Raw genomic sequence first — 72089 nt, 5'->3', positions numbered from 1 at the left:
TTCCTCCAAGCCCGGAATTTGACTTTCACCTAATATAGGTGAATTTATAGTCAAAACTCATGGAAACAGCCACCCGGACGCGATGGCGAGGTCAAATCTAGTCTAGGACTCCTCCAAAAGATGTTGCTCCTCAGATCTGCCTCTTGACGTTGCAATAAAATCTCTCCAAGACAAATCAATGATGCTCTAATGGCTCTGATACCATGTGAGATTTTGTCAAGATCAAGAGCTCAATGAAAAGTACAAAATAGAGAGACAAAATATAGGACAAGAATAAATTGTATTCTCATCAATAGATAAATGATCAATTGTTCAATAGTTACATACAATGAATATGAGCTTGCTTATATAGGCAAGGCTATATGGATATTGAGCACACAAACATGACATGTGGCCCAATAAGAAACAAGGGTAGGTATGAAATAGGTGTGGTAGGTAGGAGAAACAATAAGATATTCCACATGAGGTTGATCACCCACCGAATGTGGAATGTAACAACAAGATAAGACCACAAAAGGCGGAAATTTTCCTACACACACTATCCCAATGTAGCACAAACACCCAAGTGTCCCATACCCAAACTACTATGAAATGCATTATCCTAAGTAAACTTAAGTAAGGTGTAATAATATCCAATATAAATAATTAATTACACCATACCCTTGCTTTATATTTCTATATGTGGTCCCTTTGCTTGGATTGACATGTTATCCTATTGTGAGATAGTCCTTGGAATTTCATAAGTCTCCTTCATCATTCACTTATCCATTTTTATCCCATTTATTCAATCATTCGCTCAAAATCCCTTTTACCTTGCTAGACACTAGGGGCAACCATTAAAAAACATAAAAAATCATAAAACGTCCTAAATATATATATATATATGAAAAAAATCAAATGCCTTGGTGAAAACCTGGTAAATAGGCACCTTGGTAGTTAAAAAAAAGAGAGAAAATCTACCAAGAAGGTGAAAACCAGGCAAATAGGCGCCTCTTGTACTGAAGTGCTCCATCTATCAACACAAATTTGGCATTTCCTACTTTATTTCCCACTTCCCTACATCTTTTCTTTATCTTGTACATATCCTTCAACCGCTTTTGTGACACCTTGGTTCTTCTTGGAACCCTCATGGCTTGAAACTGATCAACGTCGTAGTCTTAGGGTAATCGATTGATCAATCTAAATGTCCTAAGCGGTTTAACCAAGTCATCTTTATGCCGGTCATGCCAGGTCATCCAATCCGAGTCAGTTACCTGTCTCCTAACCACTATAGGGTTTCGCCACTAACATCTCATCAAACATGAAAAGCAAGAACAACGAAAACAATCACTAAAATTGTTTGAGCTACGATTGAAATTTTCTTTGTATGTTGTCTTTTAAATTCATTTTCTCTTATTATTCCCTCTTAGTAACTCAAGGAAGTCTATCTTGACTAAGAGGAGCAAGGACTGGGAGCATAATTCTTTTCTTTGTTTTCGGCTTGTACGAATGATTCTAATGATCTGGAAACATCTCATAAACTGGGTGTCTGTGATAAGTGCCTTCACATCAAGGTGAAATCGTCACACATACATCGACTCCATTTATTTGTATGCTACAGGGAGGTTGGAACTATTTCCTTGTTTGTTTTGGGTAACTTTCTTTATTATGTAATTGGAATTCATGCTTAATTTGTCCTAGGATATAAACGATAAAAGGGTCATTGCGGACAAGATAATCACTATTGCCTAGTAAAGGAAGAAACTCTTCTTTTGATGCTCATGTTTGCTTGCTAAATCAAAAGGACATGGCATTCAGGTCATCTTGGCTCTTTGTGCCTTGGTGCTTATGTCTATCTCCGACATCTTAAAATGTTCAGTGATGATAAATAGTATACCAAATCCAGTGACTAAAGTCTTAGGTTGCATTCATACTAAGCTTTGTGTATTTTAAGAAATTTCAACATGATAACTTTATTTTTTTCTTTTAAAGGAAGCTTGAATCTGAAATGATCATTATTTTTTCAAACTTGCTCCGATTGACATGAACTTTGTACCCCAAGCTACATTGACCATCCTGAGTCCATTTTTGGGATCGAAATCGAAATCTAACCTCACTTTTCTAGTCAAATTATCACAACGTTGACCACTTGGCACATTCATCAACAGGTCAATCTTTGCATCACTTTGCGCTCAAATCTTTTCCAATTAACTCAGAATTCCTTAATTTTATCTCAAATCATTTCTTAAATCATTCTTCATGCTTAAAATATCATTGTTAAATCTTTTTATCATTGCAATTGCCTAAAATCAATGTGGTATCTCGCCATCTTTCGATTTCGCTCCCAAGGGGGCATACTTATTACATCATCATTATCAATGATTACATCATCAAAAGTTGAGTAATTTTTTTTTAATCAGTGATTACATCATCAAAAGTTGAGAAAAAAAAATTATCAGTTATTACATCGTCAAAAGTTGAGTAGCAAATCTTTTCAATCTAAGATTAATCGAACATCAATCAAATCTCATCAAACAAGACCTCATTGCTAGGGGCATCTCAACTTCATCGCATCATATCAAGTTGAAGTTCTTCAAATCAAATCAATCTCTAGGGGCATATCAGTTTCATGGCACCAAATCAAGTTGATATTGTCTTCATCTGAATCAGTCTCTTAACGGTAATCAGTTTCATCACACCTCATCAAGTTGGTTATTCGTTTAAACCTAATCAAGGGTTTAAAGAGTCTTTTTGACAGTGATCACATGCTAAATCCAAATAGGTGTTCAGTTTCATCGCATCAAATCAAGCTAGACATTTTGTTTCGTTAATCGGTTCTTGTTCAATCAGGTACAGAATTGGTATTATCTCTTTGCTCAACTGATTCTAGTTCAATCAAGTTCTAAATCGGTACCCGCTTCTTGATCCATCAAGTTCTAGATCGGTACCCACTTCTTGATCCATCAAGTTCAAGATCGATATCTTCGCTCTTCATCAGTCCTAGTTCAATCAAGTTCAGGATCGGTATCACTTTGATCAACCTGTTCAGATTCATCGCTTCAAATCAAGTTGAATATCTCACTCTTCATCCATTTGTGATCCATCAAGTTGTGATCCATCAAGTTCAAAACCGGTATCTCTTCCACATCAACTATTCTTTGAATCAATGTGTTGCTCGCACATCAATTCAAAGAGGGGCAAATGTAATACCCTAAAAATGGTCATCTAAACCATGGGCCCCTAATCTCAACTACTTCACCAAGGCCCTAACCAAAGGCAATTAAATCAATCTTGAGCACTTAATTAATTAATTCCTAAATCGTCAATATTACATGGCAAATTAATCACTTCAATTAAAAATATCATCAAAATCTCTTTAATCAATTATCCTATTTATTTAATTAAATATCCAAGCATATTTAATTAATAAATCAATTTGTCATTAAATCATCAAAAAATAATTAATCATCAAAAAGGAATTATTTTGAAAAAGAAATCAATTTGAGATAATTCAAAAAAGGAGCAAAATTGAATAAAAGAAAATAAATCAAAGAAAGCTTGCTTTAAGAAAGGAAAATGGAATAAATCAGTTTTTTTGATTTTATCTTAATTTTAGCTCAACCTTATTTCCTTAAACCTGAAGAAAGAAGTCAATCGTATCAAATCACCTAGATTGTGCTTCCTCTTGGAGAATCTTGACCGCTCATCGACAATCAATCTCGATTGTTGTTTTCTCTCTGGATTTTCTATAAATTCAGGCTCTCATCTCTCAATCAAAGAACCCTGGAGATTTATTGTTATTATGTTGTTTTTGCTCTAGAGTCATTGAGAATATTGTGCATTGAGATTATTGCATCTTATTTTTTTGCATATTAGTTTAATCATGTTAGCTTGATTAGAATCATATAGCTTGATAATCATTGCTTGCATCCATCTAGCTTAATTTGCTCAATCTTGCATCCATTTAGCTTTATTTTGCATTCATATAGATTAAATCCTTCGTCTTGGTGTAGTCTAGTCACTGGTATTGCTTAGATAAATCTGGGAGCAAGTCTATACTCACGTCTTTTAAGAGGAAATAGCCGATTTGTTATGGTTTTTACATTGATTGATTGTATCTGTCTAACCATGCATGCAATGACTTATTGAAGTGTTTGTGTCTTATAGCTTACAGGATTACCACTTTTCACACACACAATATATACCTATAAAATAATTCACAAGGGTCTTGCTCTTTTGTTATAATGATATCTCTAACTTGTTCCACCATTGCATCTATGCAATTATAGATGTCACCTAATATTGGTTGATCAATATCACAATAACAAATGAGAGTGTATATTGGCTTAGTGAAAGATAGTAAATAATATATTTGAACCCACCAATCATCATCAAGAATTTAATCTTATGATATTAGTTGTTCTATTTGTTTGATATTGCCTCCAAACTACCCAAACAACACTAATCACCATACTTTTCAAGGCTTGTTTGACATCCACAACCCTTATGAAAACAATGTAGTGCATGGAAAAGTGTGTCTCAACCACCTTCAACTAAAAAATAATTATTTTTAGAAACATATATATTTTATAAATATTTCAAAAAATAAATTTTAAAAAAATAATACATTTGAATTTTTTTAATAGAAAAGAAAACTTTAACAAATCTAACTTGGCAAATCGTTTGTATATGGCGTATGATATGTGATGATTACAAATAAACATCAGAATTTATTTAATTTTTTCATAAGTTTTATATATCCATTGAATTTTGCCATTTTTTGAAGCATTAAGTTCAAAAAATGAACTACAGAAAGAGTCCACCAAATGTTTGGATACTTTTCTTCCACAACCAAACTTGTTGCTTTGCATACTACTTTTGCATTATTTGCGATCGCGTGAGCAACACTTTCTCGTCCAATTGACTCAATTGCTTCAACATTGCATTCTAGTGCTTTCAAAAACATTGCCCCCTTTAGGCTCATTGCAACCATATTGATTAGTGGTCTTTTTTAGCATTATTCCATCCATCACAAATGATAAAAATCTCTTACGTTTTCTATGAAGCCAAAATCACTTGCAATTGTCTATCAATAATTTTTTATTTAAGTCAAAAGAGTGGTACAAACCTTCTTGTACCCTAGGCTTTTGTATCTTGTTAGAGCTTCATTAATTGACTTGATCATCTTTTGTCAATATGGAAAGCGAACCACATTAAATTAAATTTCATTTCCATACAAACAACATGCTATATTCTAATATGTATTCTCTCAACTTTACAAAATTAAATGCCTTTTCAAGAAGTTCTAAATTGCTCCTCTTATGACCAATAGATGTTCTTGAAATTAGATGGAAAAATGGTCTATTTAGAACTCATGACACATTCATTTAAAACTTTCATCGCCTTAATATTTTTCAATGATGTGACATATTCCATAATGAAGTTTCAACATTTGGTTTGATCTACTTGTTATTTTCTAATGTTCTCACATCAAAACGATGATGATGACACCATAATTAATATCCTCTAAAAATATGTAAGTCCATAAAATTAAAAAATATAATTAATTATACATTAAGTTTATAAAACACAAACTATAATTTATAAATTAATTTAAGAATGCCATATAAATAATTTATAATATATATTTAATATTTACTATTTCAAAATATAATTTTACAAAATATATAATCTAACAATTTATAATTATATGCACATTGACATTGAAATTTACTAATTTAAATAAATTAAATATATTATATATAACTATTATTTAATTTCATCAAAATCATAAAATTTTATAATATATTATAAATTTATAAAGAAACAAAATTAAATATAAATAAAAAATAAAAACTATTAATTATTTTTTAAATTTGTTTAGCATAACATATTCAAAATATTTATTAAAATACATTAAATTTTATTTAATGTACTCAATATCCTTAATTTTTTTTTAATTCTTATCGCTACACTACAAACACTACGTAATGAGTGTAGCATATATTATAATTTATAAACAAACAGTATAATTTATTAAGAGTAAAAATTATTAACCTAAAAAGTACGCGGTACATGCCCTACCAAATGGAGAGAACGAAGTAGCAGATGAAGAAATTCCAAAAATCGCACAAGATGAAGGAATTCCAAAAATCACAGGTGATGAAGAACTTGCAGATGAAATTGCCAGAATTCGCAACGAATAAATTTTGCAGAGGAATATCCAAATCTCGCAACGAATCGAATAGCCTCACCACAACGAAAACAAAATGTCTGAAATACTTTTTAACGCCATATTGAAGGATTCCCGTAGTGTTATTTATAAGGTTTTAACCACGAAAAATAAGTTTTGCTTTCATAGTTTTAGAAATTTGGAATATATTTTTAGAAATTTTACTGCAGTTGCCTAAAATTTTACTGCACTTAAAACAGGTCTTTTTTGGGCAGTCGAATTCCTACGAATCCGGCATGGCAAATAGGTTTTGCTTTTTCGACGGGCTAATACGGTTTCTAATCCGTATTTGTGTCGAATCGTATCCGTATTCATTCACCGTACAAAACCTAGATTTATTTTTCTCTAAGATGAGCTAGTTTGTAGGTGCTAAAAAAAATACCTGCTTCAAAAAGGGTTCAAAAAATGTCGAAGATTGAAAAATGGTTTGTTAATTCTATATCATGTTAAATTTGCAACGCAAGCACCTACAAAATCAAATAACAAAACAAGACATTTTACAAAGTCAAGAGAAGCTAGAAAAAATTTGCTTCGAAAGAATTGCTTGCTATATTCCTCAAAAGTAAACAATATGGGAATGAATACAAAAGAGTAGAAAGGTCTGCTTTATAGAAAAGAAAAATAAACATAATCTAAAATTAAGAAACTAAAATTAACTCAAAGAAATTAAAGTTAGCTCAAACGAAATCTTAAGTGAACTTTAATCTTGAAAACACATGTCTATATATATATATAATGCATTAAAAAGAATCTACACATACCAACAACATTGGAAGTGTTAGTGTACGTTTTATTATATACCGAATATTAGAATAAAATACCCAAGGATACTCTATCCTCTCTTGAAAAACCACCACTCACGTTAAGATTGTGAAAAGACTATATGGCGATTCCAAAGTTTCATCCATCGGGTCTTAACATGTGGATAAGTTCAATGGGCATTGTGATATGCTAGTATTACACAAAGAGACTTACGCTTGGCTCATTCAATTCACAATGGAGATTTATCATTTGGGTTCTGGATCATGGATTTCAAGAAAACTGAAAAGGAGATAAGGTTTAGAAATTCTAATTTATTCCTAAAAATTCAGGAGATGGTAAACACTGGGTGAAACTAATAACAACACTTTGTTTCGCCACACTTAGGACAACTATGCAAAGCATTGGCAATCTTCTAAGGTTGTGCTTAAGATTTTCACACTTATGAATAATACCAACAATTGAACAATATTACTTAAAGTAGAAGTTAAGCATCCACATCAAAAACTCAGGCTAACTTTACACATTGAATAAAAATCATTCATCCAACAAAAGTATGAGCAAAAAGTTTCACCAATCTAAACTATCAAACCCTTCATTCATCTAACATACATGAAATAAAATCTAAACTATGATGAGGGATAATAACCATGCCAACTCCAGAATAAAAGAGGTAATCACCATCAATTCGAACAATGCATTACTTATTACTTTGGCAATTGTATGCAACAATTTACTTATCTCAACATGTTTTGCAACATGCCCTCATAATTTACAAATGAGGGGTGAGCTCAATTTATAGGCTCCCCAATTACAATTCAATGGCCAAGATTGATTTCCAATCAACGGTCGAGATTAAAACAACCTATTGATGTGTATTTTGTACACAGCCTAACACAGAATAAAATACCCAAGGGTACCTTATCCTCTCTTGAATAAAGCCTCTGATTGCTGAAGATGTCGCGAAAAAGGATCAATCAGGATGACTCCAAGGTTCTTTGATGTAGGGTCTCTACATGTGGATAAGCACCAGTGGTCGTTGTGAATGTTGTTTCTTCAAGGGGTCTTACGCACTTTCTGAGAAAGCTAGTCCGTGTTGCTCTTGTTTGACTGCAGGAAAAGGATTTTCCTAATACTAACAAATTCTCAAAAAAGCTCAAAAGGTAAGGATTTGCAAGAGATAGGTTCTAATCTAGCCTTAAGAATGACTCAATGTAGGCTTGACTTGGTAAGATTCTACCAATTTCAGTATGGCCAAGTAATTACAACTCCACTGAAATTGATGCGATCTTCTAAGGTGATTAATGATTTTCAAATCATCAAGAATCATAGACACTACCATGAAGGTACATATCAATAGTTCAAAAATGATTGAAGGTTCGAGCAATCCAAATATTTCCAGTTGACCACACAAGGCGTCCTTACAATCAGTAAGAAGCTAGTGGTTTGGAACATGAATCTCACCAAAGATCAAGCTCAACACTTAGTCCTTCAAACTTTAAACACTACTTCGACTGAGAATGATTCAAGAAAGTAAACAACCATGAAGATAGCCATAAGAATTGCAACAAAACACCATAACTTCAATATTTTATTGATCTCAAAGCCAAAATAGACAACAATTGCTTGAAATTCTTTCTTCAATGCTCAATCTTACTACAAAATAACTTTCTTCTCTCAAAAGCTCTAATCTTCTGACTTCTAACTATCTGACTCTCTAATCTCTAATTACAAAATGAAAATGAGTGAGGGTATATATAGCATCCTCAATTACAATGAACGGCCCAGATCAAAAGAAGATCAATGGCTAAGATTTTGACACCTAAACCCTAATTAGGGTTTATTACAAAAAGTCCCCTTTTTATTGAACAATATTAAATGCATAGCCAAATATTTAATTGGCACAAAAATCTAGGAAACATAGACCAATGATAATTAAGGTGCCACATCATTTACAACAACCTCTCTTCTAGAACCTTATTCCCTTTCCAATGCTCTTTCTTAGCATATGCAATGAATCTAGACACAATTCCTTCAATCTCAGCAATAGGAATCTCAGGAAGATTCCTCATTCGTTCCTCCAAGTGGATAACCTGATCAAAAGCCTTGAGAAGAGCCGCATCCCATTCAGGTTCGAGTTCTTTGATTTTCTCAATAAGGAGCATAGTGGCGAACATTTGATCCCGTTGCTCATCTGTGATAACATTCTCATCTTTGCAAAAGATGACCTTGACTCTTTCTTCTAACTCTTGAAGATCCAGATCTGTCTCAACTTCGATCCTCCTGCCAAGAATAGTACATAACACCCCAAACACCTTGTCCATAATCAGATGGATGACTTCTTCAACTTGATTGCATTTGGTGTTGATGTCTTCGAAAAGAACTTCCTTCATCTGGAGTAGGGTTGACCACTGGAGTAAATTATGAACTCCTCCATCCATTATCTTTTCTTGTGCTAGGATCTTCCTTGGTGTTTGCCTGATTACTTGTAGGACAGGAATGATAACATCTCTAGTATGAGCGAAAGCAGCTACAGTTATCATTAGGTTGTGTATGATCTCAAGAACCTAGATAGCTCGATGGATTGTCTGCATCATTCTTGTTGCAAATTCAACGGCAACTGTGTGGGATTTGTCAATCCAAGAGCTCATAAGCTGAACCAAGCTCTTGACCCTCTCTACCTCGCTAACTGATTCAAGGGGAAGTGCTTGCACAGGAGATACTGCTGGATCCTGACGTCCCAAAGGCTGATTGAGATGGCTAAAGTAGCCTCTCCAAGCACCGACCTCTCTCTCAAGCTTTCTATTTTTTTCTATTTCTTCCTTAAGTTTGTCTTTAAGTGCCTCAAATGAATCGGTTGCCTCATCCAGTGTTTGCTCAGCGGTGAGTGGACCAAGTTCAAATGTTTCTGCATCATACTCCTCTGCAAGGATTTCACCTTCATACTTGTCCACTGCTGGTGTAGCTATCTGCAATTTCCTGGATCCTGTCTCATCTCTGATCATCTTGGACATCTTAGTGGCCTTCCTTTTCTCTGTTACTTCCTGAGAATTTCCTACAAGGCTCTCTAAGTCAATCACATTATCTTCATCCTTGATCACAATCACCCTTGTTAGTCTCTCTTTCAGCCAATTTGGAATGGTTGATCTCGTCTCTCTAACTTGTATCTCTTTAGGCAATGATTCTTCTTCTCGGAGAGGAGATGTCACTTCATCATCATTCTTCTCTTCATATAGCTCATTGACTTGGGGAGATTTACTTGATGAACGTTGAGGTGCCTGCCCTTCTTCGTGTTTATCATTCTATACCATTGATTCCATAGATTCTTCAACTTCAAGCGCCCTCCTCTCTTGTCTTACAACTTGACTTGTCCCTTTTTCATGTCGAGAAGATGTGTCGGATGAGCGGTCTCGATTGGCCTCTTGCTTCTTCTTGGAGGGTTCCCTTTTCTCAGGTCTTTCTTTCCTCTTCGAGCCTCTAGGATGAGGATTGCCTTTACTTGCACTTCGAAGATTGTCTTCACTTGCGCTTCTAGGATGAGGATTGCCTTCACTTACACTTGCTCCTCCTTCTCCTGGTTCATTCTGCAAAGTAAAAGTCATTTGTATGTTATGTTCTCTCAACTTTTGATGTTGCACATCTACCCATCTGCGAGTACATGACAAGACTGGAGCCATCAAAGCATCTAGGTCCAAAACCTCAAGCTCGTTCCAATCTATCCTCATTGCTTTGTCTTCTCAGTCATAAGATGATTGGAGATGTCTGCCACTGTCCTGAGCTTGATCAGCCACTCTGTAGACTTTGCATCTCCTGATGAAATCTAAAGGCAATCTGGAATGCATCTTTCTTTTTACTTCAAAATCACTTGAGAGATTCATCCAAAAGTCCTCCACTTGAAATTCATGCTTGTACTTTCTACCAACTGTCTCTTCTATATACCCATAAGGATCAAAATTCTCTCTCAAGGCAAAAAATGAAAATGAGTATAAGGCCAACTCCCTCTCTGCATCATCCAAGGCTAGAGAATTAGGACATACCTCAACTGAGTTCCCTAGTATGATAGGCACAGGAATTCCATTTCCATGCCTATGTCTGAATGCCTTTGCATAAGCCGCCAACTGCCTAGTTACCTCAAATAGCACTATCCTGTCTATTGGATATCTCGGCAACATATAGGGAGGCGAAGGACACCCATGAACTCTAATATATGTAAATTTTTGGAATTGGATGAACCAAGCACCATACCTCTTTACAAGCTCTTGTGCATCTTGAGATAGCCGATTGTGAATCCCGCCTTGCAATATCCTGGTGATATTCATCGTGAAGGTATCATTGACTAACTTGTAGTCACTCCCAGGTGGATGATGCAAATGAACATAAGAGTCACAAACTCTGACTTCCCCGGGCCCTCTTCCGATCACTCCTCTGTGAGGTAGTCCTGCATATTCGAAACTCCTGATCAAGGCATATATGATGTACGAGCTCATGTGGAATGACTTGGTAGCCTTTAGTCTTCTCAACTGCACATCCAAGCAATGGCTAATAATTCTAGCCCAATGAATTGTTCCTTTTCCTTGAACTATCACTTGGATGAAGTAGAACATCCACTTCTCAAAATAAAAGGCTTGAGGAGCCCCTGTAACTCGATTGAGCAAAGTTATCAAATCTCTGTACTCCTCCTGGAAGTCGATCCTATGTGGTGTGTTGGGAATCTTTCTCAGGCGAGGACGACTTTTGAGTAACCAATTCTTATTAATGATGCTCAAGCAAGTGTCTGGATCATCTTCATACATGGACCTGGCTCCTTCTAAGCTTTTGTAAATCATATCTCTATGCTCTGGAAGATGAAGAGCCTCACTTATAGCCTCCTCTGAAAGGTAAGCCAAAGTGTTCCCCTCCTTGGACACGATTGATCTTGATTGTGGGTCATAATGGCGAGCACACTCGATCATCAGCTCATGGCACTGGATTGTTGGAGGGAAACCGACCGCCTTGATGATGCCACTTTCAATTATTCTCTTTGCGACAGGTGATGGCTTTTCAATGTAAGGGACCTCTCGAAACTGCTTCATACTGAAGTTTCCCAAGTTGGTATCTCCAAATGTTGCTCCACTTTGACACGATCTTGGTCTCCAATTCTTCATTCCTTTGATCTTCCTTCATGAGAGCTGGACGACTGGTGGATGCTCCTGCCTTTGGGGTCGCCATCTTGATACCTACACAACATTTCATAATGAGTAATATATTTTGCAACTTAGAAATATAGAGTAGAAAGGAAGATTGAAGCTTTTAATTTAGGAAACTTCATGATAAATCTTTGAGTTATCATTTCCTAATTTAACTATGCAATTTGAGGTTCAAAATTCAAAATTTCAACATTGGACTAGGAAGATTCACGTCATACCTCCACTTGATAACTAATTCTAAGAAATGATGCAAAATTAGGAAAATTCGCTAGGCAAAAGGTAGATCGAAGTCCTCAAAAATGCACTTCCTTTATCAACTCCACCACCTCTAGCCTTCAACAAAATTCGCTCCAACTAGATCAGATTTCGCACTTCTTCCTTGCTTCTCCAAATCGCACTTGAAATAATGATTGAATGATTGATTAAAATGGTTCAAAACACCAATATTATATAGGCGCTCACCACCTCATTTTCCATAGGCCGACTTGGTAAAATAAGACCCAAAATAAACAAAAATTAATAAAAGAAGAGGCCGACTTTACAAAAATATTAAAATGATACCTCAAGCGCTCTATCTTTTAATTTTTAATTTAATAATAATTAATTTCGAATGCCTTAATAATAATAAAAATCGATTTTCCAAGGCTTAAATTAATTATTAAATACCAACGCACCCTTATTAAATGCCAATTTAATTAAAAAAAATTAATTATCTCAATAAAAAAATTAATTTGTTCAATAAAAAAATTAGGGTTTAAATGACACCTAAACCCTAATTAGGGTTTATTACAAAAAATCCCTTTTTTATTGAACAATATTAAATGCATAGCCAAATATTTAATTGGCACAAAAATCTAGGAAACATAGACCAATGATAATTAAGGTGCCACATCATTTACAACAACCTCTCTTCTAGAACCTTATTCCCTTTCCAATGCTCTTTCCTAGCATATGCAATGAATCTAGACACAATTCCTTCAATCTCAGCAATAGGAATCTCGAGAAGATTCCTCATTCGTTCCTCCAAGTGGATAACCTGATCAAAAGCCTTGAGAAGAGCCGCATCCCATTCAAGTTCGAGTTCTTTGATTTTCTCAATCAGAGCATAGTGGCGAACATTTGATCCCGTTGCTCATCTGTGATAACATTCTCATCTTTGCAAAAGATGACCTTGACTCTTTCTTCTAACTCTTGAAGATCCACATCTATCTCAACTTCGATCCTCTTGCCAAGAATAGTACATAACACCCCAAACACCTTGTCCTGAATCGGATGGATGACTTCTTCAACTTGATTGCATTTGGTGCTGATGTCTTCGAAAAGAACTTCCTTCATCTGGAGTAGGGTTGACCACTGGAGTAAATTATGAACTCCTCCATCCATTATCTTTTCTTGTGCTAGGATCTTCCTTGGCGTTTGCCTGATTACTTGTAGGACAGGAATGATAACATCTCTAGTATGAGCAAAAGCAGCTACAGTTATCATTAGGTTGTGTATGACATCAAAGAACCTTGGAGTCATCCTGATTGATCCTTTTTCGCGACATCTTCAGCAATCAGAGGCTTTATTCAAGAGAGGATAAGGTACCCTTGGGTATTTTATTCTGTGTTAGGTTGTGTACAAAATACACGTCAACACAACCTAACCCTTATCAAAGTTTCTCAAAATAGATCAAATATTTGTCGGATGAGAGACAAGTGGCACAAGATGCTATCTTTTAAGATTGCACCCCCTTCTTCTGCTGAGAGGTAGTGTGTTCAATGAACCTGGACATGTTGACTTGAATTTTCCAATTTGTGCTGAAAATTTTGCCTAAATATGGAAATTTGTCTGGAATACTCTTCTTGCCACCAATTTATGTTTTGCGCATGGGAGCTTGTCTTTGACTCTTCAGAAATGAAATCCTTCAACAAATCTAGAATTTCTTTCAATATTTTCACCAAGTCTGAAAACTTTTCCTTCTTGATGCTTGGAGACTCTTTCAGGTGCCTTGAATTTGGAGAAGAATTTGATTCATTTGCTTGTCTTGTCAAATTTATTTCTTCCATGCCTTGGCATGCTTCGTGTCAATTTGTTTGCCCTTGGACTTGGAATGTTCTTGGACAATCAACCTTCAATTTGTCTTAATCTGTTTTATGCCTTGGAAAGAGTTTGAACAATCATCTCCTTGTGTTTGGTGGATTTGGAAAAATTTGGACAGTCATGAGCCTTCTTGTCTTTGGCAGATTTGGAAATATGATCAAACAATTTGTTTTCCAATTTCCTTTGATCTTGATTTATGGTGATCTTGGAAGAATACATGTCATCCTTATGCTTGCTTAGCAAATTTCCTCCTGGCAAGGTGGAATTTACACATCCTTGGACAAGTTTCAATTTGTGTCTTACTTTATTAGACAAACCTTGACTAATCTTTTCCTTCCAAGGCAAACTTGGATTGCCCTGTCTTCATGGATCAAATTTGGAGATCTGATCACTACGCTTTATTTATTCTTTCCATGTCATGTGCTTGGAAGATCATTCTCCAAGCCTTCTCTTTTGATTATCCAACTTGATTGCTTGGAAGTTTAGATAGTTTGTTTTGCTTTATTCCTCAACGAATTTGGATAACATTCTTCCTTAATCCTGGTAGGGAGGACTTTCTTGAATCTTGGACATCAATGATTTGTTCTTGGAAGATCATTAGTCATTCCTTCTCAAGCGGACTTAGAAGACAAGATATGTTCTTCTTTGTAGGCGAATTGGAATATGCTAAGACATATTACTTTGTCTTTGTACTCATCAACTTCCAATCTGCTATATTTTAATTCGATGTCTATGATTAACCTAGATGAGTCTTGGACATGTCGAACTTATTGAGTGCTTCCTTCAACTTTTTGGAAAGCTTTGTTTCCTATCTCCATGCGAATTTGTTTGTCTCTGTTTGAAGTCTAATAATTAGATCAAGTTCTATCATGTTTGGAAGTTGCTTACTTTGCTCATCCTTGGTGAATTCTGGACATAGGCTTATGCTCCACCTTTGGTGAACTTGGATGATGTCTTGACATGTTTATTGCCAACTTGTGAGGTAGATTTGGATGAGAATTTGAACATGTCTAGATAGACTTGGCAAAAGACTTTGCCATGTGCTCATGCTTTGTTGCCTTGGATGAACTTTGGACAATCACTTTCCAACTTTCTTGACCTCGTGTAGGAATTTGACTAACTCTTGCCAAGAGTTAATTAACCAATGGTAGGAGTTTACCATGTGTCTGACAATTTTACTTGCCTAGGCGGACTTTGATCATGCTTGGAAGGAATTCATCTTCTCCTTGTCACACCAACTTGGAAGACTCCATGCCAAGGCAGACTTGGAAGATTGTCGGACATGTTCAAGGTAGACTTGGATAGTTCTTAGACATGACAAACTTAACAAGGGCTTTGTCAATTTGTGTTTGCTCTTTGTCATGGCCTTCTTCATGTTTTCCTTAGGCTGGGTGAAGTTTGAAAACCTCTTGCCAACCTTAATTTGTCTTCATCGTGGCGGATTTAGAAGAAGTCTGATCGCCATATTCTGATCAATTCCCATCATGTTTTTCTTTATGACTAGCGAACTTCATTGGTAATTTGTTGTCTTAACCTGCAAAAACACATGAAAATTTGATATTATTTTTAGATTTTAATTCTGATTTTTAATCCTCTTTTCTGAAAATTTCACTTTCAACCTATTAAAAGGTTAAATTTCTGCGAAAAAAGAGACTGAAAGTGAAAGAATTGATCAAGAAATTGATAAAATAAGATAGAAAGGTAAGAAAATCAATGAAATTCAAATTTTAGGTCCTCTTTATGACTGAAATTTACCTTCAACTCTGAAATTCTGTTTTAAAATTGAAAAAAACACTTAATTTCTTGATTTCTAACACTTAGAAGAATTCACTTCTAGAAAATCTCTCCAAAATTCACAAATTTTGATAGAAAACTTCTTCTCAATTCCTCTCCAAATTCTCAACCTGAATAATGAATTGTGAAGATGAGTTGGTCGAAAATACATAAAGTCTAAGATTCCTTAACTTAGAAGTTTTATTTTTGTTTTATTGTTTTGTTTTGTTTTTAATATTTTTATTATTATTTTTTTGTGTTTTTTTGTGTTTTAATCTTTCCAAAATAGAAAGTTTTATTTTCTCTCCAAACTTCATCCTTAGCCAAGAATCTTCTAGAACCTTCTCTCAATTTCTAAAATTCTTGGAAATATCGGAAGTGTTGAAATGTAATTACTTGAAAATAATAATAAAAAAATCTTTTTTTTTTTTTTGGAAAATAATTAAAAATGTATTATTTCATGTGCCAAATTTATTTTTTAACTTACTTTACACTTCCATGCCTCAGTTTATTTATTATTTTATTTATATTTTTTTCTCTTCCAACATGGTCTAATCTCAAGTAGGAGTTCAACTAACTCTTGCCAATGGTAGGAGTTTACCATCTGTCGGACAATTTCACTTGATCATAAGGTGAGCCTGACTGAGTTTTGGACAACTTTCTTATGCTCTAGCGAACATTGATCCTACCTAAACATCTTCCATACCTTACATCCTTAGGTGAATTTGACAGATCATCTACCATTTCATTTGTTTGACTTTGACCCTTGACGAGTTTGTCTAAGCATCTGCCATTTTTACTTCTCCAACTTAGGCGAAATTTTCAATGTGTCATACCCAAACCCTTCCTCTATACTTGATCAACAACGTTCATGCCATGTTGACACCATGCTGGTTCATCTGGAACAAAACCCTAGTTAGGGTTTCCACTCTATATTTTGCACTTGGCGACCTTATTTTCGAAATCTGAGAACATGGGCATTGATAATATGGCTGATCTTCTAGAACAAAACCCTAATTAAGGCTTGTATTTTGTTTTTTAATCCTTGAAAACATAATTTTCAAAATCTGAGAACATGGGTAGTAATAATATGACATGAAGATCAAAACCCTAGTCTCGAAAAAAAAAAAAAAAGCAAACCCTTGCTTTTTATACTTAGGAGCAAAAAAAATTGAATCTGAAGACATGGGCAGGACTTATATGACCTAAAGAACAAAAACCTAGTCTCAAAAAAAAGAAAAAATTTTGAAGCCATGCTTTTTATATCTAGAGACAAGATTTTCAAATTCCGACATGGGCAGCGATGAAATAACTCGAGGAACAAAGCCCATATGCCACTTTCAAAAAAGCAAAAAAGATGTTAGAAATGACCCAAAGCAATTGCGATCCTCGTCCTTCGGCCCTTTTGGACACTTTGACAACATTCATACATGATTTCTCAACTTGGCTTAAGATAAATTCTCAAAAAAAACCCTGACTCCTCATTGTAAAAAGATTGGTGATTAGCAGTTGCAACGCCAAAGCAAAACCCAAAAAGCAAAAAAAACAAGGGTTCCCCATTTGCGATGGGTGAAAAAGGTCACAACAAGAAGCACCTCTATTCTTATGCCAAGTAAAAGGCATCACAAGCTAACCATGAAAAAAATGAATTTGGCTGTTTTTGAGGGTAGCCATAAACCACAAAGAGCAAGACATGGCAAGGTCGTCTTCTAAATTTGAATTATGTTTTTATTTCTTATTTTGAAAAATTGCTTCAAACAAGCGCTAAAGTATTGCATTTTTAACTCTATAGGTAAGGTTTTTATTTTCTGAACTTCAAAATCTAATTGACAAATCATAAACTTGATGAAACCCATTATTCATAATCTTTAATTGACAAATCATAGCCATGCCCATGATAGCTTTGATGATGATAGCCATTTACTCATAAAATCAACCCTGGATCAGATTCACACAACCAATAACTGAATCTAAAACATGTTCTAGACAGCATGGTAAAACATCTCAACAAGAGCAATTCACTTTCTCCTTGACTCATTGTTAATAATCAATACTTGAAAAGTGCTAAGACTCCTATATCCATAATTTTTTTTAGAAGGAACAATTTGCAAGCAAAAGAAAGCATGCTCTCTTGAAATTACAGCTGGTTTCGATTTCTACTTCTCAATCTCAGAATTTAAGAGCACCCAGAGGCGAACAGTCTAGAGGCTAATGACAATGTTGGATTGCCTATGCACAAAACAGAAGACCAGCACACGACTTCAAAGTCCAAGGAGAAAAGAAAACTAACAAGGAGATAATATTTATTAGTCTCTGAATCATACTTTGAAAAACATGTTCTTACCACATGAGCAACCGCACCATGGACATCTTGTAACAGTGTGAACATTTCTTAAAAAAAATAAAACAGATAATCAAAAATGCATTTTATTTGATGCCAGATAGAATCTATGAGATCTTTGAGTTTTTATACAACTGAAAATTTATCACACCAAAAGAAATTCCTGGCAGGCTAGAGAGACGGGAAGAAATAGTAGAACAGAACTAATAAAATCAAATTTTAACACAAAATCAATATCTATCCTCTCCTACAAGCACTTCCAGAGAATTTTTATTACCATTATCGGTAATAAATGGTAAGCATTTCTTGATCTCAGAAAAATAGAGTCAGCCACAAGAAAATGAATGACAATAGAGAAACAAATATGAAATATCTCGACTTGCCACAAACCCTTGCAGTCGTCATTGCTCTTTGCTGTTATTGTACAGTGCACATCCACAAATGAATTGGGCAAATACATCACATGAATAGTTCCAAGAACACAAATCCATTCCACAAACTATGCACGAGCACTGATGCAAGAAGATTGCGGGAACGCACAAAAACAATGCCCATTATAAGACCCAAGAATGTAAGGGGAAGAAAACGCTGGACACTAAAGTGTGCTATTGCAAATGCAATGGCACTAACAACAATAGAGCTCCATATGGACATATAGCGTGTCAAAGAAGGCAAAAGGAAACCTCGAAAAATGACCTCTTCCCATATAGGTGCACAAATTGAAACAACTGTGGCATAGAGAAGCATGGCAATAGGATCCCGAGCTAGTATTGATTGTTCTAAAATATGTGATGTTGTTAAAGGAGGTGAAACTGGCAGCAAGTCTAGATTAACTCTTTGTAACATGTGCACCAAAGGGAACATCAAGCACCCTAAACAAGCATTGATGAGCCAGTTTCCTTTCCAGCTGATATAGAACCATTTATATGGAAGAGGATGGACACGAATTAAGCATCGATACAATATAGTCATTCCAACTGTTCCCTCAGCAAGATCTGTTACAAGACTATACAAAGCTTGACCTCTGTATGATAGAGCCTCTTTATTGAACCCAGCAGCATAAGCCAGAATTGGAATTATCCAGAATCCAACAAGCCAGAAAGCAGAGTACCAAAGAAACATAACCTGCAAGTCAGATGATGATAGATTTAGAACATGTTTTTCCAAAGAATAACAGCATATGCTGCTTCATCAATGAAATGTAAAAATCTAAAAGCCAAGAAACACCGCATAAACATAACACAGGCCACACACATTGTACCTCAATTTGTACTAGTAATTCTAAAAAGGCTGGAAAACAAGAAAGTCAAATTATTTAGTTCCTATCTTTTAACAATTCATTTATTCCATTATCTTTCTCGTGCAAGCTTGTGCTCAAGAAGAGTCAAACTCGTGAATAATTTTCAACTTCTGTTTACAATAATTGCTCTCCCCTAAATGTATTCAAATACAGAATACAAAATTTAGGACAAATAAATACGTGGAAAATGGTTTCTCTAGTCCATGGTACTGCCCAGGTTTCATCTCCCTTTGAGAACCCAAGAATTGCATGTGAAAGATCTACCTGCATACAGCCAAGATCTTAAGTCAACCAAAATGTGAAAGTACTGAGTCAGCATCTTCTAAAAGGTATATCAATTTGGTAATTTCAAACGAAAAATAATAACTTGAGAAAATTCTGGCCTTATCCAATGGGTGTTCCCAAGAAACAAATAGTTTGACGGTTGAAAATGCAAATGCAAATTAATGAATTTCACAACAATTTAAAACCAGGAAGAAGATTCGAAACAGAATGTTTCCTTTATTTTAAACCCAAGTATAAACATACAAGATTCTGGTTTCACTGGCTGATAAAAAGGATTCCAACTGTAGAATGCTAGGACTTCTCTCCAGCATATTATCTGATTTAGTAACTGGCACCTGTATAAACATAAATTGAATGGGGGGAGCTAGTCCATTCTTGTGGACAAGACCAATACAATCGAGATACTTGATAAAGTTGCTGACGATCTCTATGGTGCATTATGTGATCCACAATAGCATTCGGATGAACCTACTTGAGTAACTTGAAGATAACAATGGCTGGACGACTACAAGATCTTGGAAGGTAACTTCCAATTGGAGTGATTGCTTAAGTAGAAAATTTGGTACAGAAAAAGGTTTTTAGTGAGTCCTAGACCAACACATTGATATTTCAGGTAGAGGTCCATGCCACACTTTTTTAAATAGTCAAGTTTGTCCCTGTTGATGTGTTTTTTATGACACCTCGAACACAAAATAAAATACTTAAGTATTCTATCCTCTATTGAATAAGGAAACCTCAAATGCAAAACTATGTGATCAAATAAGGCAACCCCAAGGTTTACAATGAGAACAATGCGACTTTACGTTGGATAGACTCAGTGAATGATGTGATTTGCTGTTTCACAAAGGGACTTATGCTTTACCATAACTTGGATATTAGACTGACTCGAACTTCAAATAAAAGGCAAAAGATAAGGGAGAGAAATCTAATCTAAGAATCTAACAATGCAAGAAATGATTACTGACCTAGCAAAACCAAATCAAGCTTTGCTTCGCCACAAGGGAACAACTACACAAAAATGGTGCAATCTCCAAAGGGTATGCAAATGATTTTCAAATCACTTATGCACATCAACACCATGAACAATGAGCATAGAGCAATTGAAGTTAAGCTTTCAATACGAGGTCAGACTAACCATGCACTGCAATTTGCAATCAACAAATTCCAAATGGTATGAACATATAGGTTTCACCATTAATCAGCAATAAGATCTCCCATTCAACTAATCAACTCCATGTACACAAATCTAAAACTTGAGAAGTAGAAACCATGCAACATGTTGAAACTCATACAAAGATCCACCATATCTTCAATGATAATCATGTATTTATTTCGACAGTCTTGGCAACAATCTCTAGTCTTCTACTACTACTACTAATTCTATTGTTGGCTCTTGGCCTATTAACTATTATCCTTTACAAATGAGAAGGCAAAGCCTTATATAGAGCTCTTAATTAGAATGATGGGCCCAAACTGATTCTAAATCAACAGCCAAGATAATTCAACAAAACCCTAAATGAGGTAGTTATAACTACCACCTTCATACATTTAATACCATCCAATGTGAAAATTGCAAACCTTTGAATGCACATCCTTTTAGGAAAAGGACCAATGACAAAATTCAGTTGTTACATCATATTTAATGTCTTATACTTGTATAGTTGTTCATGAGTCAGGTTCGATGAACTTGGACAAATTGACCTTTAACTATTTGATAGGTTGATGATAAATGAATGCAACCTTGGCATGTATATCTTGTAAACCTTCTTTTCCTTATCCATATCTCTTGATACTCAACATTATCGAGTTTTTTCACTGATTATGATGGTGCATATTCCCAAATTGCATCATCTTTGATCAACTCTTCTTTTGCTATCCTCTTTGGAAAATTTCCAGAAAGTTCTTGATTTTGTCTTCATCTTCTTGTAGGGTTCTTCTTTATTTAGGTTCCTCCTCTTTTACATTTCATCCTCATCATTTGCCATCTTCTTCGTGGATGTCGGATGTTCTTGACCTTGATCGTGGATGTTGATCTTCAAAAAGGAGGCGTGACATATACCATGTTAAGGAGATAGTGGAGATGGTGGCAGACCTATCAAAATCTACAATCAAAGAGATAATCTCATATTTTGTTTTGAGAGGACCATAGTTAGATTGCACTTTCAAAAGTTTACGAGATGTGAACATAGGATTCAAATAAAATAGGGAGAGAAAGGGAAAGCCTTGCTATGATACTCAAAGTATCATATGAGAGAATTATAGTTAGATTGCACTCTTGAAAGTTTACGAGATGTTAACATAGGCTTCAAAGAAAATAGGGAGAGAAAGGGAAAGCCATTCCATGATACCCAAGTGTCATGCTTATACTCTGATTTGAGGTCCAATTAGAGATTCCATTAGAGATTTTATACAGATTTTTATGAGTTTAGAAGAATTTTTGTGATACTCTTTGAAGTTTAATACAAAAAGCAGCTTGTGGATTGCCTGATCTACTTGTGTGTTCTATATGGTTATGTTCTTCGTAATCTGGTAACTTCTATTATTTGAATCAGCAACTAGTTCTTTTTGGATGCTTTGTTATTTTATGAATCATATTGCAAATGTAAATGGTATATGAGGATTAAATTGATAGGGCGATTATTGGTTGGGTAATATTAATTTCCATTGGTGTGTGAAGTTGATTGACTTTATATATTTTCTGGAGCTCGTTATCTAAATGCTGATTTAGTAATATTGATAATATTGGGAATATGAAATTCTCACCATGTGGATCATTCAATTGTTATTGTGTTGATTTCATTGTTATTTCCTTGTTCCCCTGATCTATCTTCTGCTGTTTATTTTTGAGAGAATTTAAATCAGAAAATACAAAATCTCCCAAATTTAGAAGTATTAGTCATGTATTGCAATGCCTATACTTTTATGATGGCAGCAGGACGTTGCTTGCATTGTGTTGAGGTAGTTGGGGAAAATAGATCTAGATTGGACACTAATACGACGATCTCATTGTTGATGGTATTTTTACGCACTATGCAACACTGAATAAAATACTAAGTATTCTATCCTCTCTTGAACAAAGACTCCCCAAATGCTAAGTTGCATGATCAAATGGGACGATTCCAAGGTTCTCGATGTCAGGTCTCGACGTGCTTTTGGATAGACTCAGTTGTTTGATGCGACATTGTTGGAATCACAAGGTGGACTTACGTTGAATGCTTGAATATTGCTAGAACGTGGAATTTCACTTGATTTGAAAAAAAAAAGGAAAAAAAGGATAGGGTTTAGGAAGCTAATTTAACTCTAAGAATGTAAGAGCAATGGACAATCTTTGATGAAATTCAACTAAGCTTTGCTTTGACATGCAGTGAACATCTCCACAAGGCTAGTGCGATCTTCTAAGGATAGCTTGATGATTTTCAATTCACCACTACAAGCATAGACACCTTCAAGTTGAAGCATATCAACGAAGGAGCGATAATTGAATTTAGGCTTTGCTAAAATGAATGTAGTTGACTACGCAAGGCACTTTACCATCGGCAAGGTGTTAGTAGTATGGATGTACGAATTTCACCACTGATCATGCACAAAGTTCTTCCATTCATCTAAACAACATGAAAATTAAATGAGAAGTAGAGCTCATGCAAATTGTTGAATCAACATATGAATTTCACCATATCTTCAATGAAGTTTACATGCTTCTTACAACAATGTCTTGGCAACAATGTCTTGGCAACAATCTTTGCCTTCTCCTCCTACTCTAACTATTATCTGCTATTGATCTACTAACTATTAACTATTATCCTTTACAAATGAAGAAGTGGAGCCTTATATAGAGCTCTCATTACAATTGAGTGGGCTCAAATTGATTCACAATCAATGGCCAAGATTGAAAGATAGAAAACCTAATTAGGGTTTGTTGCACCCATTGCAAAGCATTTAATGCTTGACCAATGACAAAATTACATTTAGTGGGACACATGCCCTTCCTTGAATATTTGACCAATAGATGACGATGGTAGGTGCATCGAACTTTGTGGCCACTGTTGATTTTCCCAGATTTTATTGGATGTATTTTAATGTATATATCTGATTCAATCTGATACTTGCATTCTTGGAATTCTATGTGTTCTCAAATTGAATAACATTATACTATATATATTCCTTTGGAGAGGCATTCCCTTGAACGGACATGTCTCTCCTTTAATTATAATAATTTAATCAATATTATAATGTTTCATCAATCAATTATTAATTTAGAATAATATAATAGATTAATATTGAATATTAAATTTTATATGATTAATAATAATATAATAATATATTATTATTAATCAACATATATTATATGTATTCTAAATGATCATTCAACTCAAGCTACAAACATTAACACTCCCTCTTAGCTAGGGAGGATGATCAGACAAAATGTGTAGTGATCTCCCATGTCAACACTTATGACCCTCACCATAGATACACGAAACATAATTAACACTCCCTCTTAGCTAGGTAAGATGAATGTAGACAATATATTCAAGCATCATAATTTAATAGATAGTGATCATTTTAGTCATTCATGAGAATCATACCATCTAATCATTTGGTATGTAGTATCACCTAAACACATGATCTTGAAGTTCATCACATCAATCTTGCAATTGATAGGATATCACCTAAGCATGTGATATCAGTATTGCCTACATGCAATACTTAAGGATAATCATATGAGAAAGCTTAATTTCTCACCTTATCCTAGTTGTGATAAGTGCACTAACATTTTATACAAATGTTATATCACCTAAATACATGATATGAGGTATCACCTAGACACATGATACAAATGTCCATCACTTCAATCTTGTGATGACAGGATATCACCTAAGCACGTGATATCAGTATTGCCTAAACACGCAATACTTAAGGATAATCATATGAGAAAGATTTAAATTCTCATCTTATCCAAGTTGTGGTATGTGCATTAACATTTCATATGAATGTTTTACCACAACACAATCATGGCTTCATCCATGATTCACCAGAGATCCACCATGATAACTGGTTTGGACATTATAAGATCGTCACCTTATAATGTCTTCATACAAGTGTTCATTATCTTGAGAGATCGTCACCTCTTAGATATGAACCCAGGGGATAAAATCCAAAAATGTCCTGTCATGACAAAGAAGTTTACACATTAAACATGCAAATACAAATTGCAAAGCAAATTACCTTTCTATCATACCTAAACCTTTTCTGAAGTGATCAACCTTCACTCTGAAAGATGTTTTTGGTCAGAATATCTGCAGTTTGATCTCCAAGGGAAAACCCCCCTACTCGAGGGAGAAGCACCCAGCATAAAATGTCTTTATCTATCAAATATGTCTAGCAATAATGCAAGATACGGGCCCAATATATGTTGCTTCACTCCTTGAAGCAAATTTCACAAGAGCAAATCTAATTGGTTTTCTTCAGAGGATCGATTTGCTCTAACTAATATATAAACTGCTCTTCACATAAATTGAATGGATCAGAGAATGAGTTTGCATCTTCTATATATATGAGGGAGGCACCCTTTCACAATGGGTCGGTCCTCAATGACACCATTTGTCTCTTCACAAGGGTGACCACTACAACATCAACACTCCCTCTTAGCTAGGGAGGAATCCTTGTTAATAATATAGTCATGAAATAACATCCAACATGGCTACTCCTAGAGAGTGGAACACGATTCATCATGGTACTCAACATGATGATATCCATCATGGCTACTCCCATGTATGAGAATGCATATGAAGTATGAACACAAGTGCCCATCACAGAGTTGCTCAACGTGATGTTTTCATCTCATCATGACGTTCACCATGACTACTCCTAAAGGGTGGAACAGGGGCCTTCACCTCAAACTTCTCCCTCATAGAGAAGAGTGTATTAACAAGGGCTTGCTCCTCAAACTTATCTCTCATAGAGAAGAATGTATTAAGCATATTTTCATGATGGTGTGGCTCCCTCTGATATCAACCTTCTGACCTCCTTGTCTATGGTTGCTTCTGATGAAATGTTAGACTTGCTCTGAATCTGATATCAACCATCTGACCTCCTTGTCTAAGGTTACTTCTGATGAAATATTAGACTCCCTCTGAATCTGATATCAACCATCTGACCTCCTTGTCTAAGGTTACTTCTGATGAAATCTTAGACTCCCTCTGAATCTGATATCAACCATCTGCCCTCCTTGTCTAAGGTTGCTTTTGATGAAATGTTAGACTCCCTTTGAATCTGATATCAACCATCTGACCTCCTTGTCTAAAATTACTTCTGATGAAATATTAGACTCCCTTTGAATCTGATATCAACCATCTGACCTCCTTGTCTAAGGTTACTTCTGATGAAATATTAGACTCCCTCTGAATCTGATATCAACCATAATTTCGTTTATAAGCATCAATTTATTTCTCCCTTTAATTCAATTTTATTGTGCTTTCGTCCTGAAGGTATGTCAGAGAGAGATTACAAATAGCTCATAAACTAAATTATCTCGAACAGAAATCCCAATGATAGAAGCATACAAGATTTTACTAGCCAATATTATAGCATAAATTACAAACTCAATAATTCATGTGCCTTAATAAAACATGGAATACTTATCTTAAGTTTAAAACATTTCCTTTCATAAGGTGAGCCCATATAATAAATATCACGCATGAATCATCTCTCATCATAATTCCCTTTGAATGATGTAGAACATTTTCATAATTTTGATCAACACTTTCATTATGATCTGCCACACACAGTCGTTAATAACTTTTGCAATGTACCAAATTTATCCAATCTCTTCGGTGAGATGTTAGAAAATTTAATTACAAACATTTCCTCCAAGTTATAGCCAGATCCAACGATTAAAACAGAAGTTATGACATTTTTCCCAAAACTGCTAACCCTAGGTAGGGTTTCAAGTGCCCTGCACCAAAGTTGTCATATCTTGCACAAAACTGAATCAAATTTAATGATATAAACATATTTGAAAACTAGAAACACAGATCTTTCCATCCATATATTATAGTCCTCATTTTGAGGCCAACCAAGAGCCGTGCAATGGCATATTTCAGACTGAAAATTCTAAAAAAAAAACTGAATTCTCCAACCCTCTCCAACCTCCAAATTAAACTTCACAGGCCTGAGCTCTGATACCATGTTGATTTTCCCAGATTTTATTGGATGTATTTTAATGTATATATCTGATTCAATCTGATACTTGCATTCTTGGAATTCTATGTGTTCTCAAATTGAATAACATTATACTATATATATTCCTTTGGAGAGGCATGCCCTTGAACGGACATGTCTCTCCTTTAATTATAATAATTTAATCAATATTATAATGTTTCATCAATCAATTATTAATTTAGAATAATATAATAGATTAATATTGAATATTAAATTTTATATGATTAATAATAATATAATAATATAACATAATAATATATTATTATTAATCAACATATATTATATGTATTCTAAATGATCATTCGACTCAAGCTACAAACATTAACAGCCACATGTGGTAGTTACCCTCTTTGATGGATAACTCGGGTACTGAATCCAAACGCCATATCTTAGAATGATGTGATTGGATAAGTGATGACTAGGCCCTACTTCAACTTGATTGATCTTTGTAACTCATCGCAAGTTGTAGATGAATGAGTGAGGCATATCTCTTGATACTCAACATTTCCAAGCTCGATCAATGAATGAGTGATAGTGGGAGATATTCCCAAATTGCATCATTTTTTAACTTTGATTAACTCTTCTGAAACTATCTCCCATCTAGATCACTTGCATTCTCCTTGTCTTGATCAACTTTGCCTTGAGCTTTCGTCCAGCTATACTGGCAATGAATCTTTCGATTTCCAGAGGAAATTCAAGATTGTAAACATTTTCTTCTCATCCCCATTATGTATACTTGATCATCCTTGTTGAAATCTTCTTTAAGTCCTTTTGATGTTGAAAATTCTTTGTCTTGGTGTAGTCTTCTAGAACTTGACTCTTTGCCTTGGACATGTTGAACTCCCCACGTTGCCGGCATTGATGCATTCCCTGTGTCGATCATGAAGTCCTCTTCTTGAAGTTGCATGATAATCTTGTGTAGTTCTCTCTCCAAGTTGTCGGCCTTGAATTTGTGATGATTTCCTTGGTGCTATCCACAGCCTACTCTTTCATCCTCTTCTTTAGTCACCTGCAAAACAAACAAAAGACTATCAAACGCACTTGATATATGCTGATTTTACAACTCTCTTTCATCTGATACTTCACTCTAAGTGGCCTGATTTTACATCTCTTGGAGGTCTGACTGAGTCTGAGTTTTTTATGGTCAGGTCGGCTTTTATATTTCACTCCTGATTCTTTAACTTTAACATTCTAATTTCTGAGTTCTGAGCCTCTGACCTGATTCCTATTGCTTGCAAATCCGAGCATCATATGGAGCACATTGTGCATGTGATCTTGCACAAATTTGGAGTGAATAATGCATGTAAGGTGCACAATGATAAGAGCAATACTTAACCAAAATTTTCACATCTTTATCCTTGGTCTTTGGGTATGGTTGATGGTTCAAGGCTGGGCGCTGTTGTTAAATGTCTCTTGCCTTGAAATGAGATCACACTTCCTCAATTCGCACATTTAGGAGGTCAAAGGAAGTAATCAATTCCTTAATTCACTGTTTTGCGATAGCAAAGGAAATATTAAAAAAATGCTTAAGTCGGGCTTTTAACTAGGTAATGGAAATCACACAATCTTAAGTCACTAAACTGAGATGGCAAACGAAATCGTTCAAACCTAAAGTCGCACATTTAATGCAGCAAAGGAAATCGCTCGATCTCTTAATTTGCACATTTCCAGCATGTCAATGGAAATCCTAAATCCTTAAGTCACATTTCCAGCATGTCAATGGAAATGGCTAATTCCTTATGTTGCGTTTTCAAGGGGTCAATGACAGTGCTTTATCCTTATGTCCCACTTCTCATGTAGCAAAGGAAATGATGGAATCCTTATGTTGCGCTTTTGACATGGCAAAGGAAATGATGGAATCCTTATGTCGCGTTTTTCCATGGGCAAAGGAAGTCATTCAATTGTTAAGTTCGTGCTTTTGGTGGTCTAAGGAAATGCCCAGTCCCTTAAGTTGCACTTTCCGAGTGTCAAAGGAAATATCCTTAAATTGATTATTTGGCGTATCAAAGGAAATAACCCAATCCTTGGTTTGCCGATTTGGATGACCATTGGAAGTGATAACCCAATCTTGTTTTAGAAGCATCGAAGGAAATAAACAAATCCCTTACATCGCATCTTTGAAAGGTCAATGGAAGTGCTGATGTCAGTTTGTGAAGTGGCATTGTAAATGCCTTTAAACTTTTTAAATCTCCACCGTAAGGTTTATGGGGGCCCAAAAATGACACGATAGTGAAGGGGATTGAAGGCAATGAGGTGGAAATGTGCGGTGAAGAAGAGGGAATGGTAAGGAGAAGCCACAGGGATAAGGTTAGGATGATGAAATATGGTGGGGAGTCATAAGGGGTAAAGGGATAAGGTATAGAGAAGGTGCTGGGAGATAGGGAGTGATTAAGGGGGTAGGTTAGGATAGGATCGGGGTAGGAGGTAGTAAAGGAGTTGGCGGTGGGTAGTGAAAGGGGTACGCTAAAGGGAAGCAAGGGGTAAGGGGTGTCCTAGGAAAGAAAGGTAGGTAGCGGATGAGTGGGCTAGCATAGGATCGGGGTAGTGGAAGGTATGCTAAGGGGAGTAAAGGGGGTAAAGCGTATGAGATGTGGGTTAGAGGATGTAGGAAATGGACGTTGGGAGGTATAAGGGATGGAAGATAGAAGACGAAAGAAGGATGGGTGGAAAGAAATAAAGATGGAAGGAAGGAAGAGATAGAAGATGTAGGTGAGGTGGTAATGATAGGTGAAGGTGGAGAAGGGTAGGAAGTGGAAGGAAGGGAGGAATAGTGAAAGGAAGGGGAGTTGGGAAGTGGAAGTTATGGGGAGGTCAAGGGAAAGAAAGGTAGTGGAAGGAGATGGGAGTGGAAGGTGGGAAGTAGAAGGTGAAGGAGAAAGGAAGAAAGTAAGGATGGAAAGAGGGAAGTGAGGGTGAATGGAAGGAGGTGAGGGAAGTGGAAATGGAAAAGGAGATGGAAGTATATGCTAAGGGAAGGAAGAGGGAAGTGAAAGGAAGGGTAGATGGAGGATGGGAGAAGGTGAAGAAAAGCTGGAAAGAAATTGAAGTGGAAAGGGAGATGGAGAGGTGAAGAAATTGGTGAAGGCATAGGGGGGTAGAAGGAAGTGGAAGGAAAAATCGCCCTCTTGCTTGGGTACTAGGAGTCTTAGGTCGCACAATGGAAGTGATGTCAATGCCTTGACCAAGCAAAGGAAGCGGTGTCAATGCCTCGAATGAGCAAAGGAAGTGCAGTCAATGCCTTAAGTCGCTAGTCTAGGCAATCAAAGGAAATGCTTAAGTCGCACATTTGGGGGGTCAATGACAATGGTTGAAATGCTTAAGTCACACATTTGGGGGGTCAAAGGAAGTGATTTCAAAATGTGAACCTTGATAACTTAATCATTTCCTTGAGCCATTTCATGAGAATTTGAACTTTCGCTCCTTCTTCCTTAGAATATTGACTCTCCAAAACAAATCTGCCTTAGCCAAATTTGCATTTCAACTCTGATTTTGCCAGCAAAATAAGATGATAATCGTGAATCATTCCCTTCCTAAGCCTTGAGAATTAACTGACCTTACTTCATCTAAGGAGAGAGCCCTGACTTGATTACTTCTTAGCCACTTATGATGATACACCTCTTACAAGTGAAAGGCTAATAGCTAAAAGACTCCACAACTAACCTAGAAAGCAGAAAAAAGTTGGGGTCCCCATTTGCAATGGGGCGATGTGTGAAAACGTCACAACACTCACGTGACGTGGTTTCCTATTCCTAAGTGATTTGACATTGGTTGCATGCCACATTCATGTTCTCAAATACACAGAGCAAAAGTTGTTTATGAGAGGTTGTTCTAAAAAGCTCTTAATCTTGTCCTTGGTTTTGCTTTGATGATTTTGAACTCTATTATGTTTCTCAACTGGTTCATAGATATATCACAACTACATAAGACTTTTACCAAAATTACAATTGCGAAGGAGAGGCAATTCAAAAATTTCTTCAATAAGGTACCAAAAATTCAATCTTCTTAATGGTGTAATTTTCACCATATTTTATATGCGTCTGCATATATATAAAAATATATTTCTTAATTTAGTATATATGATCTATGCATACATATTATAATGATCATCCCTTGCCATCTCATAAAAAATAAGCGTCAAAAAATCCATCCTACAAACATATCCCCCTATCCCAAAAACTTGGTGGAGAATAGATAATAAACTACATTTTTGGCCGCCTATAATGGCACATGTGACCACTACCAGATGTAACTTAAAAAAAGTTGTAACCCAATTACAAACAATAGACCAACTTTCAACAAAGTAAAGAAGTTGGAACCCATTGATATGGATGTAGACAAATGGGGAGAATTGGACAACTTTTTCTCTCATCATTGATTGCTTTGATGTCTATAATAAACATATGAATTTCAATAAAAAAACACATAATCAAAAATGGATTTAATTTAAGTCATAAGTAGCAAAATGAAAAAATAAATTCCAATAAATATTTGTGTGCTCATCAAATACTAGAGCACTAGACATACAAACTACTTGTCAAGGGGGTTGATAAGAGAAATCGTCATCCACACTACGCCTATTGTTTGTAACTAAGTTGCCAAATCGGAATCGGAATCGGGTACGTGGGTACGATACGTCGGGTACGACAAAAACAATTGGAGGCCTGGGTACGTTTGGGTACGTCTATACAAAAAATATACAAATTATAAATGTATATATCAAAAAATAAATATATAATAATAATTATTATTTTATTTATATTTAATAATGTTGTATAATATTAAATCTACAACTACAATTTTTAAATTATACATATAAATTTATAATTTTACCATATAATTATGAATATATTCTATTGTTTAATAAAATCTATTATTATAGTATATAACAAATTGAATTTTAAAACTATTATATAAAATTATAATTAATTATTAAACTATTCAGAATTACATATTAAATATATAATTAAAACAAATGAAACTATTACGGGTGGTGAGGGATTATAATTATCGCCAATCGAATAGGATTTGATGAAATGATTCCCAGACTTACCAAACACTGAGGGTTATCTAACAACAATTTTTGTCACTTATTATGATTCCCCTCATTTTAGGGATCTATTATTTTGATTCCAGACATTGGTGTTCAATTCATACATTGTATTACATATAAAATAAATACAGACGAACAAACGACAATTTAAATATTTTATTTAGAATCATAGATTTCATCTGTAACAAAACAGGGTTTTTATTTGTCATGCAGACCACGAGAGTTAGAAGTGTTGTTTGAGGTTCTCCAAAGCTCAGGCAGTCAGCAAAGTTTGGCCACAAAAATTCCGAACCTTGAAGGATTCCCTCTCGATTCCATGCGGTATCTGATTCTGGGACGTTTCATACCTGGTGTTGTGTTGTGACGTTTTCACACAACGCCCCATTGCAAATGGGGACCCCCTTCTTTTTAGGCCCTCCCGATCTATTGGCTTGCGTTTTTTGGGGTCTTTTCGCAGCAGTCTCGTCAGTCTCTCTGCTTTGCAAGTGTTTGGGGGTCATATTGATTAAATCTGCTTTTCGTTTGAGCGAGTTTGGTGAAGTCTAGGGCTTGTTTTGTCTTTTTGGGGGTTTATGCCTTTTGTCCTAGATTTTAGGGGTTTCTGTTAGGGTTTTGAAGAAACTAAGCATGCAACTGGAATCGGGACCTTTCAAGGAACCTCCCAGTAAAATTTGAGTCAAAATTGAGCAACTTTCTATTTTTAGAAAGTTCCTATTTTTTAGGGATTTTACTAAGTCCTGGATTGGTCTAATTTTGCCAAAAATCAAACTTACTATTTTTAGTAAGTTTCTATTTTTAATAAGTGCTTTTCTGACCTATTTTACCTTGACGTTTTGAAACACTTACAATTTGGGAAAATCTATTTTTGGCAGGATCTTCACAGGAAAACACTGAAAGCTGAATGTCTCTGAAGACGTTGAAGACTGAACGTTCCTGAAGACCATTTCTAAATCCGGAAAAGTCAGAAGGCAAACAAGTTGGGTCAAAAATGGTTAAGTTTGGAACTCCTATTCCAGAAGAGGAAAGCATGCAAAATCATCCAAGTCTACAAATTCACATCAATCCACCAATGTCATCTTGATCCAAAAATGGCCTGAAATTTGACTAAGTCTCGAAATTTGGAAGATCTTCCAAAATCCAGAATTTGCATTATGATTCCTATGGACCTGAAACCACTCTCAAACATCCTGACAATATATATGAAATATAACTTAAAGTATAAGAAAGATGCCACTTATACTTAAATGTTATATTTCATATATATATCCTGACGAAGAGCCTGGAACTTGTGAAAAGCATCAAAATCCTCCATGCATGAAGAATTTTACCTAGTTGTGGACTTGGGCACCAAAATAGAGGAGGCAAGGATAGAAGGAAAATTCCATGAATCCATGGCATAGTGAAAATTCTGCCCAAGGATGAAATTGAGCGCCAAAATGAGGAAGGCAAGGATAGATGGAAAATTCCATGAATCCATGACATGTGGAAATTCCACCCAAGTATGCAATTGGGCGCCAAAATGAGGAAGGCAAGCACAAATGGAAAATTCCATGAATCCATGGCATAGTGAAAATTCCGCCCAAGGATGCAGTTGAGCGCCAAAATGAGGAAGGCAAGGACAGATGGAAAATTCCATGAATCCATGGCATAGTGAAAAAATTTCGCCCAAGGATGCAGTTGAGCACCAAAATGAGGAAGGCAAGGATAGATGGATAAATTTCATGAATCCTCCACAGAGAGAAAATTCCGCCCAAGCTAAAAGTTGAAATTTTGCCTAAGGCATGGAATCCAAGGGGTCAAGGAGGAATAGAAAATAAAATTCCCCTCGGGCAAATTTTTGAATTTGCTATCTTTAGACACCAAATCTCGTCGGAATGAGGAAATTGTTATAGATTCGGAATCGTGGCAGAATTCTCCATTGAATGAACCTAGCTCCTAAATTTTAGGAGGATCCCTAAAAAATAGGGATGTTGAAAAGAAGACATGGACAATTCACAAAACAATGAATTCCTTCCTCAGGAGGAATTCCCACCCCAGCCTTGTGGAGGGCGCCAGAATGAAGAGTGCATGGAGAAACAGGCAAATTGCAAGAATCCTTGACCAAGGCATTTTAGCGCCCAAGTGAGAGGAGCGCCAGATAGAGGGATGCAAGGAATCCATGGAATCGAAAGAATTCCCCACCAAGCGTAAAATGCCGCCTAGGAACACAGGAGTGCGCCAAAATGATCTTCTCATGGACAGTGCACAAAGGGATGAATTCCTTCATCGGGGAAGAATTGCACCCAAGAAGAAGAAATTCCAAGAAAGGTGAAAAATTGACCAAGTGTTTGAAATTTCTTCCTTCAGGACATTGTTCTTGGAAATCATGAAAATTGGCTAAGGCGTGAAGAATTTCCTTCCTCGGGGTAAGAAACAAATTTCTTTCCAAAGGAGAATTCCTCCACAATAAGAAATCACATCCAAGGATGAATTGAAGATAAAATTTCTGAGGCAAGGAAGGAATCAGGGATGCACTAAAAAAGAAATTTCCCCCAGGAAAAGTTTTTAAAAATCCATTCCCGAGCATCAAATCACATCCAAATTTCAAAACTTTTTACAGATTTGGATTCGAACGAGAATTTTCTCTCCTGGACCGTGGAACCCTAATTTGGAAATTTTCCTAAAAAATAGGAAATGTGCAGAATTGATGAAAAACATTCTCTGAGCAAGGAAAGTTGAAGAGACTTCAAGAAAATTCTTCCTGAATCGAATTTTCCCTCTCCAACAATTCTAGATGTGCAAGAGTGGATATACGATGACAGGGTCCACTTGCATGGCGAGGATCTATTGAACACGTGGCAAGAGAGTGGCGCATTCATTACCAGAATATTTGACCAAATGGCGACCCAGTCATTGCATGTTGAATTTATGGCAGATTCCTTTTGCATGTAGTCGCCGCATGTGGAAATGATGGATCATTTATGACATAATGGGGTGATTCTTGCATGGATGAATATTCAACACATGTTGGGCGAATTTGAAGGAGGTGGTGCATTTAATGCACAATGGATGCTATTTTGGGTACTTTTAAATCAATTGTATATGGGCATGATGGGTTATTAATTGGAGATTCCCACCTTGTTGCAGCTTGAGTGGAGAATCTTTTAGGGAAAACCCTAATTAGGGTTTGCATGTAATCATGGCCTGAGGCCTATATAAAGGGGTGACCCCCTCATTTGTAAAGGGGGGAGACTTGTATGAAATTGTTGCGATAAGTTTTGAGATAATAACAGTGAAACATTGTTCTTTGATGGTGTCCACTTAAGTTATTTTTTCAAAGCTATGCAGGTTTCACCTTCCTCACTTAGAGTAGAAGTAGTATAGTGCTTTGATTTCAATGGAGAATGTAATGGTGTTTGATGAATTTCCATGGTTCATACTTTTTGCATCTTGCTGATTGTAAGTTGCAGTGTAAAGTTAGCCTTAACCCCTTAAATTTGTGCTACGTTCGATTGTGGATGGTAATTTGAATTGCGTCATTTTTGGCTACTCAAATGTACTTTCTTTATTTGAAAATCCTCTAGCATCCCCAGAAGATTGCACCGGTTCTTGCGGAGTTGTAGTTGATCTTGGCGAAGCAAAGCTTGGTTTGTTTGGAATTTGTCCACCAAAGCATTAACTGTTGATATCATAGCCCTTAGGAATAGATTTAGATCCTTCTAAACCCTTTCCCCTTTATTTTCCATTCATTTTAGTTCGTGCGAAGCAGAAGCATCACAAATTCGCTATATCCAATGATGGAGTTCCAACCACAACAAAGAAGTGAAAGAACGATGCAAACGTAAGGCCCCTTGGATTACCAGCAATCACATCAGCCAACTGAGTCACGTCCGTAGCATAAAGGAACCTTGGAGTCGATTGTTTGAACTCCTTGCAATCTTAGCATGCAATCTTAGCATGCAATCGTACTTTGATCAAGAGAGAGTGAAGTGGCCGTTAGGCAACTTTATTCTGTGTTAGACGCTGTCATAAAAAACACGTCAACAAGTCAGCCAAATTTTCTGACGATTCGGTAACTTAGGTTTGTACTAATTAGGATAGTGGAACATTATCATCAAAGTCCTCAAAAAGAAAGAGCAATAGGTTAGAAAATGTTTATAAGATATATGAAGTTTATCATTTGAAAACAAATTTTGCAACAATCTAAATACATCATCCACAAGTATTTTGATAGTTGGGTGTCTGACGTCTTCCTCCTTAGCCATAAACTAGCATGCCTCCTTCCTCTTCCACATAGCATTTATTACTTCTTCACTCAAGAGGGAAACGTGTGTAACCCTCTCTTTTTCCATGTATTTTTTTTCCAAACATCCACTTCTTACATTTCTTTGGTTATGAAGCAAGCGGCCTGTTGACGTGTTTTTTATGACGTCGAACACAGAATAAAGTTGCCTAATGGTCACTTCACCCTCTCTTGATCAAAGTACGATTGCATGCTAAGATTACAAAAAGTTCAAACAATCGACTCCAAGGTTCCTTTATGCTACGGATGTGACTCAGTTGGCTGATGTGATTGTTGGTAATCCAAGAGGCCTTACATTTGCATCGTTCTTTCACTTCTCTGTTGTGGCTGGAACTCCATCATCGGATATGGCAATTCTGCGATGCTGTTGCTTCGAACGAACTAAAATGAAATGAAAGTAAAAGGGAAAGGGTTTAGAAGGATCTAAATCTACTCCTAAGGGCAGTGATAACAATGAATAGTGCTCTGGTGGACAAATTCCAAATAAACCAAGCTCTGTTTCGCCAAGTTTAACTACAACTCCGCAAGAACCGATGCAATCTTCTGGGGATGCTAGAGGATTTTCAAATCGAGAAAGTACATTTGAATACCCAAAACGGCGCAATCCAAACGACTATCCACAATCGAACTTAGCATGACTTTAGGGGGCTCAGACTAGCTTTACACTGCAACTTACAATCAGCAAGATGCAAAAAGTATGAACCATGGAAATTCATCAGACACCATTACATTCTCCATTGAAATCAAAGCACTATACTACTTCTACTCTAAGTGAGGAAGGTGAAACCATGCAAGTCTTGAAAAAATAACTTAAGTGGACACCATCAGAGAACAATGTTTCACTATTATTATCCCAAAACTTATCGCAACAATTTCATACAAGGCTCCCTCCCCTTTTCAAATGAGGGGGGTCAACCCTTTATATAGGCCTCAGGCCATGATTACATGCAAAACCCTAATTAGGGTTTGCCCAAAAGATTCTCCACACATGATGCAACAAGGTGGGAATCTCCAATTAATAACCCATCATGCCCATATACAATTAATTCCATCCCATTACAATTAATTACATTACAAAAGTGCCCACTATGCAATGAATGTACCCTCATGCAAAAATCGCATGTGATGCCATAAATGCACCATCATCTTCTGAATGTGACAGCTGCATGCAGAAGGAATATGTCATAATGCCATAAATGTGACGGCTGCATGCAAAGAGATGCTTCATTAATTCAACGTCTGTTGACTCGGCTGCCACTTGGCGAGAAAACCTTGGAGAGAGAAAACTTCAGGAGAGAAGAATTTGATCCATGAAGAATTTTTCTTGAAGTTTCTCGAACTCTCCTTGCTCTGGAGGAGATTTTCAACAATTCTCCACCAACTCCTATTTTTTTAGGAATTTCCACAATTTTAGGGTATTGGTCCAGGAGGGAGAATTCTCTCATGTATCCATATCTTCAAAAATTTCTAAATTTGGAGGTCATTTGAACCCCGAAAATGGATTTTTCAAATTCTTCCCTGGGGGGGGAATTTCTTGTTCAGTTCATCCCTGACTCTTTCCTTGCCTTAGAAATTTTATCTTCAATCCATCCTTGGGTGTGATTTCTTGTTGTGGAGGAATTCTCCTTTGGAAAGGAATTTGTTCTTTACCCCGAGGAAGGAAATTCTTCATGCCTTAGCCAATTTTCATGATTTCCAAGAACTATGTCCTGAAGGGAGAAATTTCAAACACTTAGTCAATTTTTTACCTTTCTTGGAATTCTGTCCTGAAGGAAGGAATTTCCAACACACAGCCAATTTTTTCACTTTCTTGGAATTTCTTCTTCTTGGGCGCAATTTTGACTTGGTGGAGGATTCAATGAAATTTGTGAATCCTCCATGCCTCCTTCATTTTGGTGCCCGTCCTTCATCTTGGACAAAATTTTGACTTGGTGGAGGATTCAGTGAATTTGTGAATCCTCCATGCCTCCTTCTATCTGGCACTCCTCCTCTCACTTGGGCGCTAAAATACCTTGGTCAAGGACTCTTGCAATTTGCCTGTTTCTCCATGCATTCTTCATTCTGGTGCCCTCCACAAGGCTAGGGCAGAAATTCCTCCTGAGGAAGGAATTCATTGTTTTGTGAATTGTCCATGTCTTCTTTTCAACATCCTTATTTTTTAGGGATCCTCCTAAAATTTAGGAGCCAAGTTCATTAGATGGAGAATTCTGCCACGATTCCGAATCTATAACAATTTCCTCATTCCGGCGAGATTCGGTGTCTAAAAATAGCAAATTCAAAAATTTGCTCGAGGGGAATTTTATTTTCTATTCCTTCTTGACCCCTTGGATTCCATGCCTTAGGCAAAAATTTCAACTTGTCGAATTCACTGTGCCTTGGAATTTTTTCATTTTCCACGTCTTCCATGGAATGTCCAATTTGGCACCTCAGTCCACATTTGGGCGGATTTTTCATCTCGCCAAGGATTCATGGAATTTTCCTTCTATCCATGCGAATCCCATTTTGGCGCCCTTCCTCATATCCTGGCGCAAATCACACTTAGCCAAGGATTCATGGATTTTTCCATCTGTCCTTGCCTGACCCATTTTGACACCCAGCTGCATATTTGGGCGGAATTTCGGTTATGCCATGGATTCATGGAATTTTCCATCTATCCTTGCCTGGCCCATTTTGGCACCCAAGTCCATAGCTGGGCGGAATTCTTCATGCATGGAGGATTTTTATGTTTTTTCACAAGTTCCAGGCTCTTTGTCAGGATATATATATGAAATATAACATTTAAGTATACTTTAAGTTATATTTCATATATATTGTCAAGATGTTTGAGAGTGGTTTCAAGTCCCATAGGAATCATAATGCAAATTCTAGATTTTGGAAATCTTCCAAATTTCCAGATAGTCAAATTTCAGGCCATTTTCAGATCAGGATGACATTGGTGGATTGATGTGAATTTCTAGACTTGGATGATTTTGCATGCTTTCCTCTTCTGGAATAGGAATTCCAAACTTAACCATTTTTTACCCAACTTGTCTGCCTTCTGACTTTTTCGGATTTAGAAATGGTCTTCAGGAACGTTTAGTCTTCAACGTCTTCAGAGATATTCAGCTTTTAGTGTTTTCCTGTGAAGACCCTTTCCAAAAATAGATTTTCCCAAATAGTAAGTGTTTCAAAATGTCAAGGTTTGCGCAAAATAGGTCAGAAAAGCACTTACTAAAAATAGTAAGTTTGATTTTTGGCAAAATTAGACCAATCCGGGACTCGGAAAAATCCCTAAAAAATAGGGACTTTCTAAAAATAGAAAGCTGCTTCATTTGGGCTCAAATTTTACTGGGAGGTTCCTTGAGGGGTCCTGATTCCAGTTGTATGTTCAGTTTTTCCAAAACCCTAACAAAAACCCCTAAAATCTAGGACAAAAGGCAGAAGCCCTAAAAAAGGACAAAACAGGCCCTAGACTTAGTCGAATTTGCTCAAACGAAAGGCAGACTTGACCAATATGACCCCCAAACACTTGCAAAGCAGAGAGACTGACGAGACTGCTGCGAAAAGACCCCAAAAACGCAAGCCAAAAGACCGGGAGGGCCTAAAAAGTAGGCGGTCCCCATTTGCAATGGGGCGATGTGTGAAAACGTCACAACACGGCCAATGGTATGTTGGTCAATGTCACATTGCAAAGACTCTTGCCTTCTTGGACACCTTTTGTTGCTTTCTATGCAGCTAGGTTTACTCCTTGGGATGAATGACCTTCCATGCACTTTATTCCTTCTTTACTCAAATATTATAGAGACCAAAGCAGTCTGCCCCCCACCTATTGTGTATTGCATGGCAAGAGCAAACAACACTATTGTAGTTTTCTATTCATAGCAATCAAAATAATTTATACTCGCCTACAAACTACATGTAGAAATTTAATTAGCATTCATTACACAATGTTAGTTTTAACAAAGTCAACATGAATGACAAACAATTTTTTTTTAAATTATTTACCTCAATATATGCAAATATTGTGGTTAATAGTGGTGGGCAAATGGAGCCATCACCATCAAAGTCATCAATCTCTCATCATCAAATTTGTTGTCCAATTGCAATTAAGAAGTTCAATTGTACATTTGCAATCCTCACACATGAACAATTGATTGGAGGGAAGCGTAAACATTCAATAGACAACAAAGGTACTAGCCATTACATACTAGTAAAAATTATAAATATTATATATTAAGACAACATATGCTTGAGGAGAGGCAAAAAGCTTAGCTACAAGAGGCAAGGATGTGGCATCTTCATGAACACACGATAGCATCTCACATTGAAGAGAGGAAGAAATTGCAAGAAGTTGAGGGGTCTCTCCTCAATGTTTTCTTAACCATAGAAAAATAAAGCACTAGCATTACTGTGAGTGGGAAGAGTTTATAACAATTAAAATTTTCAATTTGGCAATTCATCTTACCCTTTGTATAATTGAAATTATACTAACTTTTATCAGACAAGGAGCTTTGAAATGGCTTGATACATGTCTAACAAGCACTAAAGTCCTTAAAAGTTGGGCAATTGGCTTACCCTCATCAACCTACATTAATAAATTGGTAAGAATCATTTGAAGATACGTAGTATAGAATATCAATTAAACTTACCTTTGTGGGAAATTTAATTAAAAGAACCAAATGCATAATAGCAAATTTATGTTTACCACTATTGTTGAGGTCTTTGCAACATCTTTACGACTAAACTGATTTGCATTTAATTGGGTGTGAGAAATGAGATAAAATATGCATATAACTCATCGTTTATACACTCATGACTTTAAAAAAAAAACTTCGTGGGTCCATATTTGGCTCAAACTTGGTGACTTCGCAAAAAACTCACTCAAACTTAACAAGCAATGAGCTGCCCATTAACGACTAGAAATGTCCAACGCCTCCTCATGCATAAACAAACAACAAATGTTTAATCACCCACTCATGATTAGATGACATGCCCTTGACTAGGAGATGTTCCCTCAACAAGGTGGAGCTTGTAAATGTGCTGCAAGATTACATTTTTTGGCATTTGGCATGTGCATGATGCAAGGTGTCTTCACACGCTGCAATCTTATTCCATATCCTTCATACAATGTCTTCACATGCCACCTAAAACAACACAATGCAATCTCTCCACAATTTCAAGCAAGTTTATTTTCGAGTTTAACCTAATTTTGTCACATTTTGTCAATTAACTCGCCAATTTTCTATAACAAACCACCCCAAGTGTTTGGGCTGAATGACTTGTATCAATTTCATCTTGCAAGAAATCTCAAGTTAGGCTAGTTTTTTGTGAGTTTCCAATCTATGATATCATTTGTCATATAACATAAGAAATCAATTCAGGTGATTGAAACAAGAAGAAAGAAAAATCATACCATTATTGATACCTCCTTGACAATTTCCTAGGAAGCCATTGGTCGTCATCACCATCCATCCTATATATTGAAAACAATATCAAAAATATGATTTACAATAATCTTTGTAATACAATCGAATACAAAATAACTCTTGAAAACTACTTATGATAACGAATTAGCTGGTTGACAAAGCAACATTCAAAGTGACGATTAGTCCTAGGTCCACTAGAAGTAACAACTTCATTAGAATGTAAAAAAGAATTGATGAGTGGGAAAAACGTTAATGTTCTACTAGAGGCTGAAATGGAGGCAGTAGAGGATTTTGAGGACAACTAGGGGGGCGACTATGATCAAAAACTATCTTGGTGATTTGGATCAATTGTCTAGTGAAAAGCCCTTGGGGAAAGAGAAGCGGCAATCTCAATCCTTTCCCAGAGTAAAAAGGATGCCGAAGCAACTATCTACATGGGCAAAAGGTTGTAAAAATGCTCCCAACCCATACCATGTCTGCAATGCTTTTTCTTTCAGCTTTTAGCACAAAATGAACTTAAATTCTATTCTTTTGTTTAGGTAATGCAAGAGGCAACTTTTCAGGTTGATCCATCCCTTTGAAAGGCTAAGTTGGCAATGAAGGAGGCTCCACAGTCTATTCCTCATGCTTCTAAGCTGGCAAATGCTTCATTTTTTGTTAGGGATGTTCCTCTGAGCTTTTCTACAAGTTCCTCACAGCTGCAACTACCTCAAGCTAATGTGGAAGACTTTTCTACTATTTCTATTCCCTAAGCTTACGCTCAAGTTATTAATGGACAAAAACCGGATGGCCTTTTTCTCGTTTTAAAAAGACATTTACATATCGCATTGCATGCTAACACACACAAACCATCATGACAACCACAACAACACACAAGACAACATCACCATTGCTCCAAGCAAAGTGGCACAAGTGGAAAACTTCACTAACCATGTGACAAAGTCACCATAATGATCATATGAGAGGAGCCAACTTTATCCACAATTACTATTGGACATAAGTCCACAATCTCATTCTCTCGTGAACACATGAGTAGGATTACAATGACAAACACCTCCAATCCATTTCACAACTCAAACGACACCCGAACACAAAGGGGTAAGCTACACAAGAGGTTACACAAATTACATCATGTTGAATCAACAAGAGTTTTAAAGGATATAAGTTCTTGGCAAGCAATTGGGATTTTGAAGAGATTATTGTAGGTTTTGATCTTTTAATGGTTAATCAAGAAAGTTAGGGAAGTTCACAAAGAACTTGATGTGTGCTACATGTAAAGATATTGTTAGAATAGTCTGAGAGTTCAAAGAAGAGTAGAATAAGTGTTGCTATTTCAGTTCGAAGATCAGACTATGTGCCTATGATTATATTTGAATTTATGTAGTATTGTGGTATGTGCTTGTTTCTCTTCTAAAAAAATGATGTACCGCAATTTGTAAGAACTGAATAATATCAACATTTCCATTATGACCAAAGTGTGTGGTTTGCTGCCTCCATTTTGTACTCTCATCAGCTAAAGTGAATGGTAGTTGGTCATTTGACCATTGACCACATCATCATACGGTATCAAAGCCATGCTCAAATTCTACATTATTAAGAAAAGTTGAGACGTAGGTAGAATCCTTCTAGTGGTGTGTAAAATGGACTTGATAATTGAGATAAGCATTTGATGCTATGCTGAAAGACCGACAAAACTACAAAATCTCTCAAATTGATGACCTCCTTGTAGAATCCCATACGTCTATGTGGTTGTTTATTAGAGGACACTACCATGAAGTCAATAAAGAAGCTTTGACTATGGGTTACCTAGGATCCTCCATTAATCAAGGGCTCGTCAAGCTCCTCTCAAAAAGTTAAAAAGAAGATAAAACTTCTGGTTGGAGACCTATCGTTCTTCTGAGCACTTCATACATGATCCTAGTCAAAGCTACAACTAAACAGATCAGCTAAACTGATCAAGATATAGTGAGGCCTAAGAAAACTAGTTTCTAATGGGGCAGATTCAATTTAGACAGCTTATCCTAACTTGGGAAACTATTGAATGAGCAAAACTAATAGGCCATGATGAACTCCTCATCAAACTTGATTTGATAAGGTTTATTATAGGATTATATGATAATTCACAGACAAAATCAAGTGACAGGTACTTGGGCCAACAATCATCTCATATGTTACAATTTTATATTTCAATGCCAGTGCTTGTATAGTTGTCAATGATACACTTCCCATCTATTCCATCTTCAAGTTTCATTAGACAAGGCTACCCTCTAACACCTTTCTTATAAGTTCTCATTCTGGATGCCCTAGGTAATCTACTCCAACATGTCAGAAATAGCAACTTGCTTAATGGAATTATCCTACCTGATAAAGAAGTGGCCCTTAGTTCACATCTTGCCAATGACAGTTTGTAATTTATCAAAAACTCAAAAGAAGAAATTAGGAACACCCTAGATGTTCTAAACTTGTAAAATACATGAATTAATAATAAAGATGACGATGCATACAAGATACAGAAGTAAAACATATATTTATTCGTACATGAAATTATTACAAAAGAAGACCAAAGATGGTCATGTAGGGATCGGAGTTGATTTGACTAGATCATACTATCTTCCTTGATGATACACAATACATTTAAAGGACCCAATTATTGCCAAGAGGAACACCATCGTCAACCAACTAACGCTCATAACTACCTAATGCCAACAAATACTTGATATAAAAAACCAATACATAGTTGGATAACCAATGAACTTGATTCCTTGTTAGTCAGTGCCTACTAGTTGGAATGTCAATGGCACTTCCATGTATTTCAAAGCAATGCATTGACTCTCGATCCTCCATTGACGATAGTGTTCATCAAGTTCATCACATGATCTACATCTGAACGATAGTGAGCATCTTCTCTATATTCACCATCAGCAAATTTGAGCCAATGACTTGTTGTCCCTGAGCTGGCAATTCTATTATCATGTTCGCACTTGTTCTTTTTCATCCCTAGTTTTGGTTGTCACCAACATTGTTGGTAATTGCCACTCTCAATTTTGGCATGTTTTGAAGGTTTGTCACTATGGTTGTCAATAGCACTTGGCAAACTATGTTCTTCTTTGACTCTAATCGCAATGACATATTTGCAGTTTCATTGGAGATTCTTCGTTCCTTCACCATCACTTGTTCTACTTCTGCTTTGGCTTCTCAGAGTAGTTCCTTCTCTGTAAAAGGGTATCGAAATGTCATCTTCTCCCTATATGCTCTGATAATTGCTAGAACTACCTTGCCTTGTTCCTCCATGTCCCGTATATTAAAACACTTTAGCTTCAAGCAATCGATACCTTCAAGGTCACCTTGTCCACACCATTTGCACAATAAATTGCACTTTGTCCTACTTATTTTGGCAGTCTCTCAAAAAGCGTCCCCATTCGCTACATTGTCAACATTGTATGATCGGACATCCTTTGGAGTCATATTGAAATTGATTTGCCCTCTTTGATTTCAAAAACTGCCTGGACATGCATTATATGGCTTTGATGGAGTGGATTCTCCTTGTCTGAAGAGTATTTGTGTACTTATAGTCTTCATATTATAGGAACACTCCTTTATTGAATGACCCATAACCTTGCAAATCTCACAAAGCATCTTTCTAGGACCATTCTTTTGTGTGCTTGGCAACCTTGCACTTAGGACACCATAGTTCATTAGTACTTTGTTGGTGTCTTTCTCCACATTCAATTCTTTTATCATTTGGAGCGTATCCCTCCAAAATACTTGTACCATTCCTGATTCATTGTCATTGTTGTCATTCGAGCTTTTCCATTTTTTTTGTTTTCTTTAACTGTGAAAGAACATTTTATCTTCACGTTCAATGTCCAGTGCTCGATTGTAGGCTTCAAAGTAGGACAAGGTTGATACTACCTTCATTTTTATTAATGATGAAAGTAAACCTTCAATGAACCATTGTTGTTTTGGAACGTCAATCAATTTTGTTTTCAATTTTACTAGCAATTCTTTAAGTCTTCGATTATAAGCCCATACATTTTCGTGCTTACCTTGTTTTGTATTGTAAACTTCTGCTACTATTTCATTATCACCATGAAGCAATTTAAAATTTTCTTTGAAGGCCTTCTTTAATCTCTCCTATGCGTTAATTTTAAGCAATCAGATGTTAATCTTAAATAATCAGGTTATAACAGAACAGTAACAGCAATAAAAACACAAAACAAGACACACCAATACCCTGGGAAAACCTCCCTCTTGGAGGTGAAAAACCCAGCCACAAAGTACAATGTGTATTATCTCAAATGTAGGCAATTACAAGGCAAGTGTGCTTATCTCAGATTGATGTTCAACCAGCAAGATAGTAGATCTGAATTCCTCTTTATATGATAATGGAGATCGCAACCCTTATAATCAGCATCAAATTCGCTCAATGCAAGTCTTCATTAGCTTCGCAAGATCTTGATAGCATCACCTAACATCTAGCCTTCATAGAATGGATGAGGAGCATGTTCGCACAAGAGAGAGAGAGAGAGAGAGAGAGAGATCGCCAAGTGTTGGAGAGCAGATTACATGTGTTGACAGCGTTAAGAATGATTCGCCTTGTATGTGAATTGATTCATTATGTTGTGCAAATGACTTGCTTATATACTTGACTTGTGGTGTCAAGTCTCCAGTCGGCCTGCCTTGTTAATTTTAAAAAATAATATTATGTAGATAGTCCAAATAGGTCTTGACCTATTAAGACGTTATTGCTTGATTGCCTTTACCACACGCTACATGAGTTTGGGCCCAGCCCAATTACATAATCGCTCAAAATACATATTGGGCCTACCCTATCTACAAGTTACATTCAATATAGGACCACAAGTTACATCGCCCAATTAGGGTCAGACCAAATTACAAGTTACATTTATAGGGCCTATCCTATCCACAAGTTACATTATATATAGGTCTTACCCAAGCAAGACATAATTACAAGTTACATGTATTTGGGCCCAACCCTAAGTTCGATTTACATAATAGATAATACATGTGTATTTTAATTTGTCATTGACAACATTAAAATACAATAGATAGGTATCTGAGCTAGCTACTATTTCAACACTCCCTCTTAGCTAGGGAGGATATCTGCCACTTGTCATGATCCATTCATGACTTTCATCTTGCATTGCCCACAAGAATGAATGTATAAGCTTCATAGAATATATCTGCAATAAAACACATAAATATCATGAACTCATTTCATGATGTCCATATTGCATTGCCCGCAGAGGATGGATCCACCTTGCATTGCCCGCAGAGGGTAGAAGAGGTCTTACACCTCAGCCTTCTCCCAGAGAAAAATACAATGTCACCTTGCATTGCCCGCAGAGGGTGGAAGAGGTTTTACTGCTCAGCCTTCTCCCAAAGAAGAATACAATGTCACCTTGCATTGCCCGCAGAAGGTGACCCCACCTTGCATTGCCCGTAGAGAGTGGGAGATGCAAACTAAATTGCATCACTAGGATTGAGACTCCCTCTCAATCAATACTGTGTTCTCCACAATTCCAAGCTTTTCTCTGAAGTACTCAAACTTCACTCGAGCTAGAGGCTTAGTGAGAACATCTGAAACCTGTTCAACAGTGCTGATATATTTCAGCTGGATGGCACCTTTTTGTGCCATATCACAAACATAGTGATAATGAGTTTCCACGTGTTTTGACCTGCCATGAAACATGGGATTATTAGACATTTAATACAACTCTGATTATCATAATAAATAACAATGGATTCCCAAGGTTGTCGAAACAACCCAACAAGAAGCTTGCGAAGCCAAACTGCTTCTCTAGTTGCCACACTTGAAGAAATGTATTGAGCTTTTGCAGTACTCAATGCAACTGAGGATTGTTTCCTATTGGCCCGAGAGATAATAGCGGAACCCAAGCTGAAACAGATTCTTGAAGTGCTTTTCCTGTTAGTAACACTTTCGGCTCAATCAAAATCAGAGTAGCCTCCAAATTGATTACTGAGTTAATTGGATACTTCAGTCCATAGCCAACTGTTCCATGCAAGTATCTCAAGATGTGCTTGGCTGCCACCAGGTGAACATGCTTTGGATGGTTCATGAATTGGCTAAGTGCACTCACTTCATAGCAAATTAGTGTTGACTAGATACATCCAGGATCCAATCAACTACCTGTACTCTGAAGGATCTACAAAATCAGAGTTAGCTACAGAAATACTCAACTTCTTCAAGTTAGTTTCCATAGGAGTAGACATAGGTTTACAATCCATCATACCAAATCTTTTCAATATATCAATAGTATATTTTCCTTAACTTAGAATAATTTCATTAGGTCTTTGCCACACTTCTAACCCTAGAAAGTAATGCATTAGGCCTAGATTCTTCATTTCAAATTCAGTAGCTAATTCTTTCTTACACCTAATGATGAAACTATCTTCACCAGTTAGAAATAAATCATCCACATATAAAACCAAAATTAACATTTCACCATTAAATACTTTAAAGTAAATGTTAGGATCAACATCATTCTTATAAAACCCTAAACTAACTAAGTACTTATCAATTCTATCATACCAAGCCCTAGGAGCTTGTTTGAGACCGTAAAGAGCTTTCTTCAATCTGCACACATGAGTTTCTCTATTATGAATCTCATAACCTTCAGGTTGTTCAATCTAGACAACATTAAGAAAATAGTCTTTATATCTAACTTCCAGCCTGCAGCATTAGCTATAATGGTTCTAATATTAGTATATCTAGCAGCAACAGAAAATGTTTCCTTCTAACTACATCTAGCTTCATATTTTCAAAAACTTCCATATGGAACTCTCTTTCGATTCTTAATATTAAATTGTGGTAATCAAGTCTCATGAAGATTGCATAAACTAAGAATCAATCAAGGAAGGCAACCATAAATCAAAGATGAGAAATGTCAATCTTTTCCCTACTTCACTTTTAAGAAAAGAACCTATAGTACAATCATTATGATCAAGGCATACCTTCAAGTGAAGAAACCAAGCTCCCTCTTAAGCTTGAAGGCATAATTCAAAAAACTCTTGAAGAGAAAATATCCCAATAGAATGAATTAACATGTAAAGTAACTTATCTAGACTTCCACCATTGACAACATATGCCAAGATTGCTCAAAAGGATATTGCCAGTCTATGAACAACTTCAACCATAGTGTAAAGCTACACAACATTCTAAAATTGTTTTCCATAGTTGAATAACAGAGAGTTAGCTTATATTAGAAAACTAAGGCAAGTGTATGACTTCAGAAAAAAATTTACAAAATCCATAAGTAAGGTATATAAGCCTAATTGTCTTTCCAGCCAATGTGTAAAATCAGATATGAGTATTGACCACTCAAAAGGATACGCATTGTAGATGAGCACAAGCGTATGATCGAAAGCCAGCTTCAATAAGTTAGATACCTCATTCATCTTAGGTTTCATCATCAAGAGAATACTTACTTCAAAGAATGTAATAGGCAATATGCTTAAATTGAAGAGATAGTGTCGCAATGAATATTATGTAAGGATGATGAAAACCATCACAGAAAATGCATTAGAGCTAAAGGCAATCCTTTACACAAGAGGAGCAAAGCAAGATTATAATAACAGCATAACAAAGAACATGAGAGCCTATTATGAAGAGTTGAAGAGAACCAAGTGTTGCACAGTCACAGCCCTACATGACAACCTTATCCAAACATAAAACAAAACAGAAAATGAAGTCCATACGATGTTAAGAGATTTGATGCAAATCGAGAAACACACCATAAGAGTATATAATTCCAGAGTAGCAAGACTATTGAGCATTTCAAGACTTAGATAGAATACAGTGCATCAGAACTATGCAACAAGTATCATAAGGGGTCAGATCATAATATGAAGATAGTAAGGTCAACATTGGGCATAGATACTAAGTAGGATGTCTATCACACCAATGACTGAGGTTCCATGTTTTTGAATCTCCTATAAATTTATTCATCTTCCTATTTGTGCTTCTTGTTATATCCATCATAATACTCCTAGATTTATATCTAAATACACATGCTGATGTCTTAAGTGCCAAGGATGTATTTAGATCAATGCATCAATTCAGATCACCACATCAAATAGGTTGAGAGCTAAACATACTTAAAATAGAGAGTAGGGCATAACTATCTTCATTAGTTCAAACTGGATTAGAACAACTTCTTAACACAAGAACAAGGCTCAAACTAGGGTGATTGTTCCAAACCTTAGGAAGAAAGTTAAACAATACTAAGATCTGAAAACAAGTGCACAAACCGACATATGAAAGCACCCTCAGATGAACCCTCAAATGAAGTAGTTAACAAGCAAGAAAACCTTGTGCACTAGATAGGACACTAATAACAATAAGGTAATCAGATGCAAATCTCCAACCAGGTGGACCCTATAATTGAGAATAGAGGAATGAGAGCACCTGAAATCTTATTCTTGCTATCGTCCCATCGATGCCTTTAATTTGTCAAGCAGACATTGCTGTTGAACTTTCTGATTCACGGTAGACTTCTTGAATTGATTTAGCTCATCCAGATCCGAAGGCTCAATCAGATCCTTATCTTTCACAAACTGTAACGGACCTTCCATGGTGTAAAATTTAGGGCACCTTCAAGTCTGTCCTCGACTTTCAGACCTGTAACCATCTTGCAAAACTAACAACAAACTGAAAGTGAAGGACAACTAATAATCTGATTATTTAGAATGAACCTAAAGCTCTGATACCATGTTAATTTTAAGCAATCAGATGTTAATCTTAAATAATCAGGTTATAACAAAACAATAACAGCAATAAAAACACAAAACAAGACACACCAATACCCTGGGAAAACCTCCCTCTTGGAGGTGAAAAACCCAGCCACAAAGTACAATGTGTATTATCTCAAATGTAGGCAATTACAAGGCAAGTGTGCATATCTCAAATTGATGTTCAACCAGCAAGATAGCAGATCTGAATTCCTCTTTATATGATAATGGAGATTGCAGCCCTTATCATCGGCATCAAATTCGCTCAATGCAAGTCCTCATTAGCTTTGCAAGATCTTGATAGCATCACCTAACAGCTAGCCTTCACACAATGGATGAGGAGCATGTTTGCACAAGAGAGAGAGAGAGAGAGATCGTCAAATGTTGGAGAGCAGATTACATGTGTTGATAGCCTTAAGAATGATTCGCCTTATATATGAATTGATTCATTATGTTGTGCAAATGACTTGCTTATATACTTGACTTCTGGTGTCAAGTCTCAAGTCAGCCTGCCTTGTTAATTTAATAATAATATTATGTAGATCGTCCAAATAGGTCTTGACCTATTAATACATTATTGCTTGATTGCTTTTACCACACGCTACATGAGTTTGGGCCCAGCCCAATTACATAATCGCTCAAAATACATAATGGGCCTACCCTATCTACAAGTTACATTCAATATAGGACCACAAGTTACATCACCCAATTAGGGTCAGACCAAATTACAAGTTACATTTATAGGGCCTGTCCTATCCACAAGTTACATTATATATAGGTCTTGCCCAAGCAAGACATAATTACAAGTTACATGTATTTGGGCCCAACCCTAATTTTGATTTACATAATAGATAATACATGTGTATTTTAATTTGTCATTGACAACATTAAATCCGAGCTAGCTACTATTTCAACACTATGTATTTGTTGAGGCTTGGTCAATTTTTGTATACCAATAAATCACTAAACCTTGCAAGATGGCTGGAAAAAATCGTAGCCAAATTGCTTTGTCATCTTGCCCATTTGTTATCCAAATTGTTTCACATGTTTTACAGTACCTAATAGGATCCTTTGATCCATTACCACTAAACTTGGGCAACTTGGGTTTGCCATGGTTTTATTTTGATGAAAACCTAGCGCTTGGAATCTCGCCTTCAAATTTTCTTTTATTTCAATGCCCCAAAGGCTACTATCATACAATTCTATGAAGTAACATGACCAACTTCATTTGTTTAGAGAAGATTGTTTTGACTTTTCAACTTGAGTATGTTCTCGAGAAGGGCTCTGACTTTGCAATCATTCAATTGTATTCCCCTTGAGCGTTTCTCCTAACCTTCTCCTTCCTATTTCATTTGCTTAATGATACTTAAAATTCTCATGGTCATGACCACCTTGTGGCCTCTTCTCGCCTTTATTGGAATCTGAGGGCATGAATCGCTAAAATCTGACCCAATCTCTTTTAAGGCAACAGCATCAAATGTTTACTACTATATCTGATAAATTAAATACATGAATTAAAAAAAGAGATGACAATGCATACCAAATATAAGAGTAAAATATATCTTTATTCGCACATGATATTATTACAAAAAAAGACTGGAGATGGTCGGCCAAGCATGGGAGTTGATCCAACTAGATCATAATACCTAGACAATACACAACACAATATATTTAAAGGATCCAACAATTGTCAAGACGGACACAGCATCAACCAACCAACACTTATAACTACCCAATGCCAACAAACAATTAATCTGCCCAACGCTTGCTGCTCTCATTTGATCATTGGCGGATTTGTTTGCTGGTGTAGAATCGTAAGTTTGTGCCCAAGTAATGGTAAATTGTGAGGTCTTATTCTAAGATGATTTTCCAGGAGTGTGTTAGTCTGGGGTCGTGACAATCTGCCCTTCCCAAGATTGCTTGTCCTCAAGTACGTGATGAGTTGTGACGTCAAGCCTACTATTAAGTTGCAATTGTATTTCACCAATATACCCATGTGATGTGGTAAAGGTGCTCTATTACTAATTATAATCATGCTGCAACTATATCACAATGATGCTCTAAGACCTTGACCAAGGCATCTCCAAGTCACTATGATTACCTGACTTCAATGTCTCATAGTTCTATCGTGGGTATTCATAATATGTGATCTCATTCCTATCTCTTATCTATGGGATACTAACCATGGAGGATACAAGCATGGATGATCTGCAAGGGGTTTCCTAGGCTATGTGTTGGTGGTAAAATGTCTGCATGATGGTCTCACATTTGGAGATTATGCATTGGTAGTAAAATGTCTGCACGATGGCCTCACATTTGAAGATTATGCACGATGGCCTCACATTTGAAGATTATGCACGATGGCCTCACATTTGGAGGTAATGGGAAAATAGTGAAGTCTTATTCTAAAACGATTTTCCAAGAGTGTGTTAGTGTGGGGTCATGACATTAAGACACAAGGGATGTCCCTTAAATGAATTAGAAAAGTGGCATCTAGTAAAAACAAGAGTTTTACCTAACTGATCCTAAATTCCTAGGTGTGCATCTTGTTTAATGCCTCGTTACCCTCAAATTGCAAATCAAACTCGTAATCCCCATGGCAATGCAACTTTGTCAAGGACTAGCACTAGATCATTAGTTCAAGGCAAGCTTCTTGCCCCTCCTATGTTACACCAAGTTTTGGGTACAAGAACAAGAAGGAATGTGGGGAATGCATTTCTAGGACGGATTTTTGGGTGGCCATTTTTTCGGGATGGCAAGGTAACACTATTAAAAAAATAGAAAAAATTAAATATATGGCAAATTTCAAATATTCATATAATTACATTGATAAGGCATTTGTCATATACATGATCGAATCTTAACATATTGATATAATATTAAAGGTGAATTAAGATTTCATATGAGAGTTAATAAACAAATTAACAAAATTTAATTGCTTTAATTGTTAATGTGCTATATATTATATAAAGATTGAAACAAAATGACCAAAGGTTGCAAGTTTCAACTACAAAACAACAAAATCATAGAAAAACTACCATTGCCAGTAATCAGCACCTGCTAACACCACATGAAAATCTAAGTCACTACCATTAGGAGGGGTTGCCTTGTCTAATGGAACCCAAACCAATCCCTCCTATGTCTCCTCATCAACTTGTGTGGTATCTTTAGGATTAACACCCCAACATATAGCTAGAGTCTATTGATCCAAAAGCTATAGAGCATTATGCACAGCCAACACCTCCACTCAACGAGGTAAGAATGTACATCTCAACTGACTAGATGAAACTATATGCGAATCAATTCCTATCTGCAATAGCAAAACTAGCAACCCATGAAAGGAGGCAGATGGCATGTATTCTCAACTCTAGTGCATCCTTGCCATGCCATAGTCACCATCCAATGTACCTCTATTCGTCCTCTCCTCTAACTAATTGAATGTTGGACCATTGAGATTAAGAAAAGCTAGCCACTATGTTTGAAGTGAAGTAGACTCCTCATTAATATAAATCTTTGAAGGGCCTACATGAGCCCTTTTTTCACCTCTTATCATGAGATAGAGGAACTTTACCAAGCCTTGCTACATACCAATTAGAATTAGAGCATAGACTTCCATATAAAGCAAGGTGATCAAAGTGTTTTGTTGTCGTGTCACAATGGGCCTAATATGCTCCTCATAAAATCCTAAATTAAAATCCTACTATGAATGGCTTGCTTCATTTGCTCAAGCACGCTATCAAATGTCTCATAAATTTTTCCAAGGCAAGTAGAATCTATATCAGCATACCTTGGCATGTACAATGAGTGAGATGAAAGAGCAAACATATTTGCAAACAAGTTATGAAAATTAAAATTTCAAAAAAAAATAAGACTCAAATGACAAAAAGTAAATACTATTTGAAAGAAAGAAAATAATTTACTAGTTAGAAACACTGATAAATTTACAATTAAAAAATTTAATCTAAGTTACCAATCCTAATTTGGATCCTGGTTCAGGGTCGCAAATTCAATTTTAAAAAAATTGGTGTTGGGTTTCTTTTGGTTTCATCCATACAAATAACATATAAAAATCATAAGTATATACATGTTTGCAGCCTAATAAGAAAATGTGCATATTTCCTAATTTTTTTAACAATAGAAATATTTATGAACTTTATACAATATTATTAAATTATAAAAATATATATATAATAACTAAATAGCTTACTCTAAATTTTTCATCTAATTATGTTATAAATTTTAAACAAACTTGCTTGGCATCACTTCAATCCCATCATGGAACCCTCCAGACAAGGCCAAGAAAGCAGCAAAAAGATTGAGAGCTCCTTGTGCCAACAAGAAGGGCAGAGTAGTGATGAGGCAAGCACAACTTCATATATTTCTAGAGGCTCTACTCACAACTGTGCACATTAGAATTACTATGATACCTAAAAACTAGGACACAAGCACCATGTTGAAAAGAGATAAGGTTGAGTATGGGTGAAAGTTGAAACTATCAACTCCCAAGGTAAAGGATACAAAGGCCCCAATCCAAAATGCTTAATAGGCTTCATAAAGATAAATGTAGGAGAGGAAAACCACCTCATCTGAATCTAGTCAAGTAAGGATTTTCTCTAACAATTAAGAAGAGCTAAAAAACATTACAATGGCCAAATTGATGTGAGTTCACTGTGGAATTTTTCAGACTAAACGTAGGTTCATCCAAGCTGCAAATTGACCATTGAACATCTCCCAACTTGCACCTAACTAGTATCCAACCCAAAGAGAATCATACATGAATTTGGAGGTTTGCAAGGAAGAGCTGGTAACATAAATTTAAAAACTACGCTTTCTTTTAGCCATCTACCCCATTTTAGATTAACCATCATTAACTGTAGAAGCTCCTATACCTTAAACATCATCTCATAATAAAGTAGCTAGCATATATAGTATCCACAAGCTTGAGGAATTCCTTCCTCAATAAAGTCCTAAACAAAGCAAGAGAGGTGTGATGGTGGGAAAACAACATTCATATGTCTCTAGCTTTTGCCACCATTGCCTTCATCAATCTATCTTCCCAATGCCTTTCAATACATTGTTTAATGAACGAACACAACATTGGTTCCAACAAATAAACTTGTAAGCAGCCTTCACCATGAAATCAGCTAACTTACACATGCTGAATCAATCACCACTTGTAAAACATTAAAGGGCGAACCTCTTCTATGGTTCCTTCAAAAATCTAAAATTGGAAGTTTGCATCCTTTCTCTTCCCTAAACAATCAATAGCTCTATAAAAATAAAAACTGACTAAACATGTGACAATAATATCGATAAGTGGTTGATCTACCAATTCAAGATGATAAAACAACCAACCCTAATGCATGTTTGCCTCATTTCCTTCATCACTTCACTCCATTTGGAATGCTCTCCATCAAGGAAGGTGGTGCGCAGCTCATATTCTCCAAATGATGCAAATGACAGCCAAAAATTGCATCTTTGAATACTTCTTTTAAATAGAAGGAACGTGTACCATAAAATGGCATGGTGTGAGCAAAGAAAAACTTGGCAATAGAAACTTAGCCAATTCTCATGATTGCATATTAAACCTCCCAACAAAACTAGCACCCCTTTTGTTTCCTTTGGTACAATGCTTTCCCCTTTGACTCTCAACATTAATGATTTGGATAGAAAATGACATACTAAGCTGTGTACTCTTTGTTGCCATTCCCTTGTTTCTTGCCTCACCCTCCATGTACACCCTAGTTACCTCAACCTTCTTAGATTGGGTTATTTTTACACAACATTTTACCCCTTGTCTAGTTATGCACAAAAGATGAGAGTAAACTCGTGTAGCTACCCCCATATTCTTTCTTGCACAAATGTCATAGCCATACTTCACTCCCACCCAATTTTAATTTTTTTATGATCGTCTATGCTTGTTGCAAATTGTAAGAGTTTTTTACAATTAATAGACCATTTGAACAAGATTTTTGAGGAGTGAAGGGCATTAAAATAGATTATTTGAATTCATAGTCCCTGCAATACTCCTACTCCCAACATAACCCCCAATAGTACTTTTATGGCCTCCTTGTTGAATTTGAAACTTTTGACTCTCACTATCTTTACCACTCCTTGTTGTTTTCAGTTGACAATTCAAAACACAACTACAAGTGCAAACATAAAACAATCAAAAAATCCTCTCTAGGTGTTTGAAACTTCAAAAAAAAATTGTGCAAATAAACAATTGATAATAAACTTATCTCAGTTACAGAGATTTGAAGCTTGTTTTCTTCTCGTTGTTCTCTTCTCTTCTCACACTTATTCTCTATCATTGTCCTCTTGTTCACAATTTGGAAAATGGCAAAATAAAATTGCTTTTTTTAATTTATTTTTAGTTTGTAGCATGATTATTGTTGAAGATTTATAGCTGTGATAGAGATCTAAGATAATATCTAACTCCTCCTCTCCACTGTGGAGTCTCTTCACTTTCCTGTCGGTGACTCTTCCTCTCCACCATGGAGTCTCTTCACTTCTCTGTTGATGACTCTTCATGTCTATGTGGCTGATGGTGTAGTTGTGGTTGTCGGTGACTCTTCATGTCCATATGGTTGTCGGTGAAGATGTAACCGTTGGTGTCTTTTCTTCTTCCTTCATGGTGTGTCTTCACTTGCAATTCCAATCCTTTATATTCATTGTTCTTCTTCTTCGGTAGATGTATAGATATATATTGATGGCTTCTCTCGTTTGTCTGTAGCAAGTTGAGAATATTGTGTATGTAGTCCTGTCAGATCAGATATATTATATGTTTTCTGTGTTTTGAATTTTCAATCTTATGAAGGTTTATAGAATGTATAAGAGATGTATCATTTGACTTCATTGTCAAGATTGATTTGTGGAGAATCAAACTTATCTTATTGAGATTGATAGTAATCTGAAACTATCAAAAGTTGTATTCATTTTCAGAAATAAAATAAAGTTCATTTTTGAGTGGGCTGGGTTTTTCACCCTCAAGTGGAGGGTTTTCCCAGAATAAATTATGTGTATTTTGTTTCAGATTTCTGTGTTGCTAAAACATTAACATGGTATCAGAGCAAGGTTCCTTCTATAGAGCCTAACCGCTTGAGGTAGATCTTGTGCTTCAGAGGGAGTCTGACATATCGTCAAAAGTAACCTTAAAAAGAGGTCAGAAGATTTATTTCAGCTTCAGAGGGAGCTTGTGGAAGCCTTACATTTCAGCTTCAGAGGGAGCTTGGCATTTCAGCTTTAAAGGGAGCTTGTCATTTCAGTTTCAGAAAGAGCCTGACATTTCAGCTTCAAAGGGAGCCACATCATCATGAAAATTTGGTTAATGCATTTTTCTCTGTGATGGAGAAATTTGAGGTGAAAGCCCTTGCTAATGAGTTCTTCTCTGTGAGGGAGAAGTTCACAGTGAAATCCCTTGTTAATGAGTTCTTCTCTGCGAAGGAAGTTTGAGGTGAAATCCCTTGTTAATGAATTCTTCTCTGCGAGAGAAGTTCGAGGTGAAATCCCTTGTTAATGAGTTCTTCTCTGCGAGAGAAGTTCAAGGTGAAATCCCTTGGTTAACGAGTTCTTCTCTGAGAGAGAAGTTTGAGGTGAAATCCCTTGTTCCACCCTCTGGGAGTAGCTATGGTGGATCCACCCTCTGGGAGTAGCCATGGTGGAAGTCATGTGTGTGACTTCATGACTTTATTTTCTGTTTTTCTTATTCACCCTCTAGGAGTAGCTATGGTGAATATTGTTATGCTGAGTTAACATTTTTTATTTGAGAAAATCTGTGATGAGATTTTTTTTGTTGACATTCTTTTGGTTGCAGCTATGTGTACTTGTCATGTGATGACATTTTGAAGATCTCTCTATTGCTAAGAGGGAGTGTTGAAGATTTATAGCTGCGATAGAGATCTAAGATAATATCCAACTCCTCCTCTCCACCGTGGAGTCTCTTCACTTTCCTGTCAGTGACTCTTCCTCTCCACTATGGAGTCTCTTCACTTCTCTGCCGGTGACTCTTCATGTCTATGTGGCTGACGGTGTAGTTGTGGCTGTCAGTGACTCTTCATGTCCATATGGCTGTCAGTGACTCTTCATGTCCATATGGTTGTCGGTGAAGATGTGGTGTCTTTTCTTCTTCCTTCGTGGTGTCTCTTCACTTGCAATTCCGATTCTTTATATTCATTGCTCTTCTTCTTCGGCAGATGTATAGATATATATTGCTGGCTTCTCTCGTTTGTCTGTAGCAAGTTGAGAATATTGTGTATGTAGTCTGTCAGATCAGATATATTATATGTTTTCTGTGTTCTGAATTTTCAGACTTATGAAGCTTTTATAGAATGTATAAGAGATGTATCATTTGACTTCATTGTCAAGATTGATTTGTGGAGAATCAAACTTATCTTATTGAGATTGATAGTAATCTGAAACTATCAACAGTTGTATTCATTTTCCAGAGATATAATAAAGTTCATTTTTGAGTGGGCTGGGTTTTTCACCCTCGAGTGGAGGGTTTTCCCAGGATAAATTCTGTGTATTTTGTTTCAGATTTCTGTGTTGCTAAAACATTAACAATTATTTTTAGTTACGGTTGGCACAAAGGGGTGTGGGGATCCTTGTGATTACCCCCATCCCTTTTTTTCAATTTTGTGTTTCTCTTTAAAAATATTTTTTATGTTGGTTGGATAGGGGAGAGCTAACCATCTTCAGGATGGTCAAGAGGCATCCCCTACCATTTCCTACTTGAAATTTGTCATTTCAGAAACGCTTCTGATTTATTTCCAAAATTGGGGATGGGGTGCAGTCATGTCCAGCCCATAACTGTGTCCCTAAAATGCCCACCATAGGGGACAGGTCAAAATATTTAAGGGACCATATCCCTAGGGTAAATACTCAATAACAGGCTACTTCCAAAAATCCAACTTGACACTAGTCTCAACATTTAGTGGAAGTGCAGCAGTAAGCTTTTGGATGGTATACAAATTGAGTCTCTACCTGTAGAACTCCAAATTTAACTCTCGAGCAGAATTTCTAGCCTAGAAGACATTGTATTAGCAATTTCTTGTTGGTGAATGCCTACACCAATCTCAAATGGTCAAGCGTCCCTCCTGTTGCAGAAAAGAAATAATTAAACATGCCTTTTGAGTTTGTAAATGTTCTCAACAAATATGGCAAGTTGTGATGTATCCACTCCTGTTATTTCCAACAGAGTCATTACATAGATTACTACTCTACTTGGGATTCAAATTTCTCTAATATCATCTTTGAATCATTTAGACAAATCATTCTTCAATATATTTGGCATATCAGATGTAATGTAGTTTTCTCAAACTCTTTTTTCCCTGTGGAAATTATCATGCATGGTCTGTTTTCAACATCTTGCTGCAGTTGGCCTAATTTACCAGAGTTCTACAAGAAACACTCAAGAGAAATGCAAATAGGTAATTGTTAAGCTTTATTTACCAGAAGAGTTTATAAAAGTAGGTATGCACAAAGAAATGAGATTTAAAAATATCAGTGCATTTGTCTTCCAGATATATTCAGTGTGTTTTTTATTTAGATATATGCACAAAGAGGCGTTTCTAGCTTAAATGTCTTGGATTTCCATACGATGCAGTCAACAAACTTTAAAAATCTTATTGCATTAGTCTTCTAGATATATTGACTGTGTATTTTTTATTTAGAAAAGAATTTTACACTTAAGTACAAAAACATTTGGCTTTTGGCTTAAATGCTTTGGATTTCTGTAGAATGCAAACCACAAACCTTAAAAATCTCAGTGCATTTGTCTTCAAGATAAACTATAAGAATTTACACAAATAGTTGCACACAAAAAATGGAGATTCTCACACAAAAAATGAGCTCGTCATGAAAATGAAAAAATGTGGCTTTTTCTTACCTCAAGTTCGACTAGTGGATTCGGTGGTGTTGAATTTGTAACAAACCCAACTTAAAATGGTTTACAGTTGAAATTGAGGTTGAATATGCTTCAACATCCACCGCTGCAGCCTTTCAAACAAGAAAATAGGGCAAAGCATTGATGCACAACCATTGGTCTGCTAAAGTGTGACAGTGGGGAACAGCAACTGAGGTAGAAACATCCATGCTGTTTGGTCTTTACCGTGACAACAATTTTGAACTTGATAACTAACCTGATAACGATTTAGGGTGAGATTAGTGGTGCAATGACCATTTCTGCATTATATAATGATGACGGTTGCAGCAATGAAACAGAAGAAAGGGAAGACGAACAGTGAAGATTTGTCTAGGGGCAGTGGGGGCCTGAAGTACACCAGGTTAGTACACCAGATAAGTTCAGCCATCCAAACAATGCTTAGATGAACTAAAGTTTGAAAGATGTGCGATCTCAGCCCAGATATGATAAAAACTTGTAATGCTGACAAAAAACACTACAGCAAACTAAAAAGTAATTGTAATGACATGGTTGAGGAATTTAAAGGTAATAATATGGAGATAAAAATACATGATGGAAAAGTCAACAGTAATTTAGTTCAACAGCAAAGGAGCCAAAGAAAAATCATTGAATGTTAAGTGTTACAATTTTACTAATAGAAATTGGTGCAACATTGTATTGTCTAAAGAGCCCTAATTCATAGAACAATTTGAAGATTTAACAGAAAATCAGAGTTAGAATCTTACCTTTCGTAGCTTTTGAATCTGCTGCAAAATGAAGTGAGGTGAGGCAGTGTCATCTTTGCTTGATTCTTGTGAAAGATTCTCAGAGTTGGTGGTGGAAGCAGTTGGATCACTTGATTTGTCTCTTGTACACCAGAAAAATTGCCACTTCTACCAAATGAATCTCATGCAGTTAATTTATATGGTTAAAACAACACATTTTTTATACTGAGATAAAAAAAACATGTAAAAGGTAAGCATACTCATTGGGAAACATATTAAGAAAAAGGTAAATTTAATTATCACAAGATGTATTATAGATAACAAAAGATTGTTATCAAAATCATAGTAGATTTAAAAAAACTCCAATGCTATTTTAGTAACAGTAACATTTCCTAAAAAAGTAATGTGCAGGTAATAACTAATAATTACTCAGAGCACACTAAGAAAAAATCACCCCTCGTACCACTGCTGACACCACAAATGATTGCCAGCACAAAACTACAATAATATACCATAGTAACAATCCATTCACATGACATTGGATGTGGTAAAACCGAAAAAGTGTAAATGGAATTCAATTACCAGGATTAAAACAAGAATAAGTCTACTGTTAAAGATATGATATTTCCATAGTCAATGAAAATGGAATTGTAAAGCTTCCAGCAGAAGACTGTAGACTTTTGAATCAACACTTCAAATCACACTCCATGATTTGGTCGAAAACACATGTGAGATGGTGCCCTATGCATGTGTTGGTGGCAATCACATTATGCAGTTTTTTGGTGTCTATAGCAGATTGTGGTTCAGTTTTTTGCCCTGTTTTGATCCAGCTACATCTGTGAGGCCTGTTCACATTGGTTTTATATGTCTTGTCTAGTTTCCTTGCTAGTTTTATATCTTGATATGATTCTATGCTTATGTTTGCGCCTGTTCCACCCTTATCAGATTGTTCATATTGGCTTTTTGCTTTCTATATAGCATGTTTCTCTTGTTTTCAGTTAGGGTTGGCGCCCCTTAATCAATGTTCCACAGAGTTTCCGGATGAGGGGACAGGAGGACATGGACGGATTTTGGGGACAAGGGGACCAAGGGCCTAAGTTTGGGGGCAGCGGGGGGCGGTACTGATATACATATAGTACTTGAAAAAATAGTTATAAAAGGATGCATAAAACTTTGGCAAATTAGTAAAATAGCAAAATTGCAAATGCTAAATACTAAAATATTTGAATACTACTAAAATTTGAGAATGAAAATGTCAAATTGGAGAATTATATTATACCCAAGATATAATTAAGATAATTACAATGAGTATAATCTATAATGATATCAAAATAACAAAATGTAGTGAAGGGAGGCCTCTAATCATCCCCAAACTCCTCATCACTATAACTATTTGACTCCACAGGTCGAGCTCCACCAAACTAATACCAACCAGCCCTGCCTCTATAATTGTAGCATCCTCATCAATTTGTGATGGCTCCTCTATCTCCACATCCCATCCTGTTGTTGGACTCTCTGTCACAAGTGTCTTGTGGTCAATGAGACGCAAAGCACTATGTATAGCCACAAGCTTCTCTACTCTCCTAGAGGTAAATCTATTCCTCTTAAGAGAGTGGATAAAGCTATAAGTAGACTAGCTCCTCTTAGCAACTGAAGAACTAAAAACCTGGGATAAAATTAAAGTATTAAAAATTAAATTAAAAAGTAAAAGAATATAATTAAAATTTAACAAGGTAATGAATGGTCAAGAGACATGAAATGAAAAGTCGTGAGTCCCTCAAACATGAGATATAAAAAGGGAGAAATGAACTTCATTTGAGGGGGGATGATTTTCAAAATCAGAAGTGCAGATCTGATTGTGAAAGGTTGTGTCCCTTTCAAAGGGTAGAAATAATGAAGAGTTCCACTCTTTCAAAGGGTGCTAATGATGAAAGGGTGTGTCTCTTGCCACAGGGCATACATGATGAAGAGGTGTGACCTCTCCCTCACATTGAGAGATACAAAGGAAAGGAATCAAAGCATCCAGTGAATCACCAACGATCAGATCAGATCTATTATTAAGTTACAGGCAGTAACATCTTTGTTCTTGGTGGTATGCATGGGGATGTGCTGAATTTGTATGCTTAATATATGAAGCCTGAGAATGTTCTTATGAAGAATTTAGTAGTAATAGTAATATAGACTTCAATATGTATGACAGTCATACTTAATACATGAGAAGTTAGTATACTCATAGCCCAATTAATTAATCATTTCTAATTCTTCCCCAAGGAGAGGCATGGTGTTGTTCGGGAGAGGCAGAGTAAATCCATCCCAAAAATAGATGAGCCCCAAGGGTGAATGGACTGATGATCCTGAAAACTGGGCTGCATTATGAGCCCCAAGGGTTAAAGGACAGATGTTCCTGAAATCTGGGCTGCATTATGGAGGTGATGTCATTGCACCCTAGACAAGTAAATCCCCATCCAGGGTTGAGAATTAGAAGGGATTTAGATTAGAACTTGAATATGGACAATAGCAGTTGTACTATGAGCCTACATAGTTACTTAGTTTGTGTAATTAGTGTAAAAGCAAAAATAATGAGTAGTGATGTATGTTTAATCATTGGAAATTGGCAGCCTCCCAGTAGGGAACATTACATATGCAGAGAAGTTTGTATGTGTAATGTCCATGTAAACCTGTAGTTGGTGTCTTCAGACATTTGGTTAAAGCCATCCATGAGCATTGTCCAAGTTATATTAATCAGTTGCTGAGTTGTACTAATCATGCATATAGCTGATTTCCAATTACCAGTTCATTAAAATATCATCAGAGTTTGTTATCAATTATGTTGGCTACTGTTGAAATTTTTATGAATTTGTGTTAGAGGCTGCCCAAGTTGGCTATCCACTATGGGTGCCCATCTCAGGACTGCATCATACAGCATACTTCAATGACCTTGTGAGATAGCTAGTCTACAAAGTTATATGCCCTCACTGAGAATAATTTGGAGCAGATTGCATAAAACTAGATAATTTCCAGGCATGTAATCAATAATTTTTATGAACGCCACCCTCAATCAGCCAAGAGGAATTGAAACAGAAACACAAACACAGCATCAGATAGAAATAATACCTCTTCCTCAGAAAGAATGTAAGCAAACAATACACAGTGACTGCATGCAAGTGCCTTTCCTCCACTTTAGGTTTACATAAAATGTGATACCACTTCAGCTATATTTCCACTGGTTATCTTTATTTTCTGTCTGTGTTACACTTTAAACGCTGTCAAGAATTTTGAAATTGAACCTTATACACTAATAGTGCAGTCCATAATCCTTTGGCAGTTTAGTATAAATATTTTAAGGCCAACTTGAGGCCGGTATTGTAGTTAATTCCTATTACAAAGTTGAATTGAGGCCAGAACTGTAACGATTGACTTATTTAGAGATGGACCGAAGGAAAAAGCATCCTTCGCTCTCAAAAACTATTATATACTATCTTCTACCTCCTCCTTTCCAGTCTTGTTCATGTTGTACACACTACATATAACAATATGCTAATCTTGGTTAATTTTAGCCATTTTCCTAAAGCCTCCCTCCATTATATCTCATTATAAATCACCTCTATATCAAACAAAATCACGAAAAACTATCTGGTTCTCATAAGGCACCAGATTCTGCAGGCTAATATAATAACTTTCCAATTAAAAGCCAGAGATAGATGGTTTAAGGGGTTGTGGTGTATGGGTAGCAACGCAAGAGCATAACACATATCCAAAATGTTAGTGGTAATATTGTGTCATCAGAAACATGTGTTGAAATTTCAAATAAACTTGAGACTCTTTTATTACAAGAATGACATCAGCCCCAATCTAGAGTACCCAATATGATGACTCAGGGTAATCAGCCTCACAGACAAAATAATGAAAGAACCAACTCTACAAATTACCCAGTGAAATATTAGATAGAACCTCTCACATCCACCTTGGGAACATAGACTTGATAAAATGAATAATATCAATGAAATAGAAAACAAAAATACATCCCCTTTTAACCTGCCTATATGTTTGAAAAAATTACACCAAAATTTGTAGTTGTAAACTGATAAACGGCATCTCATATGAAGACCATCAAATGAAGATTATGGAATTTATTTTAAACCTAAAGGCCCGTGATAAAAATTGATTAATATACCCCACAGAGAACTTTGGCTTAAAGATAGTTCATAATTTCTGTGGGGACAACTTTAGTGTTTAATATTTGCTAAAGGGTTGTTGTTTCAATTTTTCTCAAAATTATATTTATAATTTGGATTCATTTCAAAATAACGTTTTACTAGTCCCTGATAACAGTGGTGGTATATGTTCATCCAGGACTTGTGAAATAACTTGGTCTCCCCCTCGTAAGGAGTTCGTTAAATTAATTTTTTATGGAGCTGCCAAGGGCAACCTAATTCCAGCAGGTGGCAGATGTATCTTTCATAATGAAATTTGACAGCCTATTCTACTTTTTGCAACAAATGAGGGGATTGAGACCAACAATCAAGCAGTAGTATTGGCTATGCTTAAAGATTTGGAAACAACTGTAACAAGGGGATGGAAGAGACTGGTTGTGGAGAAATATTTTTAAATCTTGATCAATCTATTGAAAGATGGCAAAACTGAATCCTAGAGCCGTGCAATGGTCATTGAAGAAGCACATTGGCTGGTCTCGAAAATCAATGAGGTGAACTATTTAGATATTAAAAATTTAAAAGGACAGGGAATCAAGTGGTGGACAGGACTGCAAACTTAGGTGTGATTCTCTTCACTACTAAAGCAGCCCTTGATCAGTGGCGGACCCGTCATTTCCCCACCAATCTAAGAAAGCTAGTAGTAATGGATGCAATAGCTTTCTTTTCTTGCAATGCATGAGCTTTTGGGGCCTAGGTGTGACTTATTATCCCCTGCTGCGTTGGAATCCAGTGATGGAAAATTGCTGATTGTTGGTCTTCAGCTTTTTGGGCTCAAATTCTCATTGACCTCTCTTCCCCCACTTTTTCTTCTGTTTCTAGCATGATAATATGTTTTCTTCATTTGCAGTACTGCTGAGCCTTCTGGCTAGCAGCTAACCGGTTCCTAACGTTCTTTTGCTGCTCTAGGGCCCTCTCCCTAAGTAATTTTAAAGGGGAAATGATGAATTGTTCAAGTTTCTAATATAACATACATACATACTGAATTACGAAGTAATTCAACATGGTTTCTAAGCTTCAAATAAACCATGCTTCCTTACAACTACATACGTACATACATACATACATAATGAATTACGAAAGTAATTCGCATTGGTTTCTAAGCATCAAATAAACCAGGCTTCGTTGCAACTACCCCTAAAACTCACTGAAAATTAATGGAACAAAAAAAAGGTATGTGCATTTACCTGTTTTGAAGGATTGGGAGTAGCAGAACCATCTTCCTGCCACCAGCTAACAGGGCAAAGGGGTCTGACAGTACGCTGTCTTCTGATTGGAGGAACAACTACACGCCCAATTAATTTGGTATTGTGATTCCTATGTTTTGTAGTGCGCAAAACACCATGACCAGTCGAAGGAGATATCAACAATGATTGCCCACATAGCCACTGGGACATGCTTGCCATTATTGGCCAGATCCCAATATAACAATCCAAATCAGGAACATAAAATCACCATTCCTGTAAAAAAATCTCTTTTTTTCTATTAGCATATCAGATTCCATGGCCCTTCTGGATACCCATACATCCCAGTGCCCTAAATTAGGGGTTTCTATCCTTATTTAGGGCACACTCGGTGGATAAAAATGGATTGTATACTAAGAGAAAACTGGATTCTGTCCTGAGTTGGAGAACACCCGGTTGGTAAAAATGAATACCCACGAATCCAAGTACCCTGAAAACTAATGTAGTGGAAAGAGAAGGCAAGGGTATCTTCCTTCTAGATAATATTTTGATACGACTGCTTTTTTAACTTACCTTCTGGGTAAACTAAAATACTTCGAAGAACGAGGATGTGTCACAGAAGTATGTACCGAACCCATTTTTGCGGTTGTGCGACTGCAAAGTCTGATTTTCCAGTCTATATTAATAACTAGCCCTTGCAGCAGAAGGGGTGTAAGGATTACGTCCATAAAAAAATATTTGCAAGGATTGGGAAAATATTTCCGAGTTAATTTAAAATTATGATAGGTATTTATTAATAATTTAATAATATGTAGTGATAAAATTCAAATTTTTAAAATTAGAAGTTTTTTCTAATTATTTAGTCACCAAGAATTCTTATAAATCTTTCTAAAAATATTGTTTAGATACATGTTTAAAATTTGTATTTGAGAATTCATATTGGTAGATTTTTTTACATTTAATTTCTATCTCATATTTTAGGCTTGGTTTTTCTATTGCATGCAAATGTAGCAAGTGAAATATGCATAAAATCTAGTCTATTCAAACAAATGCATGCAAACCTCATAATGATATGTATGTTGATTGTTGGGAAAATGTCATTGATGTCAACACTAAACTCTCATGGATATGCATATTAAGAAAGTTTGAATGGAGAAAACAATCATTACACAACAAAGTGGTTGATATGCTATTATGAAGACCAACAAATAAATATGAAGAGAGCAGTTACAAAAGGATGGTGATTAAAGCCTACAAACAATAAAAAATAGTAAAGGCAATAATATTTAGTTAATAACAGATATTATTGCACAACAATAACATATTGAAGAAGTGATATATATATATATATATAAAAAAGTAGGCAAAGACTCATATTTAATGCGCCAACAAAATAATATTAGTGATTCATAGTATTTATACAAATCACTAAAAGACAAAAGAAAAAAGTGCACCTATTGCATTTGGAAAGAAGAAGTAATGACAAATATAAAAAGCACTCATATAAATTAGAAAGTCAAACTAAGTCAAAGAGTGACAAGTAAGTAAAGTTAATTACTAGGTTTTTGGTTGTGGTTGACTATTCTCAAAAGGCTACAATATGATTAGTTTGTAATCATTATAATGTAAAGACGAGTGACTACTCACTTGAAAGGTGCGATTCTAAAAGGAAGTTAATATGACTTGTTAAGATATTGTGTCCTAGGGTTAAACAAATACATAACAAAAAGACATGCCAATTCAGTAAGGTGAGACTCTTGAAATTAAACATATATATGCAAATCAGAAATGGAATGTTAACGTGCGTTGGGGGAGTATAGAAGAAAACGTTGCATACATCAAAAGTAGATTTCTAGTTTGATTTATATCATACTTAAAGGTGGTAAAAGGAACTTCATTACAACAAATAATGAAGAGTCTTGTAGAGAATTTATGGTCATTTCACAGTAAAATTGAAGAAGGAATTAGTGTAGATCTTAAAGGAGATTATTGTGCTCATTTTGTGACAATTTTGAGGAAGACATTGTAGCAGATTGGTGATCAGGCTTATAGCAAATTTGTGTGAAAAGTATTTCAGATTGATAAGGGAGTTGTAACTCTTGTGACTGTAATTTGAATGAGGGATTGGTGCCTCTAGTGAGTTGGTGCTCACAAATTGAATGAGGGGTTCATGTCTCTACGAGTTGTAAAGAAACTATTGTTTATATAGAGCAATTTTACTACTGTGGTTTTCTCCCTATTTAGGGTTTCCATGTATATATTGTGTTCTTATGTTCATTGCATTTAAGTAGTTGTTATCATTGATTAATAAAGTTTAAATTAAAAAAATTATCATTATACCAATTGACTCCCCCTCCCCCACCCTCTTAGTATAATTGTGTGTTTAACAATATGTTGATAGATGAGATGTGGTAGCTCATAAATCCAACAGCATGATATTGTGATCAAGATGATTGAGTGATAAAATAGACAACGTAGTGATAAGATGATAGTGGATTATTAAAATGAGAATAAAAGGACTCAATTTATAGATTCCATGAGGAAAATCAATAGCTAAGATTAAAAGATAAATGGACAGTTAGGATAGAATGAGAGTGAGGGCATAGATTGAAGGCTTAGACTTATGACAAGTGTCAGAAGGAGGGGATTTGTAAGAGCTAGGCATGCTCACACGTGTATGAGCATGTAAGGGTAAGCTCGTAAAAGAGATATGTCCATGACATGTGTAAGAGGTAGGGTGGCTATGATGTGACATTTCATGCTCACACATATATGATCAAGAGGGGGTAGTGACACTTGCCCCATGATGGCAAGTTTAGATCTTGATCCATGTCGATGAATTTGAGGGCTAGGATTAAGAGGAAACTAAATATTAGGTAAAATGGCAATAAAATTTAATTAGCCTAAATCAATTAATTATGTATTAACTAATTGATTTAGTTGGAGGATATGAGGAGTAAGGTTAGACTTAATAAAATAAATGAAATTCTACTTAACTAAAGGTAAAGGGTAAGGATAGAGGACAAATTAAATAAATGGAAACTATTTTTTTAATTGGCTAAAATGGGATAAAATCATGTGTGATTGGGTATGGAAAAAGTTAGATGTCTACATTTTTCCCCTCTTGGATAAAGCATCATGAAGTGATGTTGTATCAAATAAAAATAAAACATAGTGGATAGAAAGGGATGAGGATTAATAGCATGATGCCCCAATCATCGATGGCGAGGTAGTGGTATGCCCTTTCAAGAGGACATTTGAGTTTAAAGATTATAGGTGTGCTCTTGAAATGGATAAAAGGACCATAGGATGAAGGATGCATGAAAAGGGATAGATGAGAGGAATAATAGAGTATAATCATGATCTAGTGGTATAAGTTGTTTTCAGGGGTAAATTCAATAATAATTAATCAGATTATAAGATTGAATCACAACTCTAATCTAATTAGAAATACTCCTAAATGACAATGAAATAATGCTTAAATCAATTGAATAACAAATTCTAATTAAACTCCCTCAATTGATTCAACAAAGTTTTCATTGATCTTCTCCAAATTGTGTATGTAGGTGGCTCTTAGGTGTTGCACTAGGATTTCTTGCATAAGATAGACAATTATTTTGAAGATAGTGATTCTAGATTGAAATTGGGAAATAAGTCTTGCTTTTATAGATTTTTAGGTGAGATGGGGGGAGAAATTAAACTGAAGTGTTCATTGATAGATAATTGATTTTGATTGATCAGTTAAGTGGATTGATTGATTTGTTAACGGGATAGATTGATTTGTTAACTCATTTGATTGATTTGTTAACAAGATTGATTGGATAGTTGACACAATTGATTGGCAATGACTAGATGACTAGATTGATTAGGGAGATGACTAAATTGATTAGCCAGTTGACTAGATTGATTGAGGAGAAGACTGAATTGATTGATTAGTTAGAAAACAGGATTTGGAGTGAAAAGGGGATATTGGAGAGAGAATTGAGTTAACTAATTTGATGAACCAATTAAGGTTTTCCACATGTGTTGTAGGAGATTGAATTTGAAATCCAATTTCATGTTATCTGGATTTGAATTTGGATTTTTGAATGATGAAATGCACACAAGATTAACTGAAATTTATTGAAATTCAGATTTGGTGAAATGTGAATTTGAGAAAATGAAATTAGATGGAATTATTTGAAATTCGAATTTGGGGAATAGGAGGAATAAGTTAACTAATTAAATAATTTAAATGAAATTATTTAATTATTAGAAATAGGATTAAGTAAATAATAAAGATTATTTAATTAAGGGAATTAATCGTAATTAATTAAATAATTAATATTTGAGAAAGGGTTAAATGATGAAATGATTAAGAAATGATATAAATTGGATAATTAGTAAGAAAAATGAATAATGATGATTAGGTCAATTCAGAAGAATTAAGATTAAATTATTTAAATAATTAAAAAATTACTCAATTAATAAGGCGAATAATTAGTGTGCGATTAATGAGACATTTTTAGGTTTCTACATTTGCCCCTCTTTGACATAATGTCAAGACAACATTGTTTCAAATAAAATGGAAAATTTATACCACAGTATGCCCCGGTGATGCTTTCCCCCTCACAAAAAGTGGTCAAAAAATTATTAAATTAAGACCGTTTTCCAATACAGTGTTAATGAGCAATCATTTCAAGTTTCATGCAATTTTGATTTTGTTTGATCTGCCTACAAGTGCGTTGAAGTTCAGGGGGACCACGATCATCGGAGTGGTAAAATCCCTAATTTTGAGCTATAAATAGTGATTTTGCCCTCACATTTGTTTATTTGCATTCATTTGAGTTCTTCAAGTTCCTTCTGATTTTCGAGCTTTTATGTGACTTTGCGAGCATCATGGTCGACTTTCAAGCATAATTATATTTATTCAATCAAGTCCAATCATACCAGAGACCACCTGGGACTGGAGGCATGGTACATATTTTTTTTTAAATTACTCGTTTTTGCCTATTTGTGCTAGATTTTCCAAATTTTGTTCAGAGGTCCAAAATTTATGTGATGCGCAATTATATGTTGTTTTGTCCACATTTGTCCTTATTAATTCGCAATTGTTCAAATTGATGCGCATTTAATTTTTTTATTCGCATTTGTTGTTAATGGTTCGCAACTGTCTTTAATGGTGTGCATTTGTTCCTAATAATTTGCAATTGTCTCAAATGTGCATTTGTTATTATTGGTTCACATTTATTGTTAATGATGTGCATTTGCCATAACTAGTTTGCATTTGTTGATTAGGTTGATTTTTCAACACGTATGCTTTCAAATTTGTCATGTGAATACTTGTCTAATTTCTTCATGTTTTCACTTGCAGGGGAATTTGAGTGCATTGGTATGTAGACAAATGAGGCCTGATGGTCTT

General features: G+C 35.8%; 1 protein-coding gene across 2 annotated transcripts; it reads right to left on the bottom strand.

Annotated features, from left to right (window-relative positions):
- Nucleotides 1–18545: 18545 nt before the first annotated feature.
- Nucleotides 18546–67445, bottom strand: LOC131050052 (uncharacterized). Of its 2 annotated transcripts, XM_057984191.2 has the most exons (4): nucleotides 66692–67445; nucleotides 61315–61461; nucleotides 19833–19916; nucleotides 18546–19477 (listed from the first exon to the last, which is right to left on the bottom strand). In XM_057984191.2, the coding sequence occupies exons 1-4, from the start codon at nucleotides 66908–66910 to the stop codon at nucleotides 18812–18814; spliced, it is 1116 nt and encodes a 371-aa protein (XP_057840174.1). In that variant the 5' UTR covers nucleotides 66911–67445; the 3' UTR covers nucleotides 18546–18811. The 2 variants fall into 2 exon arrangements, with proteins under 2 accessions (XP_057840174.1, XP_057840175.1); XM_057984192.2 differs by lacking the exon at nucleotides 19833–19916 and having other exon boundaries at nucleotides 66692–67426.
- Between the last annotated feature and the right edge of the window lie 4644 nt (nucleotides 67446–72089).

Source organism: Cryptomeria japonica, chromosome 7 (assembly GCF_030272615.1).
Source record: "Cryptomeria japonica chromosome 7, Sugi_1.0, whole genome shotgun sequence".
Taxonomy (NCBI): Eukaryota; Viridiplantae; Streptophyta; class Pinopsida; order Cupressales; family Cupressaceae; genus Cryptomeria; species Cryptomeria japonica.
This window is presented reverse-complemented; position numbering and strand designations above follow the sequence as displayed.

Coding starts and splice junctions, on each gene's coding strand:
- LOC131050052 (XM_057984191.2), bottom strand. CDS start 66,910: ATGGCAAGCATGTCCCAGTGGCTATGTGGGCAATCATTGTTGATATCT. Junction 19,917..61,314: donor AGATTCAAAAGCTACGAAAG/GTAAGATTCTAA, acceptor GGCTGTATGCAG/GTAGATCTTTCACATGCAAT. Junction 19,478..19,832: donor CTAGAGAAACCATTTTCCAC/GTATTTATTTGT, acceptor TCTGACTTGCAG/GTTATGTTTCTTTGGTACTC.